The 72,089-nt window shown below is 38.8% G+C and overlaps 1 protein-coding gene across 1 annotated transcript; it reads left to right on the top strand.

Annotated features, from left to right (window-relative positions):
• Positions 1–39,846: 39,846 nt before the first annotated feature.
• LOC311294589 (uncharacterized protein) lies at positions 39,847–58,068 on the top strand. Its single transcript, XM_084415541.1, has 6 exons — positions 39,847–39,899; positions 40,949–41,129; positions 54,323–54,388; positions 54,995–55,339; positions 56,369–56,742; positions 56,945–58,068. Exons 2-5 carry the CDS (start codon positions 41,072–41,074, stop codon positions 56,707–56,709), a joined length of 810 nt encoding a protein of 269 aa, XP_084271667.1. The 5' UTR covers positions 39,847–39,899; positions 40,949–41,071; the 3' UTR covers positions 56,710–56,742; positions 56,945–58,068.
• The last annotated feature ends 14,021 nt before the right edge of the window (positions 58,069–72,089 follow it).

Genomic DNA, 72,089 nt, shown 5'->3' with positions numbered 1-72,089 from the left:
AAATGCTGTTCTTTTGAACTTTCTATTCATCAAAGACTGTACATAACTGTTTTCGACATTTAAAATAATAATGAATGTTTCTTGAGCATCAATCATCATATTAGAATAATTTCTGAAGGATCATGTGACAGTGACGACTGGAGTAATGATGCTGAAAACTCAGCTTTGATCACAGGAATAAATAACAGTTTAAAATATATTAAAATAGAAAGCAGCTGTTTTAAATTGGAATACTATTTGACAATATTACTGTTTTTGTTTGTATTTTTAATCAAACAAATGCAGCCTTGGTGAGCAGAAGAAACTTAGCTTAAAAATCTTACTGACGCCAAATTTTTGAACAGTAGTGTATTATATATTTATATAATTATATAAAAATGTAAGGGATAAGACAGATCATTTTACTTGCCTGACCTGATTAGAACAATGAAAAAAACTTAAATGAAAAAATAACTTGGGAATCACTAAAACGAGGGCGCGATTGAACAGTGGACACATAAAAACATACTCTGTCATTTTGTTCAGAACATCATTCAAACTGCAAAGTGGTAACTTATATTTTTGTACAGTCGCAATAAAACACAACATTGTGCTTTTTTTAAATACATTCAAGCAATCCGCCCCGAAAATGAAACTAAAATGCTCACGGCTGCACAGGCATTCATAATGGTGCGCGTCCTCAGCGAGGAACGAGCAGAACAGAGTCAACGTTTCTTAGGTCATTCCTCCTTCCATAGGAATTTATTGAAAACGCTCGCTCTGCTCCGCACCATTATCAATGTCCGTGCGGACGAACATATTTTACTTTCGTTTTTAAGTTAGCGATTAAAAAGCCCCCAGCAGTGTCACACGTCAGTTAACCGGTGGTAAAATATTCTCACCGTCACATACCTAGTATATTTTTATATAGATATAATAGGCCTACCTGATTTTGAACACAAGAGGGCAGTATAGCACTATGTTTGACTTTATTTATTTATTGTTTAGACTAAACAACCATTCTGGCAGTTTTTAAACTTAAACTTCATTCTTAAATTGAAAAAAAAAGAATAAAATGAGTTAAGTTCTGATATTTGTATACTTTTATGTAGTAATAAATGGTGTATAATTACATTTTTAGAATATATGAGCCTTTTAGTGTTTACTTTTTTGACATTACTTTAATCCCTCGCTATAGCAAAACCGTTTGAGATATTTATTATCCGTTCACAATTTAGCATCATTAATATATTTTTATCATGTTGAAAAAGTTTGGTGGGAATAAAATAACCACTTAGATAAAGGTGGCTAAAAATTCAGAGGCTGATTTTGCAAAAAAATCCACATTCAGACCAAAATATCTGACTTCCTGATGGTCAGAGCTAATGACTTTAAATTAGAAAGTTGTCCGGGTCGATGAGATCAATATATGAACTGAGTTTTTTTTACTGGAGTTAAAACTAACCCCCCCACTTTTGTCAAAAGCATGTTGAAAGTGACAAACTTCCTGCTGCCAGTTGGTGGCGCTATAACTTTGAATCACAATAGTTACATCCATCTGATCGGCCTCTTACCACGAACACACTGCTGAAGTTTCATCAAGATCAGTTAATGTATGCAGAAGTTATTCCACTTCGTGTTTCTCTTTTCTCGCCATAAATTCGATTCCTCGCCACGGCCAAACCGTTCGAGATATCAAAAATCCGTCCGCAATTTAGCATCCTCAAAGTCTTGACTACATGCACACCGAGTTTGGAGGGGACACGGTGAATTTTCTAGGAGGAGTACTTCGCATTCCACAGGAAGCGTTTTCCAAACAACCAATAATAGCCGACTTCCTGTTGGGCTGGCGTAAAACTTGACCGGGGGAAAGTTGTTCGGCCCGATGAGATCTATATGTGTACCGAGTTTCATATTAATTCATGCAAGCGTGTTTGATCTATGGACCAAGTTTTGGGACCCCGTTCAAGGGGGCGCTGTTGAGCCCCCCTGCCACGCCCGGGTACCAGCTTCAGCCTGTCCCTGATGGCAGGGGGTTCTGACTTGTGTGCAAAGTTTCAAGAGTTTTTGAGCACGTTAAGGACCCCAAAAGCCCCTGAAACCTTGATTAACAATATAAAAGCAATAGTCAAATTCCCCCCTCCCCTCTCACACACAGAGACACAGAGAGAGGGAGAGAAAATTCTTCAGAAAATCCACATTCAAACCAAAATATCTCTCTTCCTGTTGGTTGGAGGTAGTTAATGTCAATTAGAAAGTTGTCCGTCTTGATGAGAACAATACACATACCAAGTTTTGTTGCTGTTGATAAAACTAACCCCCCCCACTTATGACTAAAGGTGGCGCTACTGAGCCCCTCACCACGCCCGTTTCTGAAACTTTGCACATGTCTACTGGCTAATAAATGTGATGTGTCTGTCGAGTTTCATGCAATTTCAAGTATGTTAAGAGTCTCAAAAGCATCAAAAAAGAATATTAAAGTTTGAAGCGTTGCCATGGCAACATTATTAAAGATATCAAAAATCCTTTCACAGGTCTACATCTGCCGTGTGTTTACATTATACACATAAAGTTTGAAGCAAATTGGGTAAAAATAAGAGGGTGATTTTAAAGCATTTTGAAAGGGACACACTTCCTGCTGCCAGTTGGTGGCGCTTTAACTTAGACTCACAATAGTCACATCCATGTGATCGGCCTCTTACAACGAACACACTGCTGAAGTTTCATCAAGATCAGTTAATGTATGCAGAAGTTATAACACACTTCCTGTTTCCATTATTCGCCATAAATTCGTGTCCTCGCCACGGCCAAACCGTTCGAGATATCAAAAATCCGTCCGCAATTTAGCATCCTCAATGTCTTGACTTCATGCTGACTGAGTTTGGAGGTGATTGGATGAATTCCCTAGGAGGAGTACATTAAATTCCACAGCATGCGTTTCCAAACATCCCATAATAGCCAACTTCCTGTTGGGCTGGCGTAAAACTTAGAGCACGAAAGTTGTTCGGCCCGATGAGATCTATAGGTGTTCCGAGTTTCATATTATTACATGCAAGTGTGTTTGATTTATGGACAAGTGTTCGGATTCCGTACCAGGGGGCGCTGTTGAGCCCCCCTGCCACGCCCGGGTACCAGCTTCAGCCCGGCCCTAATGGCCGCGGGTTCTGACATGCGTGCAAAGTTTCATGAGTTTTTGAGCACGTTAAAGGCCCCAAAAGCCCCCGAACCCTTGAAGAACAATAATAATAATAATAATAATAATAATAATCCTAACGAAAACAATAGGGCCTTCGCCCTTTCAGGGCTTGGGCCCTAAATATAGCTGCGAGCAGCGATTACGGGCCCAAGCCGGTGGCACCGCAACCCCGGTGCCTTTAGTTACCTAAAGGCACCGGGGTGGCGGTACCGCCGGCTTTGGCCCTCCATCGCTGCTCGCAGCTATATTTATATATATATATATATATATATATATATATATATACATACATACATACACACACATACATATATATGTATATATATATATGTATGTGTGTGTGTATATATATATATATATATATATATATATATATATATATATATATATATATATATATATATTATTGTTCAAAAGTTCGGGGTCAGTAAGATTTTTAATGTTTTTAGGAGAAGTCTCTTCTGCTCACCAAGGCTGCATTTATTGATTAAAAATACAAACAAAAACAGTAATATTGTGAAATATTATTCTAATTTAAAACAGCTGTTTTCAATTTTAAAATATTTTACATAGTAATTCATTTCTGTGATCAAAGTTGAGTTTTCAGCATCATTACTCCAGTCTTCAGTGTCACATGATCCTTCAGAAATCATACTAATATGATGATTGATGCTCAATAAATATTCATTATTATTTTCAATGTTGAAAACAGTTGTGTACAGATTTTTTTTTTTCAAAATGCTTTGATGAATGTTAAGTTCAAAAGAACAGCATATATTTCAAATATATATATTTTTAACATTATAAATGTCTTTACTGTAACTGTTGATCAGTTTAACTCATCCTTCATAAATAAAAGTACTGATTTATTTTATTTCTTTCCCCCAAAAATAAAATTGTAATTATTACTAACCCAAAACTTTTGAGCGGTAGTGTTTAACGTTACAAAAGCTTTAGATTTCAGATAAATGCTGTTCTTTTGAACTTTCTATTCATCAAAGACTGTACACAACTGTTTTCGACATTTAAAATAATAATGAATGTTTCTTGAGTATCAATCATCATATAAGAATAATTTCTGAAGGATCATGTGACAGTGACGACTGGAGTAATGATGCTGAAAACTCAGCTTTGATCACAGGAATAAATAACAGTTTAAAATATATTAAAATAGAAAGCAGCTGTTTTAAATTGGAATAATATTTTACAATATTACTGTTTTTGTTTGTATTTTTAATCAAATAAATGCAGCCTTGGTGAGCAGAAGAAACTTCTCTGTTATGTGCGCGCCACAGACTGCACGCACGTCCGCTTAGAGTTCCGCCTTTTGCCTTCCGTCAATATTACGTTATTAGAAAAAATATTTTTTTAGAGAATCGATTTTTTGACATTTGTGAATCGATTCAGAATTGTCCACGTCCGCATCGCGATGCATCTAAGAATCATTTTTTTCTCCCACCCCTAGATTTCATACAACAGGTTAATAAACAGTTACAATTAAGTCACTTACATTTTAGATGCAATGTTGACTGTTTTTGTTCTGTTTCAGCAGCGAAAATAGTTAAACAAAGATCACGGCAGAACCATCACGCATCACGTGTTTTCTCATAACTGAACGATTCAGCATTTTTAACGAATCGGTTGACTCAAAGATTGAATGATCAATCCATAAACATCTGTCTTAATCATGATCGACTCATTCGAACGAATCGTTTGAACGAACGAATCAATGACTCGCTTATTAAGATGGATGCCTGGCGACACCTAATGGCGGTTTAGTGTTGTTTAAAAGCATCATTCTTTCCCACATGTGTGTGATTTGTGTGTGCAACATTATCATTATTTTTCTTTCACTATTATATTAGCGATTTAAAAGCACCCACTCGTGTCACACGTCGATTAACAGGTGGGAAAATATCCTCAGACACATACCTAATAAATGTATATTTACAATATTGGCCTACCTGGTAAAAAGTTTTATATACTATTTTGATGTCCTTTTGGACACAAGAGGGCAGTATAGCCCTATGTTTGCTTTTTTGTTGAACCAAATAGCACTAAATAGCCTGTTTTTAACTTTTTCATTCTTCTTGAATTGCAAAAACAGAATAAAATGGGTTTAGTTGTGATATTTGTATACTTTTATATAGAAATAAATGGTATATAATTACATTTTTAGAAGATTTTTTGTGTTTCCTTTTTGGACATTACTTTAATCCCTCGCCATAGCAAAACTGTTTGAGATATTTATTATCCATTCACAATTTAGCATATTTAATGTAGTTTCATCATGTTGAAAAAGTTTGGTACGAATAAAATAAATAGTTTAAGAGGAGTGGCAAAAAATTCAGAGGCTGATTTTGCAAAAAAATTCACGTTCAGACCAAAATATCTGACTTCCTGATGGCCAGAGCTATTGAATGTAAATTAGAAAGTTGTCCGGCTTGATGAGAACAATATACAAACTATTTTTTCTTTACTGTAGTTAAAACTAACCCCCCCACTTTTGTCAAAAGCATGTTGAAAGTGACACACTTCCTGCTGCCAGTTGGTGGCGCTATAACTTTGACTCACAATAGCTACATCCATCTGATCGGCCTCTTACCACGAACACACTGCTGAAGTTTCATCAAGATCAGTTAATGTATGCAGAAGTTATTCCACTTCCGTGTTTCTCTTTTCTCGCCATAAATTCGATTCCTCGCCACGGCCAAACCGTTCGAGATATCAAAAATCCGTCCGCAATTTAGCATCCTCAAGGTCTTGACTACATGCCCACCGAGTTTGAAGGGGACACGGTGAATTTTCTAGGAGGAGTATTTCACATTCCACAGCAAGCGTTTTCCAAACAACCCATAATAGCCGACTTCCTGTTGGGCTGGCGTAAAACTTGACCGGGGTAAAGTTGTTCGGCCCGATGAGATCTATATGTGTACCGAGTTTCATATTAATTCATGCGAGCGTGTTTGATATATGGATCAAGTTTTAGAACCCCGTTCAAGGGGGCGCTGTTGAGCCCCCCAGCCACGCCCGGGTACCAGCTTCAGCCCGGCCCTGATGGCCGTGGGTTCTGACCTGTGTGCAAAGTTTCAAGAGTTTTTGAGCACGTTAAGGACCCCAAAAGCCCCTTAAACCTTGATTAACAATATAAAAGCAATAGTCAAATCCCCCCCTCCCCTCACACACACAGAGACACAGAGAGAGGGAGAGAAAATTCTTCAGAAAATCCACATTCAAACCAAAATATCTCTCTTCCTGTTGGTCGGAGATGGTTCATGTAAATTAGAAAGTTGTCCGTCTTGATGAGAACAATACACATACCAAGTTTTGTGATTCTAGGAAAAACTAAGCCCCCATTTTTGACTAAAGGTGGCGCTACTGAGCCATTCCACCACGCCCGTTTCTGAAACTTTGCACATGTCTACTGGCTAATAAATGTGATGTGTCTGTTGAGTTTCATGCAATTTCAAGTATGTTAAGAGTCTCAAAAGCATCAAAAAATAATATTAAAGTTTGATGCGTTGCCACGGCAACAGTATCTAAGATATCAATAATCCTTTCACAGGTTTACATCTGCCGTGTGTCTACATTGTACACATAAAGTTTGAAGCAAATCGGGTAAAAATAAGACACTGATTTAAAAGCATTTTGAAAGTGATGTACTTCCTGCTGCCTGTTGGTGGCGCTATAACTTTGACTCACAATAGTCACATCTGTGCGATCGGCCTCTTACAACGAACACACTGCTGAAGTTTCATCAAGATCAGTTAATGTATGCAGAAGTTATAACACACTTCCTGTTTCATTTTTTCGCCATAAATTTGTTTCCTCGCCACGGCCAAACCGTTCGAGATATCAAAAATCCGTCCGCAATTTAGCATCCTCAATGTCTTAACTTCATGCACACCGAGTTTGAAGGCGAATCGATGAATTCCCTAGGAGGAGTACATTAAATTCCACAGCATGCGTTTCCAAACAACGCTAAATAGCCAACTTCCTGTTTGGCTGGCGTAAAACTTAGAGCACGAAAGTTGTTCGGCCCGATGAGATCTATATGTATACCGAGTTTCATATCATTACATGCAAGTGTGTTTGATTTATGGACAAGTGTTCGGATCCCGTTCCAGGGGGCGCTGTTGAGCCCCGCTGCCACGCCCGGGTACCAGCTTCAGCCCGGCCCTGATGGCCGCAGGTTCTGACCTGTGTGCAAAGTTTCAAGAGTTTTCGAGCACGTTAAGGGCCCCAAAAGCCCCTGAAACCTTGAAACACACTGAAATCAATTGGAAATTCCCTCCCACCCCTCACACACACAGAGACAGAGAGAGAGAGAGAGAAAATTCTCCAAAAAATCACATTCAAACCGAAATATCTGACTTCCTGTTGCTCTCAGCTAATAAGTGTGAATTAGAAAGTTGTCCGGTTTAATGAGAACAATATACATAGCGAGTTTAGTGACTCTATGTAAAACTAAGCCCCCATTTTTGACTAAAGGTGGCGCTACTGAGCCCCTCACCACGCCCGTTTCTGAAACTTTGCACATGTCTACTGGCTAATAAATGTGATGTGTCTGTTGAGTTTCATGCAATTTCAAGTATGTTAAGAGTCTCAAAAGCATCAAAAAAGAATATTAAAGTTTGATGCGTTGCCACGGCAACAGTATCTAAGATATCAATAATCCTTTCACAGGTCTACATCTGCCGTGTGTCTACATTGTACACATAAAGTTTGAAGCAAATCGGGTAAAAATAAGACACTGATTTCAAAGCATTTTGAAAGTGACATATTCCTGCTGCCAGTTGGTGGCGCTATAACTTTGACTCACAATAGTCACATCCATGTGATCGGCCTCTTACCACGAACACACTGCTGAAGTTTCATCAAGATCAGTTAATGTATGCAGAAGTTATAACACACTTCCGGTTTCATTTTTTCGCCATAAATTTGTTTCCTCGCCACGGCCAAACCGTTCGAGATATCAAAAATCTGTCCGCAATTTAGCATCCTCAATGTCTTGACTTCATGCACACCGAGTTTGGAGGCGAATCGATGAATTCCCTAGGAGGAGTACATTAAATTCCACAGCATGCGTTTCCAAACAACGCTAAATAGCCAACTTCCTGTTTGGCTGGCGTAAAACTTAGAGCACGAAAGTTGTTCGGCCCGATGAGATCTATATGTGTACCGAGTTTCATATTATTACATGCAAGCGTGTTTGATTTATGGACACGTGTTCGGATCCCGTTCCAGGGGGCGCTGTCGAGCCCCCCTGCCACGCCCGGGTACCAGCTTCAGTCCGGCCCTGATGGCCGCGGGTTCTGACGTGTGTGCAAAATTTCAAGAGTTTTCGAGCATGTTAAGAGCCCCAAAAGTGCCCGAAAGGTTGACAAAATAATAATAATAATAATAATAATAATAAATATAGCTGCGAGCAGCGATTACGGGCCCAAGCCGGTGGCACCGCAACCCCGGTGCCTTTAGTTACCTAAAGGCACCGGGGTGGCGGTACCGCCGGCTTTGGCCCTCCATCGCTGCTCGCAGCTATATTTATATATATATATATATATATATATATATATATATACATACATACATACACACACATACATATATATGTATATATATATATATATATATTATTGTTCAAAAGTTTGGGGTCAGTAAGATTTTTAATGTTTTTAGGAGAAGTCTCTTCTGCTCACCAAGGCTGCATTTATTGATTAAAAATACAAACAAAAACAGTAATATTGTGAAATATTATTCCAATTTAAAACAGCTGTTTTCAATTTTAAAATATTTTACATAGTAATTCATTTCTGTGATCAAAGTTGAGTTTTCAGCATCATTACTCCAGTCTTCAGTGTCACATGACCCTTCAGAAATCATACTAATATGATGATTGATGCTCAATAAATATTCATTATTATTTTCAATGTTGAAAACAGTTGTGTACAGATTTTTTTTTTCCAAAATGCTTTGATGAATGTAAAGTTCAAAAGAACAGCATATATTTCAAATATATATATTTTTAACATTATAAATGTCTTTACTGTAACTGTTGATCAGTTTAACTCATCCTTCATAAATAAAAGTACTGATTTATTTTATTTCTTTCCCCCAAAAATAAAATTTTAATTATTACTAACCACAAACTTTTGAGCGGTAGTGTTTAACGTTACAAAAGCTTTAGATTTCAGATAAATGCTGTTCTTTTGAACTTTCTATTCATCAAAGACTGTACACAACTGTTTTCGACATTTAAAATAATAATGAATGTTTCTTGAGCATCAATCATCATATTAGAATAATTTCTGAAGGAGCATGTGACAGTGACGACTGGAGTAATGATGGTGAAAACTCAGCTTTGATCACAGGAATAAATAACAGTTTAAAATATATTAAAATAGAAAGTGCGCTGTTTTAAATTGGAATCATATTTTACAATATTACTGTTTTTGTTTGTATTTTTAATCAAATAAATGCAGCCTTGGTGAGCAGAAGAAACTTCTCTGTTATGTGCGCGCCACAGACTGCACGCACGTCCGCTTAGAGTTCCGCCTTTTGCCTTCCGTCAATATTACGTTATTAGAAAAATATTTTTTTAGAGAATCGATTTTTTGACATTTGTGAATCGATTCAGAATCGTCCACGTCCACATCGCGATGCATCTAAGAATACATTTTTTCTCCCACCCCTAGATTTCATACAACAGGTTAATAAACAGTTACAATTAAGTCACTTACATTTTAGATGCAATGGGCGACGACATATCAAAGATTGAATGATCAATCCATAAACATCTGTCTTAATCATGATCGACTCATTCGAACGAATCGTTTGAACGAATGAATCAATGACTCGCTTATTAAGATGGATGCCTGGCGACACCTAATGGCGGTTTAGTGTTGTTTAAAAGCATCATTCTTTCCCACATGTGTGTGATTTGTGTGTGCAACATTATCATTATTTTTCTTTCACTATTATATTAGCGATTTAAAAGCACCCACTCGTGTCACACGTCGATTAACCGATGGGAAAATATCCTCAGACACATACCTAATAAATGTATATTTAAATACAATATTGGCCTACCTGGTAAAAAGTTTTATATACTATTTTGATGTCCTTTTGGACACAAGAGGGCAGTATAGCCCTATGTTTGCTTTTTTGTTGAACCAAATAGCACTAAATAGCCTTTTTTTAACTTTTTCATTCTTCTTGAATTGCAAAAACAGAATAAAATGGGTTTAGTTGTGATATTTGTATACTTTTATATAGAAATAAATGGTATATAATTACATTTTTAGAAGATTTTTACTTTAATCCCTCGCCATAGCAAAACCGTTTGAGATATTTATTATCCATTCACAATTTAGCATATTTAATGTAGTTTCATCATGTTGAAAAAGTTTGGTACGAATAAAATAAATAGTTTAAGAGGAGTGGCTAAAAATTCAGAGGCTGATTTTGCAAAAAAATTCACATTCAGACCAAAATATCTGACTTCCTGATGGCCAGAGCTATTGAATGTAAATTAGAAAGTTGTCCGGCTTGATGAGAACAATATACAAACTATTTTTTCTTTACTGTAGTTAAAAGTAACCCCCCCACTTTTGTCAAAAGCAAGTTGAAAGTGACACACTTCCTGCTGCCAGTTGGTGGCGCTATAACTTTGACTCACAATAGCTACATCCATCTGATCGGCCTCTTACCACGAACACACTGCTGAAGTTTCATCAAGATCAGTTAATGTATGCAGAAGTTATTCCACTTCCGTGTTTCTCTTTTCTCGCCATAAATTCGATTCCTCGCCACAGCCAAACCGTTCGAGATATCAAAAATCCGTCCGCAATTTAGCATCCTCAAAGTCTTGACTACATGCACACCGAGTTTGAAGGGGACACGGTGAATTTTCTAGGAGGAGTATTTCACATTCCACAGCAAGCGTTTTCCAAACAACCCATAATAGCCGACTTCCTGTTGGGCTGGCGTAAAACTTGACTGGGGTAAAATTGTTCGGCCCGGTGAGATCTATATGTGTACCGAGTTTCATATTAATTCATGCGAGCGTGTTTGATATATGGATCAAGTTTTTGAACCCCGTTCAAGGGGGCGCTGTTGAGCCCCCCAGCCACGCCCGGGTACCAGCTTCAGCCCGGCCCTGATGGCCGTGGGTTCTGACCTGTGTGCAAAGTTTCAAGAGTTTTTGAGCATGTTAAGGACCCCAAAAGCCCCTGAAACCTTGATTAACAATATAAAAGCAATAGTCAAATCCCCCCCCTCCCCTCACACACACACAGACACAGAGAGAGGGAGAGAAAATTCTTCAGAAAATCCACATTCAAACCAAAATATCTCTCTTCCTGTTGGTCGGAGATGGTTAATGTCAATTAGAAAGTTGTCCGTCTTGATGAGAACAATACACATACCAAGTTTTGTTGCTGTTGATAAAACTAACCGCCCCATTTATGACTAAAGGTGGTGCTACTGAGCCCCTCACCACGCCCGTTTCTGAAACTTTGCACATGTCTACGGGCTAATAAATGTGATGTGTCTGTCGAGTTTCATCCAATTTCAAGCATCTTAAGAGTCTCAAAAGCATCCAAAAAGAAAATTAAAGTTTGATGCGTTGCCACGGCAACAGTATCTAAGATATCAATAATCCTTTCACAGGTCTACATCTGCCGTGTGTTTACATTATACAGATAAAGTTTGAAGCAAATCGGGTAAAAATAAGAGGGTGATTTCAAAGCATTTTGAAAGTGACACACTTCTTGCTGCCAGTAGGTGGCGCTATAATTTTGACTCACAATAGTCACATCAATGTGATCAGCCTCTGACCACGAACACACTGCTGAAGTTTTATCAAGATCCGTCAATGTATGCAGAAGTTATAATACACTTCCTGTGTCCCATTATTCGCCATAAATTCGTTTCCTCGCCACAGCCAAACCGTTCGAGATATCAAAAATCCCCTGGCAATTTTTCATCCTCAATGTCTTGACTTCATGCACACAGAGTTTGGTGCTGACCGGGTGAATTCCCTAAGAGAAGTGTTTCAAATTCCTAAGCATGCGTTTCCAAACAACCCTAAATAGTCGACTTCCTGTTGGGCTGGCGTAAAACTTAGAGCATGAAAGTTGTGCGGCCCGATGAGATCTATATGTGTACCGAGTTTCATATTATTACATGCAAGCGTGTTTGATTTATGGACCAAGTTTTCGGACCCTGTTCCAGGGGGCGCTGTCGAGCCCCCCTGCCACGCCCGGGTATCAGCTTCAGCCCGGCCCTGATGGCCGCGGGTTCTGACTCGTGTGCAAAGTTTCAAGAGTTTTTGAGCATGTTAAGGGCCCCAAAAATGCCTAAATAGTCGTAAGAAAAATAATAATAATAATCCTAACGAAAACAATAGGGCCTTCGCCCTTTCAGGGCTTGGGCCCTAATAAATAATCCTACCGGAAACAATAGGGCCTTCGCCCTTTCAGGGCTTGGGCCCTAATAATAATAATCCTAACGAAAACAATAGGGCCTTCGCCCCTTCAGGGCTTGGGCCCTAATAATAATAATCCTAACGAAAACAATAGGGCCTTCGCCCTTTCAGGGCTTGGGCCCTAATAATCCTTAGAAGAACAATAGGGCTCTGCGCCCTTTCAGGGCTTGGGCCCTAATAATAATAATAATCCTAACGAAAACAATAGGGCCTTCGCCCTTTCAGGGCTTGGGCCCTAATAAATAATCCTACCGAAAACAATAGGGCCTTCGCCCTTTCAGGGCTTGGGCCCTAATAATAATAATAATAATAATAATAAATAATCCTACCGGAAACAATAGGGCCTTCGCCCTTTCAGGGCTTGGGCCCTAATAAATAATCCTACCGGAAACAATAGGGCCTTCGCCCTTTCAGGGCTTGGGCCCTAATAATAATAATAAATAATCCTACCGGAAACAATAGGGCCTTCGCCCTTTCAGGGCTTGGGCCCTAATAATACAGACTGACGGCTTCAACAATAGCAAATATCATAACTGTAGCTCACATAGGGCTGTATTTTAAAGGTTTACAAGCTATCATTAATCCGTGGAAATTATTTCTTAAACCTTGGGAACAGTTTAAGAATTTGTGAGTACGGTTTATAAACGGTTTATTTTCTCCCAGAGGTAACTTCCCAGGCTGACTTCTCACTCACTTCCAGGGCTAGGATTAGCATGAAGGATGCAGCACTCTTTACATTTTAACGGTATGTTGTCACCCTAAAAGTCTAAGGGTTTTCTACACATATTTATTTCCCTTCTTTTTTTGTTCTGTTAGTTGTTTACATTTTTTGTCAGGCCAAATTTGACACAGATGCAGATTACCATGCCGTGCTGTGTGGCATTACCACTGCCCTCACTGTTCACAGACCATTATAAGAAGAGTGGACATGGAAAGGCATTTGGTCTTGTGTTATAATCAACTGATCTCACAGTCTATGCAGCCTGACCCGCCTCGTGCCCCTCCATCAGCCGAGCCTGACCCGCCTCGTGCCACTCCATCAGCCGAGCCTGACCCTCCTCGTGCCACTCCATCAGCCGAGCCTGACCCGCCTCGTGCCACTCCATCATCCGAGCCTGACCCGCCTCGTGCCACTCCATCAGCCGAGACTGACCCGCCTCGTGCCACTCCATCAGCCGAGCCTGACCCGCCTCGTGCCACTCCATCAGCCGAGCCTGACCCGCCTCGTGCCACTCCATCAGCCGAGCCTGACCCTCCTCGTGCCACTCCATCAGCCGAGCCTGACCCGCCTCGTGCCACTCCATCAGCCGAGCCTGACCCGCCTCGTGCCACTCCATCAGCCGAGCCTGACCCCCCTCGTGCCACTCCATCAGCCGAGCCTGACCCGCCTCGTGCCACTCCATCAGCCGAGCCTGACCCGCCTCGTGCTGGACATGGGTTTTCTGTGCCGGTCCATGTCCTGAGAAAAACATGGGGAAAAATACATCAAGTTAGATTGTGAGCTAGAGGAATGAGTGCAGTATCAGTTGTTGGCTCAGCGGAGTGGATTAAGCTACAGTTTGTGCTCTCACATTCGCTCTGTAGACTACTGTAGCGAGATCGCTGCAGAGACATTTCTCAGAGAAGACGTCCTGAGCGATATGATTGCTGTAAAATTATTTGGAGAGGCAAAATCAGCTATATGTGAGAAGAGGCAAAAGGCTGCTTGTGCAGCGCATGTTCCTCTTGTGTGCCTGTGGACTTTGGTGGGTCTCCATCACAAATATGCCTGTTGATCCATGAGCCAGACATTCATGGTTTTAGCCAACTTGGGAGGATAATGGTCACCGATAACACTCAAAGGAACACCTGGCATTGTCCCTGCACGAAGCCCCGGACATCTTGTCCACACATATACATCTCAAAGTGGCATCTTTTTCAAACCCAAAGAGTCAGAGGTGCCCACAACACCAGGCAGGCTCAGAGGGTTGCAGTCTCCTGGACACCACTGGTATGAAGAGAAGTGTGCAGTACATTTTCAAAGAGAAAAAAATTCAGAAGCACTGCCAAAAGAAGTTACAACACAGAGAATGAAAATTGATTACCCAAAGTAATTCTTTCCTCTTGAGACAGTGTGCCAGTTATGCATTGGACATCCTGCACTTGCAGAGGCTGTAGTTACCAAAAAAAGCTAGGATTGTCAGCATGATGGGCTTGATAGAAAGTAAGTCAGAGAAGTATAACTAATGTAAAGAGCAATTGTGATCAGTGATGGCTACACTGTAAAAAATGAATCATGAGTCTTGTAATTTTCATTAAAAAAATTGAGGTGATCATTAAAAATATTATGTATATTTTATTAAGAAAATTGTGGTTAGGGTTTTATTGAAAATATTGAGAAAATTTCACTAATAACACCAAGAGATGCATTTTCCTATTTTTTTTAAGGAAACATACACAATTTTAAGGCTTGAATTGAGGAACTGATAAACCTCATAAAATTAAGGAAAAGGGGCTACCTATTTATTTTAAGAGAATTAGCTCATTTATGCGGTTTTATTTAGAGACACCATTGTTTGTTCCCAGCATGCTTTGCACATGGCTGGAAATGGAGAGTAAATCTTGAAATTAAGTGTTATTTCATGTGTTTTTGAGTAAAGGGAAACATCTGTTAATGTTTAATGTTCAGGTATGTTTGACATTTGAAAGAGTTTCTATTATGTTAAAGTTTTGATCGTTACCATTGTGCAGAAGAGTAGGGCTTATGGTTAGGTTGTGAATAACTGCATTTATTTAATATTATGAAGCATATTGTTATATACATGTAGCAATAACTCTGCTAATGATAGTGCAGTAACAAGTTTGATTCTGTGCTGTTCTAGCAGTATGCGGTCTTTTTATAAAACAATATATCTCAAAGTTTAATATAAACAGGTCATATCCATTCACTTAACTTCACACAATTTTGAGAATAAAAAATACTTCAAATAAAAAAGCACATTTTCACTAAAAAATTGTGCGTCATAGACTAAATAAATTAGGGCGTTTTACATGATTTATTCAGGTAGATTCCATGAATGAAATCAAGCTTTAACTACTCAAAAATATTATGTGTAATATTGTTACCATAATTTTTTTAAGTAAATAGCAGTAACATTTTTTACAGTGTAGTATTGTGATGGGTTAAGCAATGTGATTTGTGTTTTACAGACATTTTCACATACCATAGGATATGTCCACAGTGCAGCAGGGTGTATAGGTACCAGGAGTGGAAAGATGGTCTTCACAACTTTGATAACCAGATTTTTTTCACCCTTGAACTTTGTGTGTTTCTCAGAGAAAATGTTACTGTGAGTATTAATCTTTTCTCCTTAAGATTACTTGACTATGGGCTATATGGAACATTACATAATATATATATATATATTTTTTTTTTGAAGTTTCTATCCTTAAGCAACAAGAACATGTGTCTCTGTTTAATCTCAGACTTATATGTGTTTGCTCCACACTTTAGGAGCATGTGTCTGTGTCAAGAGTTGTGGATTCATTGGAGGGGTTAAGAGGAGAGAAGTTTCCATCCAGGAGTGTCTTTGAGTGTCACTTTGAGGCTTTGTGTGACACAGAGTACACTTACTCCTGTATCAACTGTGGATTTTACCCACCTGTGGTAGTCACACAGCGATAATAATGCCCTTACGAAAGATTTACTTATTATTATTTATTATTATTAATAATGCCCTTACGAAAAATACGTTTATTCAAGTGTTCTATTAGTATACTTCTTTTCAACTAAAAACAAGAACGCATACTTTCAGTCTACATTTTATATACTTCTCAAAAATATACTTTATGTACTTCTCAATCTTTTGATCGAGATATACTTAAAAGTAGGGATGCACTGATCCGATACTCAGAATCGGTATCGGCTCCGATACTGCCATTTTTGCCGGTCAGACGAGGCCGATCCAAATCCGATATATACTATTCTGTGTTATTGTTAAGCCCCACAAAAGGCACACAAACTTTATAAAGCACCATAAAGTTTTCGTGCACAATATTATAAGTGTTCTGAAGCCATTATATAGTATAATGTGAGATAGAAATTAATATTTAAGTCGTTCAATTCAAGATCACGTAAACGTTTCCCTCAGCTGCGGCTGTCAATCATTCTTCATTCAGCACTCAAACAGCGCGTCGCGTTCGGTTACGAACTTACGACAGTTAACACGATGAAACTCTCTCCAAGATGATTCAATGTTACTATTATTATACTTGATCTGTAGATGAAGGTCTGGTTTCGCTTAAAACAACTTTATCTCGCTGGACTTTATTGCTGTAACTTAATCATGTTACTCTACCGGGTGTCTGTCAGATCACAACACTGGAGTAAAGTCTCCAGCCAGCCCCTATTGCATTTTTATCATATTTTGCTAACATTGTTTAACACATTGCTAGCCTTTTTTAACATATTGTTAACATGATTATCATTCTGTAAACATAATTTAACATGTTGCTAGCATTATTTAGCATTTTGTTAACATGTTTTAGAATGTTGCTAGCATGATTAGCATGTTGTTAGCATTATTTAAACATATTGCCAGCATGTTTTAGCATATAGCATGATTAGCATGTTGGTAGCATGAGTTAACATGTCGTTAACGTTTTAACATGTTGCTAGCATGATTTAACACGTTGCTAGCATTAGTTAGCATGTGTGTTAGCATGAGTAAACACGACTTCCCAGGAGGATTTTAACGCACCATAATTGTACAAAAGTCTTGACACCCTCATTGAAAGGCTGTGGGACTTTTCAAAGCAGCAAAGCAATGAGAACGGTTTGGCCCGACAGTTACCCGAGATTGACCAATACACACAATGAAATGTGTGTTATTAGGTGATGAAAAAAAAAAGAAGACGACTAATTTGGAAGAGTTGCAACAAGCAAATGGCACCATAATCAGAAACTTTAGCAGCAGGGATACAACTACATGCTGCTTTCCTCACGCAACAGTTTCTGATGTAAACGGGGAACTTCAGAACATTCTGAAGAAGCACAAGACTGCAAATCAAATATTTCTGCAAATTGACATATTCGGAAAGAGCAGTCCGAACTCATTACGAAGGATTTCAATTAACTCCCCACGTAAACTTGTGTGACCTGCCGCAGTAAAACTCATGCAGACTGGGAAGAAGCAAAGTTATTAGATTCAGTGTTGAAAAAACATAAAAATGAAATCTAATTTGGAAGAGTTACAACAAGCAAATGTCACCCCTTCGGTGGAATGACTCGTATACTTTAAGTAATATTTTTGTTGCAAATGTATGTGTTGTTGTAAATGCAAATCATTTTAACCAAACGTGACTGTCTGTGTCTTAATTTATAACACAGTTCTCAATGTGTGTTTGGGATGTAGCCACACAACATACAATACAGTGCAGACTTTGTTATTATGTGTTATTCGTTTAACATATGAGATGAAATATCATTGAGAGATGACAGAAGGCTCGTTAATGACAGATATATCCAGATATGAGTCCGAAGGGAGTGAGCGGCCCTGCTTCTACACTTTTTAAAAGCGCACAAGGTTTTCTGTTAGGGTTTGGTTACAGTATTTATAACTAGCTTTAACAATAAAAGTTGCACAACTCTTCTGAGTGACTGTAACAGTTTTTTTTTTACTGTAACCTTTTTTCTTTTGCAGTTGGACTACTGTATTTTTACAGTATGCAAGTGCTGAAAATACAGACTGTGATGAGGTTCAGTGTGTGTGAGAAGGAAAAAGACAGGGTTGGCGTGACTGGGACTCGTACAGTGCTTTATTTAAAGCAAAAGAAAAATAAACAGGTGCGCCCACTGCGCATTCATCGTAGCTCTTCACTACAGCACAAAATAAAATTTCACACAAGCTCTTCCCGCTGCATCAGCTTTGGTTCACATAAACTCTTCCCGCTGTTGTCAGCTTTCACTTGTAACTGTCACGCTGCACACGAGTCTCCAGTCTGTCTCCCCGTCGGCATATCCGGTCTCTCCGCGCCGATTACAAGACACAGGTGTTCGTCATTTGCACTTGACCTAATTGAGCGCCGCTCGTCTCGCTCCTCTCTCTCCTATGGAAGCTTGTTTCCGCCACAGAATAAAACATTTTAAAATATAATTGCGACTTTTTATCTCACAATTGCGAGTTTATATTTCGCAATTCTGACTTTTCTCAGAATTGCGAGATATAAAGTCAGAATTGCGTGTTATAAAGTCAGAATTGCATGATATAAAATCGCAATTATCTTTTAAAATGTTTTATTCTGTGGCGGAAACAAGCTTCCATACTCTCCCGCTAAAGACCTCGCGGAACCACGCCCCCTCGCCACACAGACATTCAATACTATACAATATTCAGTACTATACCAGAGAATATCTAATAAGGCGAGAAGTTTCACTCTCACTACACTTCCGGCTTCTGAACTGGTTGCAGTTCCACTCTGGTTCCATATGAGGGCGCTCACAGGACGAGTGCAGAATGAATGGAGGTCTATGGCGCTATACCCATCAAAATCCACTTTTCTCAGGATATAATTTTTTGTCTAGTAATTTGAATGTTGTATTCGAAAGGAGATGCAAAGAAATTACACATTGCGGGGTGTTAGATTTTTTAGAGTCACTTATTTGCTTTAAAAAGTCTTTTAAAGTGTCAATGACATCATACACATCATACGACCAGAGATACTGCTTTACGGCGATCCTTCACTCACTCTGGTGTGTTCGCGCTCTGCACTTTCTTTTCTCTCAAGGCATCGACAACACAGCTGACACAGGTAAACACACGTGCTAGAAGAGTTTTTGTTTTGTTTGTTTCTGGTCCCGCTTCGGATGACACGATGCCATCAAGCGGTATCTCTGGTCGTAATCAGTCCTTCACTGACCAATCAGCGTTTATTAGCAGAATGCTAGCGTGTTATGGGCAACAACAACTCAACCTGTGAGAAATCTAAAGGACTTAAGTACTCGTTCATTCAACTTTCGACCTATAACCCATGTTGAACTTGCAAAACCTACAATAAAATCTGAGATTTCTCAACGGCAATCGGGTGAAAGAGACACATTTAGCCGTCTAGCCCCATTGACTCCCATTCATTTTGCACTCATAGGTGATCGCCCCCAGTGGAACTCTGGTGGAACTACAACCAAAACTCGGTACAATAGGACTTAATAGGGAGTGGGCAGGCTCTCCGTAGACGGGCTCTGACTATACAATGTACTGGCAGTGCATACAGTATTTATACTCCTTTACTATACTTTTTTTTACATAATTGCAAAATGAATTTATTATGACAATATACTGTTTTTCTGTAACTGCAAGCTTTGGATTGTGTGTTCTCCATTTTTTGATGTAGGCTACTGTCGTGTCTAATGAATGATCTGTAGTCTTTATATTTTGACCGATGTGTGTAAGATCTGAAAGCATTATTTGATTTTGAGCACAGATTGTTTGGTTTGAGTCAATTGTTTGATTTTTTTTGCCAGAAGAGTCAAATGTTCTCTGAATGTAGTTTGAAGATTTGGTTTTGTGTTTAAGATTTGAACAATTCAGAAAACTATGTCCACGTGTTTGACTTCCTATAGCCTCACTGAAAAAAATGATTCATTGACTAGTTGAATTTACTAAAAAAAAATATGTTAATTGGATCCACATAATTGATTTTAGCTACATTTAAATAAATGCATTACGTTGAACTAAGTTCAGCTTAATGCATTTGTTTAAATGTAGCTAAAATGAATTATGTGGAACCAATTAACATAATTTTTTTTAGTAAATTTAACTAGTCAATGAATCATTTTTTTCAGTGTACAGAATTCCCAGGAGACGTGTGTGTGTGTGTCTCGTTCTTTAACGGTCTGGAAACAAAGTTGGCGTGACGCCAAACCCCCATCAAATAAATGCTGGATTTTCAAAAGTATGTGAAGTTTTAGACACTGAAGGGTTATTGAAGGGTCATCAACATTTTTCAGCCCATAAACATGACACTTAATTTAAACGAACCGTGACTGTTTGCTTTACTTGTGAGTCAGAAGCCCTCTTGTTTGGTCCTTGGCAAGTGAAAGTTGTTTGAGTCCAGCTCTACAATCAAAACCATTCACTCTTGCTGAAAAACCAAACTTTGCCCTTAGACAGGACACACAAGCCCTCACAAACACACACACTACAACATAGTCTAACACACTGGTGCAATAAATTCAAAACAACATTTCCAAAACTGGCAAGTTATGTTGCTTGTGGTTCCCCCCTCACAAACCTTTCACATGATGAACACAAAAGACACAACCAATGGATACATTGGCACATTTTACTCATTCATGTACTAGACAGTACAGCGAAGAAAAAAAAAAAAAAAACTTTCTCATATGTATATATATATATATATTTATATATATATTCACTTACGTAAGATGTGTGTGACCATCATATCCTCCTGAGACCCAGAAAAAAAAAAGTTTTTTGAATTTAGTTTTTTCCATGTCATCACATTGTTTAGACTTAGAGCACAATAAACAAATGGTAAAAAAAATTTTTTTGAAAAATAATATTTTATTCATATGTTATGCTATGTCCTCTGTAGTGGACACCAGGACGAAGTTGTTTAAAAAATAAAATGACATGAAATTATATGTATAGGCAAAACCAATGGGATTTTTTTTTAATCACCAATACATTTTGGGGTTTCAGGATTTTTTCAACCAAAATTTGTATAAAGATGATTCTCAACTATGTTATGAAAGAAATAACGGAATGAAGTAATACACCATTTTACTTTATGCAATATGTGGGTAAAATGGCCATAAATTATAATATTCCCATTCAATGCAATGTATCTATAAACTGTATCTAATTTGCACATTACTGTAATGTGTTCTTGGAGCAACATTTAATGAAAAAAGAAGTGTAATAATTGGAGTATACTCCAATTATTACACTTCTTTTTTCATTAAATGTTGCTCCAAGAACACATTACAGTAATGTGAAAAATTTAAAGTTGTCTCAACTTATTATTATTTAGTAACTAGTTCCACAGAAATTTTACGTTCACTCAATTTCTCTCTTTAAAGTGTTGCTTCAATTATTATTTTTTAGTTGGCCCAAACTTGACTCCAAATTAAAAAGGTATGTTTGCTCAACTAGTTTTATAGTTCATTCAACTAAAATGTTTTAGTTGGCCCAAACTTGACTACAACTTAAAAAAGTATGTTTGCTCAACTAGTTTTAAAGTTCATTCAACTAAAATGTTTTAATCAGAATTTATTTGGGCTTAGCTAAAAATTTCTGTACTACATTTTATACTGAGGTAAACAAAATTATTTTCTGGTGTGTTTAAAAACAGATAAAAACACAAATGAAAACACATTAGCCTTTATTTCACAACAATCTACACAAACTAAACATACAGGCTAAAGTGTTCAGTTGACAAACATTGAATTCAATACTGCCAATTTAATTTTAAACATTTATGGAACTAAAAAACATTTACTAGAGAACAATAAAGCACATTTTAAATTGTAGTAAAAACTACAAACACTAATTAATACATAAAATAATTTGTGTGGTCAAGTTGATTAATCACATTCAAGATAAAAGTTTGTGTGTGTGTGTCACATTATATGTGTGCGCATATGGGTATATGCAAGGACATCTGCCTTTATAAGCACATGAACTTCAATGACATCCCATTCTTTATCCGTAGGGTTTAATATAGAGTTGGCCCACCCTTTGCCACTATGACAGCTTCAACTCTTCTGGGAAGGCTTTCCACAAGGTGTAAGAGTGTGTTTAGGAAATTCTAACAATTCTTTTAGAAGTGCATTTGTGAGGTCAGGCACTGATGTTGGACGAGAAGGCCTGGATCACAGTCTCTGCTCTAATACATCCCAAAAGGTGTTATATGGGGTTGAGGTCAGGACTCAGTGCAGGCCAGTCAAGTTCCTCCACACCAAACTCCTCATCCATGTCTTTATGGACCTGCTTTGTGCACGGGTGCGCAGTCATGTTGGAACAGGAAGAGGCCATCCCCAAACTGTTCCCACAAAGTTGGGAGCATGAAATTGTCCAAAATGTCTTGGTATTCTGAAGCATTAAGAGTTCCTTTCACTGGAACCCCTGAAAAACAACCCCACACCGTAATCCCCCCCTCCACAAAACAGGGATTTCAGGGGTTGGGCTTTGCCCCTTCGTTCCAGTGGTGGTGGTGGTGGCGCAATGGTTAAGACACATGCCTTTGGTGTGAGAGACCTGGGTTCGAATCCACTGGGAGACACCAATGTGTCCCTGAGCAAGACACTTAACCCCTAGTTGCTCCAGAGGCGTGCGACCTCTGACATATATAGCAATTGTAAGTCGCTTTGGATAAAAGCGTCAGCTAAATGAATAAATGTAAATGTGAAAGGAACTCTTAATGCTTCAGAATACCAAGACATTTTGGACAATTTCATGCTCCCAACTTTGTGGGAACAGTTTGGGGATGGCCTCTTCCTGTTCCAACATGACTGCGCACCCGTGCACAAAGCAGGTCCATAAAGACATGGATGAGGAGTTTGGTGTGGAGGAACTTGACTGGCCTGCACTGAGTCCTGACCTCAACCCCATATAACACCTTTTGGGATGTATTAGAGCAGAGACTGTGATCCAGGCCTTCTCGTCCAACATCAGTGCCTGACCTCACAAATGCACTTTTAAAAGAATGGTCAAAATTTCCTAAACACACTCTTACACCTTGTGGAAAGCCTTCCCAGAAGAGTTGAAGATGTTATAGTGGCAAAGGGTGGGCCAACTCCATATTAAGCCCTACAGATAAAGAATGGGATGTCATTACGTTTGGCAATATACAGTAGTTTGTGTGTGATTATATATATATATATATATATATATATGTACACACACACATTATATACAAACTTTTATGTTAGATGGGATTAATCATGATTAATTGATTTGACCACTAATAACAATACAACAACAACATAACTGGTAACAAAATGATGTCAGAGATATTTCATAAGTATAAAAAGTATTAAAAAACAACAACTGAATATTTGGCATCATAACACTCCGAGTTGTGCAGGGGTGATGTCAAAACCCGATAGTCTGATTCGATTATTAGTGAAATAAGCTCAGTGGTAAACACAATTTGACAATACTTGAATTCTGCAATGTAAACTACACACTCATACACCCCAAACGTTTTTTTTTTTTTTTATCATTGTAGAATAAAACATCTAAGGATCATCAACTTGTTTACCACAAACCTAATTTCACTAACAAATTGAAAAAGCCTAATATTATTTTTTTTTTTTTTTTTAAGAAGCATAGGAAATATTTTGAGGGAACCAGTGGCAAATTAGTCTTCTGGGTTTTTACGTCATCCCTATACCACCTCTGACCTCTAAACAAGATTTTATTTTATTTTTTTACACCTGCAACAGTTTGGTTCTCAGTGACTGAATTCGAGCGGAACACTTCTCATTGTCGAGACCCAGAAATACTTTTTGCACTGCTTCAAAAAGGTACTTCCACTGTTTGGGATAATCAATATATAGAGTGTAGAACAGTCCAAAAAGCACTCCAAAGGCAGTTGGTACATCTGAAACGTTAAGCAGAACTTCTTCCTCCACCACTACAGCGACATCCACCACTGAATCCAGGCCTCCAGCATCAATGACTGTCTCAAGGAGACCAATTTGCATCCCTCTGGTCTGCCTCTCCACATCATTGCCTCTCTGGTTTGAACCACATAAGATAGATGAATAAATTGGAGGGAAAAAGATAATTGTTATATGTGATAATAAAAACAACTGTTCATCAAAACTACTTGAACTTAATTTTCAACCGCTAAATGTAAAAACACGCGCCAAACATGTCAGTCTCTAATAACGTCATTTATTTAATTCACGAAAAAAGCATTCCATAAAACAAGTATTTTATAAAGTAAATGCTTTGTGCATAAAACAAATTTACCACTTTATTAATCTCCAATGCGCAACGTCTGCTCAACACACATGCATAGTGGTGCTTTCGTCAGTAGTGTTGGGAGATTAGTAGATTACTTTAATGTATTTACTACCTGTCTGGATACTAATTTGTGTTCCGAAGATGAACAAAAGTCTTACAGGTTTTGAACAGCACGAGGGTGAGTAAATAACAGAATGTGTCATTTTTGGCTGAAATAACCCTCTGAAGTGACAGCAGCTTAATAAACATGCTGCAGTCTGTATTATTAATGTTTTAGTAATGAGTAATCTATTTCATTTATATAGTGAAGACTGTGCAGTGTAATTTTTACATTCGATTATATTTCCTACCTGAATATTATTGTTAGACATACCTGGAAACTTTAAAGCACTGTTTTCAAGAAGGTTACACAGGCAAAAACATTGAAAACCTCTTGAAGACTGTTCAAGTTAATATTAGATTAGATTAGATTAGATTCAACTTTATTGTCATTACACAAGTACAGGTACAAGGCAACGAAATGCAGTATAATATAAATTAAAAGTAATTATTTCTTTTGATAGCTTTAAATTATACTTTAATGTTGAATGACTATAATTAATAGATAAATCAATTTAATAAATATAGCATCTTTTTACTAAGTACTATGAATGAAGGCCAATATCACGGATATCTCCATTAAATAGCTGCGTTTCCACTGTCGGGCCAGAGCAGGCATGCTAGTGCGTGCCAGGACCAGCCGCGTTTCCACTGTCATTTCCGGGGCTTGATCGGGCCTCGCTGGGGCTTCCTCTGGGCCAACAGCCAAAGCGGGCCAGCTCAGGCTAGAGGAGTGGTTACGAACAGAGGCGGGTTTACATGAGTCTGGAGACGGCAGCGCCGGATGATTCTGTCAGAATTAAAAACGTATAAAATAATTTACCACAAAACTCACTTTCATGTTTGAATGCCTTCTGTTTGTGATCCGATGTGGATTTTGATCACCGTATAAGGTAGAAATATTTATACGCTATGCAAAATGCACGCTAACCATTACCATAGTAAATATGAATGCTTGAAGAAATCAGACAAATCATAAAGGCTATCACAATTATGTTTTTTTTGGTTTTATTTTATCTGTCAGTATTCTACGCCTCGTCTCTTTATAGCCTACCAGACTATCATAAAATAAAGCAACCTTTTTTTTCGGGAACTTTCTCTGTTTCTATGACTGAAAATATAACTGTAGCCTACTAGGGGAGAGAGCTCCTGACCTCAGGTCGTAGGCTATTTTTGGTGGCATATTTGTAGACATTTTCATATGGGATGAATTTAGTATCAAAATGGTTAACACGTGCAAGCACACTTATCAATGAACTTGATACATGTTGCAGAAATGTTTTATCCATGCCTTTCAACTTGCGTGTGCAAAATTCAAAATTGAATGAATGTGAAGCAATTTGTACAAATAGAGACATTTTTGTGAATACAAATGTTATCCTTTGTATTAGTGTATCATAATTTGCGCATGCAACACAGAAGATGTGCATGTGTGGATCAGGTGACGCGCGTGCATTCATCAGGGTGTCTACAGATATGAACAAGTTAAATTTAAGACTTTTTAAGACCTTTTTAATGCCACTTTGAATGAAATTTAAGACCAAACCTGTGATGGAAATACACATTATATTACATGCGTATATATTAGGGGTGTAACGGTTCACAAAATTCACGGTTCAGTTCGATACGATACACTTGTGTCATGGTTCGGTTCGGTACGTTTTTGATACAGCATAAAGAAATAAATGCCAGAGAAATTTCCTTGATTTCAATTTTTTATTCTTTTTTATATTAAAACTAACATCATAAAGTATGATATTTTTTTTACTTTGAGCAATTCTAGAGCTATAATTGACTCTTCTTAGGAGCATATAAAACAAAACAGCTCCTTGGAAAAAATGAAATGTCATATTGTAGTAGTTATAAACAAAGGATTATTTTAGTTCAGATTAACATTTGAGGGCAGCAATTGTATTCATAATGTCAAAATAAAACCGACGTAATGTTACTTGAAGGCATTATAGCCTACTATTCCTGCCAAACTTCTATGGTTGCAGTTAGTGTTACTACAGTAAATCCATGGTGAATGTTGCTGATCTGTGGACACTGATAGTTCATTCATGGCACAATGTTTCTTCCAGGTTTCCATGTCAACGCTGTTGATCCGTTAATAACGGAGACATATGAATGCTACTCACTAGATCTCGCAGCGATGTTATTACTTCTGTCAGTTCTGTGGCGAATTCAAATGCTTTCTTTACTGCATCTCTTATTAGCGCTGTGTAGTAACAGTGTCGCATGATCACGATCGGCTCGCGCTGCACTGGTCCAAACTGATAAACGGTCCTTCAACCACACAATAACGAGCAGTTTCGTTCCGCTTGCATTATACGTTTGCCATTTGATGTTGGGCACTGTTGTGGTCGCGCCGGCGTCTCTTATGGTGTGTTCACACCAAACGCGAATTTAATTGTTTGCGCGAGTAGATTACATTCAAAGTCAATGCAAAGACGCGAATAGACGCGAATTTGATGCTTCACTGGTTATTTGACGGACATTAGGTCCGTCAGACTGGAGACATTTTAGCGGTAACGTGACCAGAAATATTTAAGCCCTATCGAATCTGAATTTAAGACATTTTAATACTTTTTAAGGCCTTTTATTAGGAAAACTTTATTTAAGACATTTTAAGACTTTTTAAGGACCCGCGGCCACCCTGATTCATTGACGTCTTGGATGGGTAGTTGTGCACACATTAATAATTAGCACCAGGCCTATTCATTTATAGTTGTTTCTGTGTGGGTTTTGAAATGCTTAAAAACCGCGAAAAGAAAGTCTCAAAATCCAAATGAATCAAATAAGATCGACTCAGAAAAGATGTCAATGAATGCACGCGCGTCACCTGATCACCGGGCTCTAGTGGAAACGAAGCAGATTTTGGGCCCGGTGCTACTGGCCCGAGGCTATTAGCCCGGCACGGCCCGTTTAAAGCCCGGCATTGCTGTCTAAAGTGGCTTTCTGTGTGCTCATGTCAGATGTTCACAGGGAGACATTCAGGACACCAGCAACAAATTTCTCTTTTGCATCTTATCGCGCTTGATAGTGTGATCATATAGCCTACTATAACGCTAGTCAAAGGATGACAGGAAAGAATAGATGCAGCATTAATTGCGTTAAAGACGTTTAACGTGTATTTAAAAAAAAAAATCTCTAATAGATAATATTTATATAAAACCTCTCAAGTAGCAGTTTTGTTTTGCATTTTTACTTACCTGAATCGTCTTTACTATTGGTATATTTTCTCTGAGATAAAACTGAAGACCTCTGAGTGCTGCTGACCTTCGGTGCATTGCTATGTCTGTGGTCTGCATTCAAAAAACATAGGTTACATTAATTTTTACAAATGACTTCATTTTATAACATCAACTAGAATGTACAGTGGTCAGGAGGCAATAGAGCCACATCTTATTAACTCACAAGAATATGACATAATGACATAACCAACATATGATGCATCATATGCTGTGTTTTCATTTTTCTTTAGTGTGTTATGTACTGTATGTACTGTAGCGGTTTGTGCATAATATCTGCAAAGTTACAAAGCTTTGTGTAACGTTACCGAAAATACATAAGAGTATCCGATTGATCGGCTTTGCATTTTCAGAATCCAACTCATCTGGTAAAACTGACATCATTACTGTCTTTGTAATTGCTTTGGAAGCTGAAGCTTGTGATTTTGGTAAGGGGCATGACATTTCCAAAACACGCTTGAGGTGTTCGGCCAATCACAACGCACTGGATCAGCGGGCCAATCAGAGCACACACTGTAGGCTTGTTCGACTTGAACGACTTGTTCGCTGCACAGACCGATCGGTAAATTACATCAAAGTACTGCGAGATCGATTATTAGAGACCAGACGGCTCCACGGTACCGTATTTTCCGCACTATAAGGCGCACCTTCAATGAATGGCCTATTTTAGAACTGTTTTCATATATAGGGCGCACCGGATTATAAGGCGCATAGAATAGAATATACTGCTTTTAAGTGCGCCTTATAGTGCGGAAAATACGGTACTTTGATGTCATAAACTGATTGGCCTGTGCAGTGCCAGTTCAAGTCGAACAAGCCGTAGAAATTTACGCCTTTTTGAAAGATGGGGCATGGATATAATTTATCATGATAATTATCGATATTAACTGACAATTTTTATTGTGTTATTTTTTAGCAATATTGCACAGCCTTACACACAAATATTTAGTAAATGCAAGCGTGTGATATTATCCGTGTGATAATTTACCTGCTCATCTAGGCTTGTTAGCACAGCTTTCAACTCATCTTCATTATCGCCTCTTCTGGAACGATACATCGCAATCAAACCTTTGGCATTGACTTCCAGGGATTTGTGGAAAGTTGAGTTCAGCTCAACACCAGTGATTCTTTTAAATTCTGCATAGACCTGGAAAACAAAATTTGATAACACAAGTAAACATTAAGGACAATGTGCAGATTTGTAGTTCTGTGTTTTGAAACAACTTTGCATGTTCTTTGTTTGACTTCACACCATTTTACATTGGACCGTATTTGTTCATATGCCTAAAAAGAGAACCAAAGATTTTTTTTAACCACCTTCTAAAACAAATGCTCCAAATGAGCCAAGTGTGAAAACGGCCTTAAAATAGGTTAACTTAATACTTGCTAAACGTACTTGTTGTTCCAAGAAAAGTGCTGGCCATCTTAGTCTGATCGTAGTGACAGGTGGTTGATCAGAAATCACCTCGCGTCTTCTTAGGGAGAAGGTCAGGTCCATTTTGGCATCGACTTGGGTTAGATTTACATTCTTCTTCTTGAGTTCTTCTTCAAGCCACATTCTCTCCCCCTCCAGTGCTGCTTCATCAAGTCCAGTTGGGAAATCAGGAAGAAAGTTGATTTCTGCCCTTTTCGGTTTTTTGAGTGTTCCACCTTGTTTACCTCTTTGTCTCTTGTTGATCTGTACTTCACTACAGCCTGTAGAGCGCAGTTTCTGTCGATAATTAGCCATTTTGAACTTTAAACTCACTTTCCATCCCTGCCATCCAGTACCAGGCCCTGGTTCACTGAGGCATGAATGCTTCACGACTAAAGCTTTAGCAACTTTCTCGTACTCATTATCACTAGGGTATGCTGAAAAGGTATACATGGACTCTGCCAACTTTTCCAGGATGTCAATTTTCATTTCGCGAGTTACTTTTAGAGGTTTTTCACTTTTTCCATATTCTTCATTTCCTTTTCTTAGCCTTAGTTCAAGCTCATAGGAAAAGGTAGGTATAGTAAAGTTGGCTGGCCATGGACCTAAACGTTGACACTGGCTGAAGGATGCTGTGGACCCAGAAGACATGCTTGCAGTGTCCAAGGTGAAATCAGATACAGTGTCATCTTGAGCTGACGTTAACTCAATCTCCCAAAACACTTTAAGAGTGACTTTGTCATCAGGCAGGTAACTAATGTCATTCAGATTACAGAGTTGATTGTCAAATGCAGGGTCTTCAAATTGAAGTGTGATGCCACGTGTAATTTCAAGTTTTTGACAGATGATATCCTTCAGCTCTTCCAGTGATGATGGCTTTCCAGGAAGGTCAAGCCTCTGAATGTTTTCTGGGCCCAGTATAACACGAAGCAACATGGTTCTAAAGGATACCTGTACAGAAATATAAGAGACAGTAACATAATGAAATCAATCAGATCATCATATAGTTATATAAAGTATTAGTGTTTGTAGGTCTGCACATTACTTACTAGCAATGAATATACCTCTTGAGACACACCAGATGCTTTCCTCCAATGTTGTACACTGTAAGAGGGTAGAAATCGTTAAGTTCTTTGAGAAGCTTTACGTGTAGTTCTCCAAAGGCACTTCCAACAACTTCGTAAGCACGAAGATGCTCAATGTACCATGAAGCCAGGCTTTTCAGGATCAACGAAACCTCACCATCAGTGATCAAAATATTCTGGATTATGCTGAACTCTGGTAATCCTGAACATGAACCAACAGAGACAGCCATACCCTTTGAGTAAGTTGTTCCATGAACAGTTACTGCTGTAGCAAAAGAAAGAGTGTTCCGACACCCAAGCTTTCTTTCAATGGCAGTCTTCAGGTTTGGTTCAAGTGAAGCTGCTCTGATGGTTTTGACCTTGCTGACTTGTAGCACTGGTTTAAAAAAACTAGATGACTCTAGGACATATGCCAGCATCAGTTGATGTCGATTTGCTAAAGTTTTCAGGATATTTTTGGTATTCTTGCTGTCACGAACGATCCTTTTAAAAAAACTATGTTTTGATTCAAATCTCATAGTCCACATGTCAAGCAAGGGCCCAAAGCAGCGGATAAGATGAGTGTAATGTTCAACAAAGTGGTGCTTGGGTTTAAGCTTTTCATTTGGAAAAACCTCTTTGAACAACTGCCTATGATCAGAAATTTTTGAGTCCAAATAGCACAGTGAATCTTCTGAAAAAGTTGGTGAGGTTACAAGCTCAACTATGTCCTTAAGGTCCATTAAAACTTGCCATGCCTTTTGTTCTTCAGGTACTAGGCTGCCTATCATAAACGGAAGAAGTCTCAACAACGTCCAATTCTCATGGCCGTTACCACCAATACTTTTCTTTTTGTCAGATGCAAATGTTTTTGGAATTTTTTGTGGCTTATTTACCTTATCAGTATGGTCATATGGAAATAACTCAATGATGTTGTTAAGCTGGTCCAATGTGAGAATCTTTTCAGAAATCAGCTTCCGCAAACAGAGAGCAATTTCAAAAGGGACAATCCCTTCAAAAAAATCATGGAGTAAATCCGGAGGGAATCCAGTTACTGGATGAAAATAAGACAGGTGATCTCGCAAAACACAGCCTCGCTTCACACCATTAACATCCGTCAATTTTTCATTAGATTTTAGCTGCTCCAAATTGGAATCATGCAATTCTGGTGTCCTTAATTGAAAGTTTCCTTCTTGTACTTCAGTTGTTTGAATCTCACTCTTAGAGGCTAGACAAAACCGACAGAATTTATCCACCAGAAAGTTTTCATAAAACCCTGCCAGACCATGGGCACCAAGATTATCAGCTGAAACGACAAAAATGGTTCCTTTGATTTTTTCACCCAGCTGCTCTACAAAAATGCCTTCTCTCTCAAGAATCTTTAAATCATTGAGCAGAGGACCAAAGAATCTCTCATAACCAAATTCTTTGACATTGTCACTTTTTCCCAGAAGGGCCAACTGAATGGAATCAAGGTTTGACCGGAAATGTGGTGGCCAATTGAGTATAACCCAGTAAACAGCTGTTATCTTGTTTTTTTTACGCGAAGTACCCAGTGGGTTGGCAGTTTCAAAATCATCAATGTACAAGCCTAGGCTCAAATGCAAATCTTCATTTTGAAAAAGTTTGTTTCCTTTATAATAGTGTCCATCTCTGAATGAAGTATATAATCCAGTTGTTTCTGTTGAAGAATTGAAAGTTCTAAGTAGTCGATTGCCGAGTTCACGCGCATAGGTTTAGTTACCTATGATCACTCGCGTGAACTCGGCAATCGACTACTTTGGACTTCAACCGAAAAACAGGATGTAAACAGGTATTTGCGCTGGCTTAAATAACATCATTTTTATACATATCTTTTACATCTACTGCAGTCAGATCCACTCGTGTTCACTCAGAAGGAATCACTCACATTTTCTGTGCACTTGTAATGACACATCAAGGATGTTAAGAGCCTAAAAGCAGGTTTAGTACTTGCCCCATTAAAGTCAACAGGGTGCAAATTTAAAAAATAGAATAACTCGGTGTAGGCAACACCGATTTTTGTTGTTGTTCTCTGTATTGACAGCACTCCAAATGTACAATAAAATGAGCTCAATGTTAAAATTGACCGGAGTTCTCCTTTAAATTTGTTATGAAACAGGAGTTGCAACCAATTTTACTCCATATTGTAATATATTTAGGCTATAATTTGAAATATACTTAGGCTATAGTACAATACAAAGTGTGTCAAAAAAAAGAAATCATTCTAATCCAAGATTATGTGATCACTAATATAAATCACTTAGTGCACGAATTTGAGTACACAAAATAATAGTATCAGCTGATTCACGACCTAGGAAGCTTATAGAGAGCCTAAGTCCCACCCCTCCGCTTCCGGCTCATGGGACCTTATTTCTGAAAAAATATGTATGGAAGTCAATGGTGAGAGACAACTTATCTTTTTATTCCGTCTGAACTGTGCCCTGAACTACACATATGATGTTTGTCAATTTAAAAGGTAATTATGAAAGTCAAGAAAGTCGCAGTTTGTCATAAAACAGAAGAGTAACGTTTAGTTTTATGTGAAAATCGCTCAATGAACTACATCTCTCATCTCCCATTATGTACGTCACAAGATCCGTTGCTCGTATGTGTGTATTCTGGCTCAAAACACTCAGGCATGATGGCGTTACGTTACGATTATAATGTAAGACTATAGAAAAAATGTCAGACGTTAGCTTCAGTAAAGTTAGCTTCATTCATTGAGAGAAAAGGTATGACGTCCCATGTGCGCTTTCTGGGTTTGTAGTCTTTGTAATTACGTATTTTCACAGTCTTATGCTGCCTTCACGTGCTATGGAAAAGATTATATTTTCCACTTGTGAACTGGTATTTACCAGTGTGTTGTGTTCAAGTGCTTTTGTTGTCGTAATGTAGTACCCGCAAGGTCTGTGTCAGTAGAGTATCTTTTTTATCTTTACAAAAACAAAAACAAAACGTAAATGTGGTGCTTTCTGATGATTACAACATAATTAATAATTAACCCTCTGAGGTCGGCAAACGCGCCCCCGCGTTTTGCTGGACTTTTTTTACATTGTAGCACTTTCAACTTAAATTACTCCGTCATTTATGGTCATACAGAAAAAATAAATATAAAAAAAGAATCTGTGATATTTCTACTTTTGTATGTGTCCACTTACAATCAAATCAAAACATTGTGCTTTTGAAAAATAAAGAAAATAAACAGGGTGTGCGTTCTGCCTCTCTGTCGCGGTGAACTTTTTTTTCTTGAGCACGTCTATAAACTGAAACAAAACTCAGCGAATACTTGTCACACATTTATGAGCCATATACCTTTATAAACATTTAAGTTTGTACTTTTAAATGATCGGATTCAAACTGAAAACAAATATTTTCTGTTTAAGTAATTTGTATAAAACCAACAAGATGTCCAGCTTCTCAAACGCTTGCTCATTACAGTTAATTTGGCCACGCCTACTCGCGCAAAAGATATTCACATGCAAATCTCCACATGGAGCGCGAACGCGCTCGTTACCTCAAAAACAAAACACCAAAACACTTCATCAGTCTCTGCTTTTCGTCGAGTTTGAAAGACGTGAGTTTACATTGGCTTTACCCCAGAAGAAGAATGCGATTTCAAGACAAGAAAGATAAGGTAAGAAATTCTTACATATTAGTTTGTTATTGTTGCATAAATTTCACATTGCAGTTGAACTGTTGCTAGATATATGGTGAATATTATAATATTTAGACCCGTGTTTACTGTTACTGTGTTTGTGGATATCTGCTCAAACGTAGATATGTATATGGTAGGCCTAACCATAATGTTTTATATTTGAGCGCGATCGCGTTTGAATGTATCATATTTTTTATCGCGATCGCGTTTGAATGCATCATATTTTGGAAAAGCAAAACGCTCCAAACGGCTTCATGTTTTACTATTATCTCATTTCATATCATCATAACGAATGGAAACATTTGAAGTAACATGATAATCAATATATTTTTCTCTAGCTTAGTTGTTACTGAAATCTTTTTGAAAATGTATATAGGCTGCTATATTGTTATTATTTTATGCAGCACTGCGCATAGCCTATACCTACAAGGCACAACAAACCTGTGTTCATTATATAATATATTGTTGGAAACATTTGTGTGAGTGTGTGTGTGTATTCTGTGAATTTTAAAAAGCAATTTTAACCAGAAAAATCTCAAATGTATTCCCAAAATCGTGCAGGCCTTTCTCTTGATATCAGTATGTTCACTTCTTTTTTTTTTTTTTTTCAGGGCCCAGATGCCACTGAGTCCTGCTGACTTCAACATTCACAGTACGTCTCTGTACATGAACATGGTAAAGTGAAAATCAAACACCTTGGAAATGAAAGGTATGTACAATATTTTTAGGAATGGCACAAAGGTCTCTTTCTTTGGATCATTGTTATCAATAAGTGTTTTTTTTTTGTTGTGTATCTTTGGATTATGTTGTAAATAAATCCAAACAATTTTAAAAGCCATTCTTTTTTTAATCTCCTCATTCTTTGTGCAAGGTTGGTCAGAATGATGGGCCCTGATAAGCTCCTAATAGGGCCATTAGGGAGTGTCTTTGTCTTTCTCAGGTGTAAAAAGCCTTACATATTAATGAGATGATCCGCCCCTTCGCATATTGCTTTTTCACACAAAACACGTCGTAAAAATTTTATATATTGTCTTCTCTGAATGAGCAGTCAGGGTGATTTTCACATAGTTTTAGAGCAAATATTCTAGGCTACGTCATACAATTTTCAAAAGTCTTGTGAAGAAATAATAAGTATGGGTTTCATGACCTTATTTCAGTGAGAATTTTTTTTTGTATTTTCACAAACCACGCATAAATGTCATTATCTCAAAACTACAAACTTTTACACACATGCTGTTGATATATTATTGTAGCAGAGTTTGTGCTGAATACAGTGTAATCAGACTTTAGCCATGAAAATGTCACAAGTAACAGAAATAAGCACAAATGTCAGAGCATGTCAGAACACCTCCAGGGCCCAGAAAACAGCTCAGACCCCAGAGGGTTAAAAAAAATAAACCATGACATAAAATGATTAAATATGAACCAAGGAATTTGCGGCGAAGTTGAAAATTGAGTGTTAACGCATTATATTACAATCGTTAATGACACAACATTGTATAGGCTACAAAAACTATCCGCTAACAGTATTCACGACTCTTGCGTTGCTCTCCGCCATTTTGAAAAGGTCAAAGGTTATCTCATCTCGGCAACTCGTGCATCAAAATATTCTACGAGTTGCCCAGTGGAAAATACCACATGAGGGGGTGTTCATGTGCATTTTCCATGTCGGCTTTTGGTATTTACCATAATTACCATAGCACGTGAAGGCACCATTATACCTCTATAGAGAGCCTAAGTCCCTCCCCTTCCTGTCGACCACCATGGGACCTTATTTCGGAAAAATATTGTATGGTAGTCAATGGCGAGAGACAACAAATATTTTGATCTTGTTTGAATTGTGCCCTGATTTACACATATGATGTTTGTCAATTTAAAAGATACATTTTAAAGTCAAGAAAGTCACAGCTTGATGTAAAACTGCTGAGGTATAAGACTGTGAAAATACGTAATTACAAAGACTACAAACCCAGAAAGCGCACATGCGACGTCATACCTTTTCTCTCAATGAATGAAGCTAACTTTACTGAAGCTAACGTCTGTCATTTTTTCTATAGTCTTACATTATAATCGTAACGTTACGCCGTCATGCCTGAGTGTTTTGAGCCAGAATACACACATACGAGCAACGGATCTTGTGACGTACATAGTGCGAGACGAGAGATGTAGTTCATTGAGCGATTTTCACATAAAACTAAACGTTACTCTTCTGTTTTATGACAAACTGCGACTTTCTTGACTTTCATAATTACCTTTTAAATTGACAAACATCATATGTGTAGTTCAGGGCACAGTTCAGACGGAATAAAAAGATAAGTTATCTCTCGCCATTGACTTCCATACATATTTTTTCAGAAATAAGGTCCCATGAGCCGGAAGCGGAGGGGTGGGACTTAGGCTCTCTATTGAGACACCCATTGATAACGGCGTTGTAAAATGCCGTCCTCAAGAGGTCAAAACGCGGTTTTAAAATGAGCGCCATTTTATCGTAGCTGCAACGTTAGATATTCAGGTTATGTCGGTCTCTTCACGGGACCGTTGCAAAAGTTTTCACAATCTTATCTGCATAAATCACACTCACATTACCCTAAAATAGCGTATTAATGTGTTTAACATTGCACGTTTCATAGATTTCAGTTACTCGCATCCATAAAAGTCCTTAACGTTAACTTACATGGGCTATAATGATGAGAGAAAGACCGCATTCTCTTCACGTTACGGAAACACAAAAATTATCATACAACATACCGAAATTAAACCTATTACATGTTATAGTAGTACATTTTACATGTTTTATTAATCAAACGAGTAATATACAACGTTCCCTTAGCTAAACGTAAGGTAAACGTTACGTTACATGGCGGCCTTCCCCTCGGACATAAGTTAGGCCTAACGTTTTATGGTTTTAAAATGTAACTTACGCCTATAAATATCCACACAAAACAACGAATATGTTTAGGTGGTACGATTATGTTGTACATAAGTTTTTGTCGATAAACTTGAACATATTCGAAATATTAACATATTCCGTGCCAAGTGAACTTGACGTAACGTTACACTTAACTTTCTCTCGGACATAACTTATAAAACATTTCTAAAAACCAGTCACAAACTACGTCTCAGGACGTAACAACACAAAACCATTGAATATGTTGTACATTTTTGTCATTATTAGGCCTAAAATTGATCATTTATTCAGTGCCACTTTCACTTACCTTAAATATGAACTTGACAAAATGTCTCCCGTCCCGTACCGCAGCCGAGCCGAGCCGATGCCTTGTAAAACCCGCGAAGTCAAAGGAGATGTATCCTTCCGCTAAATCAAAGGAGATGTAGTCCCTCCAGATCCTTCTGCGCAGTCAAACCATAATCCAGAATCCTTCCATTCTCTCCTAAATGTAGCGATGCGCTTTTATTTTTTATTTATTACCAAACATAGACGGCTATATTCAAGATTTAAAAAAAATGTTGTTGTTGTTGGTGTTGTAGGATCCATCCGCTCTCATAATGCAGAAACTAAACTTCGACAATTTAATAAATGTTGTTTTGATATTATATCAAATGTTTATTAAATGTTTATAAATGTTCATTTTAACAACAAAACAACAAATAAGTTCTGTTTTACACATTAAATTATTTTATAGCATAACCGGCCTTAATACTTTATGTTGGCTAGATTTGTGTTTATTTGTCCAGTCAACATTAGCCATCCTAAAGTTGACTGGATTTGAAAATATCTCTTCATTTAATTTTTTTCCAAATATATTTTTGCTGACTTAACATAATATGTCTTCTTAACTAATCCCAAGCATGAAAATTGGTTCAACTTAAATATTTATGCTCTTCCAATATTTTATTAATTGGCGTTTTTACAGTGTAATAATTGGCAACATTTTAATAATAATATCTAATATTTCATAGGAATATTGATGTATAATTTATTTCCATATTCACTTGTTGTGTCTCACAAAATGCCTGATAAAAAACATGATTTAAGTCCTGGTGTCCTCTACAGTGGACACGTTTGAAATCAATGCCCTGTTCTGGAACAGAAAGTCATTTTTTTATTTGAAACTCCTTAGCATTTTCCTGAGATGTTGTTTTATGAAATACAATTTGAAAAGTAGTCCAATTTAAATAATAATTACAATATATTATCATATTTCCATAATAATGCTACATTTGATCAATGTCAGACATTTTTAAAGACCAAGGAGAAGTTGTTTTCATGGTGAAACCTCCAAACATTTGGTATCTCTGAAAAGTCCTGAATGTGCTCTATAGGACACCCAGGTTGTGTCATGTGACATGTATAATGTCAGAGAATTTCACTAAAATATAATGTCCACTACAGTGGACAAAAGTCTATTATTGGGTCCCAGGAGGATATTATCGTAAAAGAGCCACACAAACCTTATTCTAATATGGAATTGTATTGGAATGGTAAAGAGTGTTGGTTCGTGACAGGAGGTTCTCCACTCAAGGACACAATATGATGAACAAGTCTAAGAATGTTCCACATATGGTTGAAATACCATCATTGGCCTAGAGAGATAACATTCTGGGAGTCAAGACTAAAAAAAGATGACCGCCCTCCCTTCACGGCGACACTCTGCAGCCGCTCTGTGTGACTGTACGACTGCTGGCCTTTTCTTGCAGGAAAATAAACCTCATCAAAGACTATTGGAAATGTTTGTCTTTTATTTAGTGATGGAATTGTGTTTGCCACCACACCTCCCTCATAGTCATACCATTGACAAAGACATGGGCAACTAGAGTGGCACTGCTTGTCTCTTTGGCCTTGCCCTTGCCCTTCACCTTCCTCATCCTCTTCCTTCACTTCCTACTGCTCTTCCTCCTCCTCCATCTCCTACTTTTCCCCTTCCTTCACCTCCTCCTCCAGTGTCCTCGATCTCTTCCTTCATGTCTTTCTGGATCCATTGTGGGCATTTTCAGGTAAATTGGGTAAAGTTGCAGTTTGTGAAGTGGGACACACAATTTCATGTAGTTTGTGCTTGGATAATACTATTGATTACAACAGGATATTGTAAATCAATAATTTATTTTTTAAATGTAAAAGAATAAATGTTACATTTATCAAAAGAGACACATTCTTGGATTAATGATGATGATGATGATGATGATGTTTCATGCTCAGCTCTGTGTTCCTTTTTAAATGTATTAAATGTATTATCTTTTATTTAATAGGATGTCCCACTCTTACTGAATTTACTGGCCTGTTTTATCTAACATGTTAACATTAGGACTCTAACAAAACTTTATACTTTTTAAAAAAATCGAACAAAGAAACTTGCACATCATTGCATGAAACTGAATTATCACATGAACAGGTGTAATGCAAATTTATGGTGTAGATTGAAATAGATTGTATTAGAATTTAAATTTTAACAATTTGATTAGACTTAAACCATGTACATAGCCTGGGAAAACCCAGACAACTTCCGGCAAATTTAGATTTGCTCAGCAAGTAGTCTGGCAAAGAGCTCATTCAAGCCCATTTCTAATCCGTCGAAATCGCGGCACCAATCAGAAACGTTGGGGCGGGCTTTACACGATGACGATCGCTCTGATTGGTTTTAGGTCTATCCAATTGCGCCCAGAGGCATTTGAGCAAGGTCCGTTGGTGAAGAAAAACTTTTAAATGCATTATTATATTCAAATTGCAAACACATGAGGACAGTCTCCATGAAAGACCCACCCACTGGCAGATGAACGTGCTACTACATTTCTCTCCGAAACGGTAGGAAATTAAATTAGATTTAATAGAGGATTTTAACTGTGACAAGATGATTGATGAAGCTTTGCCAGACCATAACTCAGTTAATACTGAGAATGGTCTGGTAACCAGGGCCCAGTTTTTCAAAAGTAATCCAGTGGGATTTCGGATCACGGATTGGATCAAATCTTGGAAATGGGTTTTTCAAAAGCAAAAGAGGGATTCTGAACTAAGATCAGATCATGTAATCCGATCTTAAATTTGATCTGGATCAAACCTGCCCTTTGGGTTTTTCAGAACTTTGAACTTGGTTTTGGGATCTATTTGATCCAAAAAAACAGGATTATCCTGATCCCATCAGAAGGGTGGATTCAGTTGTGATTTTTCGAACCAAATAAAACCAGAGAGGTTTTTTTTTTTTTTTTGTGAATGATCACAAAATCAATGTTTACTGATGATATATACATTTCTTCATATTTGAAGCATATATGAAGCATGTCACATCTAATGAGATATGGTAAAACAACAAAATCTACAATTTAACATTATAACAAAATAAGGAAAGTAAAATGTTTCTGTTTATTACAGTGTTTCTGTTTCTTTAAAATTAAAATAAACAACGGTTATTTGTGACCACCAGTATTTTGCCAACTGTTGTTCTTTGCTAAGCCAGTAGGCTACACTGTTGGTTCCATTTACAGCTCTAGTAAACAGGATTTGGTGATCCTGAAAAGTTCCTATCCGGATCAGATTGATCCAATCCGATGTTGCTTTGAAAAACTGGCTCAAAAGTAAGATGGATTACGTAATCACGGATCGCAAAAAAAAGGATTACTAAATCCGGATCAATTTGATCCGAATTAAACCTTTTGGAAAAAACGGGCCCAGGCTACCACGTACAGCCAGCCACAGAACGTGGTATGTCTGTTTCTCAGACATTCCAGCTCTTGAGTAGTGACCACAGTCACATTATGTAGATTTGACCAATTAGTTTGAGGTTAAACTCAGCCCTGAAGAGAGAACTTTTTTCTCTTTCCTCACTGCAACCGCTTTCTCATACTTTCAATCTGCAGGTGTTTGGCATCTCAAATGATCACGTGGTCTCTGACAACGACACACCAGAGACATAAATACCACTGTATTGAAGCAGTGCTGCTCCATTCATTCAAGGTGTCAAAACACGACTGAGTGGAACCATGGAGACAACGAAGTTTTCCGTTTATTTGTTCATAGTTTCGGCAGTCCTCTTGCATGGTAAGACATTTATTTATTTATTTATTTATTTATTTATTTATTTATTTGTTTGTTTATCTTTAGGTCAATGATTTAAAAAAGAAAAAAGAAAAACAAGCTTATAGAGTTCCCTGCTCAAAGCAGAGATTTATTCAAGACCCAGATCCAGACAAAGACCTGTCAGTCAAGAACCAGATGTAGTAGGCTAGACTAAATATTAATGAAATATTAACTTCTCATTTATTTTACTTTACTGAACAAAGATCAACAAGACAGTTAACAAACATTTTATTAGTTTCAAGTAAAAAATAAAATAATAATAACCATAAAAGTGTAAAAAGTGCCTAGACTTTATTAATTAACATTTTTTTGTAGTAAATTTGTCAAGTTGTTATGTCAATGCGAATCAAATTAACCAAACTTTGAGTGTCTTTGTCTTAACACTGGTTGGCAGGTTAAAAATTGTTGTTGTTTTTTATTAGATTTTTGTTTGTATTTCACTGTATTCCTTTCTTTATCTCCCTTTATCATTTTAAAACAGCTATAATCTGTTATAAGAAAAAAAATATGGACGTAGTGTCCGTGACGTCACCCGTAGGTTTCTGAAGACCGTTTTTGACATAGATATCATATAATAAAGGCTAGATGTCCCATCCGCGCTGCTGACCAATGGAGGTCGACATCCGCACACGGCGGCCATCTTGCCACAGGGAGCTCGCTCACTCGTAACATTGTGTTTTAATGGTGCATGTACTTTTAAATAACCATAACTTGCTACCGATTTTCAAACGGTTTGTTATAAACGTCAGAGATGTAGTTATGACACTGCATACATATGAAAGAATTATAGCCACGTTAATAACGTTGTAAGAAACGTTTGTAAGAAACCAAACCGTTTGTAAATCCGTCAAGATTTCAGCGAGATAAGAGGATTTGTGTGCGTGCTGATCACTCACCTTACATCAGAGCCTGCCTGTGACAAGATGGCCGCCGGTGATGCCGGAAGTGACTCCGCCTTAAGACATCTAGCCTTTATATGATATCTATGGTTTTTGAAGCCTAAAGTGGGCGTGGCTGACCGTCGTCATCTTGGCAGCGCATCACTCCCGAATTTATTTATTTTTACAGTCAGACAATGAACTGAGGTAACATAACGGTTAAATTAGCAGACAAACGGCTAATGATGACTAATGACCACAGCAGCGGGAATCCACCTGTCACTCAAAAGTGGACACCCTTAATTATGCAGAAATTTAAGGCTTAATATAATTTAAACGGATGAGTTATAAAAAAAAATTCACCCCCCTCACAGTTGTCATGAGGGGAAAAATAAGCTATATAGACAAAGCCACTTTTTGCTCCAGGCTGTAAACATGTTTTCTTTCTGCTGTAAAGTTGGGCATTTTAACATGGGGGAGATCAATATTTGACTCACTTCTGCATCCAGCCTCAAGCGGCCAGTCGATGAATTGCCGTTGAATTCACTTCCGTGTTGGTTTCAAGAGAGAGACGGGGAGGTTGCTGCTTGGTTATAACCAGCTTCATTTGAGCCATCAAGACATCTAGGATTAACAAGAAACATCTAAATAAACTTAAGGATTAGGAGGATTTGGGCTTCCCGATTTTAAATATTCTTATTTAATATTATTTAAAATTATAATATTATTATAGCTAATTTAAATACTTTAGCATGCTGGAGAAAGTTTGGTTCGGTGGAGTTAGGTGACAAGCCAGAATGGAAAAAGCTTCTTGTAATAAGACTTCTTTATCTTTAAAGTATCAACGGAAACAGTTATTTATTTCTAACTTATTCTAACTAAGTGTGGAAAGGAAACAAATTAAGGTAAAGCTTATTACGATTCCTGACATATTTGTGGATACTCCAATTTGTAGTAATCATGCTTTTCCTCCAGGGTTACATAAGCTTTCTTGTTTTTTTTGTCAGTGGAAACACAGGGAAACAGTTCCGGATAATTAAGTTGGCTTGAGAAAGCCAACATATTGAAATCCTATTTAAACTTATTAAGTTGGCTTGAGAAAGCCAACATATTGAAATCCTATTTAAACTTATTATTATTTTTCTTCTGACCCTAAAAAAATCTATATCAAACTCCTCCTAGAGCTTTAACTCTACATACTCCAAACTCGGCTCAGACACTCAAACTGATCTGACTCGGTATGCTATATCTTTTCAGACTGATCGGATTTACGGTTTTCCTAAAAATGACGATCAAAACTCGAAAAAACTCATTCAAAAACTCCCATTGACTTACATTGGGGAGTTCTAAAAAATTCAAACCGACAAAAATTTAAATCTAAACACCTTGAAGACTAAACCAAACTGCCGTTCTATATACTATATGAGCCATTGAGACTCATTTAAACTAATAAACTCTAAACTATAAACACTTATAAACTAATTAACTTATAAACTCATGAATTCATAAACTTATGAACTCTTAAACTCATAAATTAATAAACTCTGAACTCTTAATCTCATTTAAACATAAACTCTAAACTGATTTAAACTTATAAACTCAAAACTCAAGAACTCATACACTTATAAACTCATCAATTTATACACTTATAAACTCTAAACTCAGACACACACACTGAGTTTATGAGTGAGTGTGTGAGCGAGTTAGTGTGTGTGTGTGTGTGTGTGTGTGTGTGTGTTTGTGTGTTTGTGTGTGTGTGTGTGTGTGTCTATCTAACTTATTTATCTATCTGTCAAACTTCAAACTACTGTAAACTACTGTAAACTTCAAACCACTATAAACTTGTTAAGTTTAAATCTTCCAGCTCCCAAGCAACTCCATAGCAACCAAACTCGAGTACCCTAGCAACCGTTTTGTAAGACCTATATCTCTGTATCAGAACATCGTATAGAGATGAGGTTTGGCTCTTTTGACTCATGCTAGCAAACATCACTTCCAACATACTACACATGCTAGCAGTGAATAGCTACATGCTAATAGTGATTAGTTAAGTGTTAAATCATGCCAAGATCATGCTAAGAACTCTATAAAAACTCCATAGTAACCATCTGTGACAACTACCAGCCACCTAGTAACACCATATCAACCACCCTGAATACCTTAGCAACCGCCTAGCAACACCTAGCAACCACCCATAACACCCTAGCAACCACCTAGCAACCACCCAAAAGACCCTAGCAACCACCTAGCAACCACCCAAAATATCCTAGCAACCACCCAAAACACCCTAGCAACCGCCTAGCAACCACCCAAAAGACCCTAGCAACCACCAAAAATATCCTAGCAACCACCCAAAAGACCCTAGCAACCACCGAAAATATCCTAGCAACCACCCAAAAGACCCTAGCAACTACCCAAAATATCCTAGCAACCGCCTAGCAACTCCCCAAAAGACCCTAGCAACCACCCAGAACACCCTACCAACTGCCTAGCAACCACCCAGAACACCCTAGCAACCACCCAAAATACCCTAGCAACCACCCAAAATATCCTAGCAACCACCCAAAAGGCCTAGCAACCACCCAAAAGACCCTAGCAACCACCCAAAACACCCTAGCAACCGCCTAGCAACCACCCAAAAGACCCTAGCAACCACACAAAATACCTTAGAACACCCTAGCAACACCATAGCAACCACTCAGAACACCCTAGCAACTGCCTAACAACCACTCAGAACACCCTAGCAACCACCCAAAAGACCCTAGAACACCCTAGCAACACCATAGCAACCACTTAGAACACCCTAGCAACCACACAAAATACCTTAGAACACCCTAGCAACACCATAGTAACCATCTGTGACAACTACCAACCACCTAGTAACACCATATCAACCGCCCTGAATACCATAGCAACCACCCAGAACACCCTAGCAACCGCCTAGCAACCACCCAGAACACCCTAGCAACCACCCAAAATACCTTAGAACACCCTAGCAACACCATAGCAACCACTTAGAACACCCTAGCAACCACACAAAATACCTTAGAACACCCTAGCAACACCATAGCAACCACTCAGAACACCCTAGCAACTGCCTAACAACCACTCAGAACACCCTAGCAACCACCCAAAAGACCCTAGCAACCACCCAAAACACCCTAGCAACCGCCTAGCAACCACCCAAAAGACCCTAGCAACCACCCAAAACACCCTAGCAACCGCCTAGCAACCACCCAAAAGACCCTAGCAACCACCAGAAATATCCTAGCAACCGCCTAGCAACCACCCAAAAGACCCTAGCAACCACCAGAAATATCCTAGCAACCGCCTAGCAACCACCCAGAATATCCTAGCAACCACCCAAAACAGCCTAGCAACCACCCAGAACACCCTAGCAACCGCCTAGCAACCACCCAAAAGACCCTAGCAACCGCCTAGCAACCACCCAGAACACCCTAGCAACCACCCAAAAGACCCTAGCAACCACCCAAAAGACCCTAGCAACCGCCTAGCAACCACCCAAAAGACCCTAGCAACCGCCTAGCAACCACCCAAAACACCCTAGCAACACCATAGCAACCACCCAGAACACCCTAGCAACTGCCTAGCAACCACCCAGAACACCCTAGCAACCACCGAAAATACCCTAGCAACTGCCTAGCAACCACCTAAAAGACCCTAGCAACCACCGAAAATACCCTAGCAACTGCCTAGCAACCACCCAAAAGACCCTAGCAACCACCCAAAACACCCTAGCAACCGCCTAGCAACCACCCAAAAGACCCTAGCAACCACCAGAAATATCCTATCAACCGCCTAGCAACCACCCAAAAGACCCTAGCAACCACCAGAAATATCCTAGCAACCGCCTAGCAACCACCCAGAATATCCTAGCAACCACCCAAAACAGCCTAGCAACCACCCAGAACACCATATCAACCGCCCTGAATACCATAGCAACCACCCAGAACACCCTAGCAACCGCCTAGCAACCACCCAGAACACCCTAGCAACCACCCAAAATACCTTAGAACACCCTAGCAACACCATAGCAACCACTTAGAACACCCTAGCAACCACACAAAATACCTTAGAACACCCTAGCAACACCATAGCAACCACTCAGAACACCCTAGCAACTGCCTAACAACCACTCAGAACACCCTAGCAACCACCCAAAAGACCCTAGCAACCACCCAAAACACCCTAGCAACCGCCTAGCAACCACCCAAAAGACCCTAGCAACCACCCAAAACACCCTAGCAACCGCCTAGCAACCACCCAAAAGACCCTAGCAACCACCAGAAATATCCTAGCAACCGCCTAGCAACCACCCAAAAGACCCTAGCAACCACCAGAAATATCCTAGCAACCGCCTAGCAACCACCCAGAATATCCTAGCAACCACCCAAAACAGCCTAGCAACCACCCAGAACACCCTAGCAACCGCCTAGCAACCACCCAAAAGACCCTAGCAACCGCCTAGCAACCACCCAGAACACCCTAGCAACCACCCAAAAGACCCTAGCAACCACCCAAAAGACCCTAGCAACCGCCTAGCAACCACCCAGAACACCCTAGCAACTGCCTAGCAACCACCCAGAACACCCTAGCAACCACCGAAAATACCCTAGCAACTGCCTAGCAACCACCTAAAAGACCCTAGCAACCACCGAAAATACCCTAGCAACTGCCTAGCAACCACCCAAAAGACCCTAGCAACCACCCAAAACACCCTAGCAACCGCCTAGCAACCACCCAAAAGACCCTAGCAACCACCAGAAATATCCTATCAACCGCCTAGCAACCACCCAAAAGACCCTAGCAACCACCAGAAATATCCTAGCAACCGCCTAGCAACCACCCAGAATATCCTAGCAACCACCCAAAACAGCCTAGCAACCACCCAGAACACCCTAGCAACCGCCTAGCAACCATCCAAAAGACCCTAGCAACCGCCTAGCAACCACCCAGAACACCCTAGCAACCACCTAAAAGACCCTAGCAACCGCCTAGCAACCACCCAAAAGACCCTAGCAACCGCCTAGCAACCACCCAAAACACCCTAGCAACACCATAGCAACCACCCAGAACACCCTAGCAACTGCCTAGCAACCACCCAGAACACCCTAGCAACCACCCAAAATACCCTAGCAACTGCCTAGCAACCACCTAAAAGACCCTAGCAACCACCGAAAATACCCTAGCAACTGCCTAGCAACCACCCAAAAGACCCTAGCAACCACCCAAAACACCCTAGCAACCGCCTAGCAACCACCCAAAAGACCCTAGCAACCACCAGAAATATCCTATCAACCGCCTAGCAACCACCCAAAAGACCCTAGCAACCACCAGAAATATCCTAGCAACCGCCTAGCAACCACCCAGAATATCCTAGCAACCACCCAAAACAGCCTAGCAACCACCCAGAACACCCTGGCAACCGCCTAGCAACCACCCAAAAGACCCTAGCAACCGCCTAGCAACCACCCAGAACACCCTAGCAACCACCCAAAAGACCCTAGCAACCGCCTAGCAACCACCCAAAAGACCCTAGCAACCGCCTAGCAACCACCCAAAACACCCTAGCAACACCATAGCAACCACCCAGAACACCCTAGCAACTGCCTAGCAGCCACCCAGAACACCCTAGCAACCACCCAAAATACCCTAGCAACTGCCTAGCAACCACCTAAAAGACCCTAGCAACCACCGAAAATACCCTAGCAACTGCCTAGCAACCACCCAAAAGACCATAGCAACCACCCAAAATACCCTAGCAACCGCCTAGCAACCACCCAACAGACCCTAGCAACCACCCAAAATATCCTAGCAACCGCCTAGCAACCACCCAGAATACCCTAGCAACCACCCAAAACAGCCTAGCAACCACCCAAAATATCCTAGCAACCGCCTAACAACCACCCAGAACACCCTAGCAACCGCCCAAAAGACCCTAGCAACCACCCAAAATATCCTAGCAACCGCCTAGCAACCACCCAGAACACCCTAGCAACCACCTAAAATACCCTAGCAACCGCCTAGCAACCACCCAGAACACCATAGTAACCACCCAAAATACCCTAGCAACCACCCAAAACATCCTAGTAACCACTCATAACACCCTAGCAACCACCCAGAACACCCTAGCAACCGCCCAAAATACCCTAGCAACACCATAGCAACCACCCATAACATCCTAGCAACCACCTAGCAAAAAAGATTCTGCTCCAAACTTTCTCAAGCCAACTTAAAGTTTGTCTCGACGAACTTTCGCATCTAGTTAAGTTGGCTTGAGAAAGCCAACATATTGAAATCCTATTTAAACTTATTAAGTTGGCTTGAGAGAGCCAACTTACTGAAATCCTATTTAAACTTATTATTATTATTATTATTATTATTCTTCTGTTAAAAACTGTTGACTCAAACTCGTCCTAGAGCTTTAACTCTACATACTCCAAACTCGGCTCACACACTCAAACTGATCTGAAGTTAGTTGCTTTATCTTTTCAGACTGATCGGACTTACGGTTTTCCTACAAATGACGATCAAAACTCGGAAAAACTCCCATTGACTTAACATTGGGCATTCTAAAAAAATTCAAACTCACCAACCGACAAAAATTTAAATCTAAATCCCTTGAAAACTAATTCAAACTGCCATTCTATATATATTAGCCAATGAAACTCATTTAAACTAATAAACTCTAATCTCATACACTTATAAACTAATTAACTTAAATTTAATAACTAATTAACTAATAAACTCATGAATTCATAGACTTATGAACTCTTAAACTCATAAATTAATACATTCTGAACTCTAAACTCATTTAAACTTATAAACTCTAAACTCAAAAACTTGTACACTTATAAACTCTAAACTCATAAACTCTGAGTGTGTGTGTGTGTGTGTGTCTGAGTGAGTGTGTGAGCGAGGTAGTCTGTGTGAGTGTGTGTGTGTGTGTGTGTGTGTGTGTGTGTGTGTGTGTGTGTGTGTGTGTGTGTGTGTGTGTGTGTGTTTGTTTGTTTGTATCTATCTAACTTATTTATATATCTATCATAAACTTCAAACTACTTTAAACTACTTTAAACTTCAAACCAATTTAAACTTCTTAAGTTTAAAGCTCCCAGCTCCCAAGCAACTCCATAGCAACCAAACTTGAGTACCCTAGCAACCGTTTTGCAAGACCTATATCTCTGTATCAGAACATCGTATAGAGATGAGGTTTGGCTCTTTTGACTCATGCTAGCAAACAGCACTTCCAACATGCTACATATGCTAGCAGTGAATAGCTACATGCTAATAGCGATTAGTTAAGTGTTAAATCATGCCAAGATCATGCTAAGAACTCTATAAAAACTCCATAGTAACCATCTGTGATAACTACCAACCACCTAGTAACACCATATCAACCGCCCTGAATACCATAGCAACCCCCCAGAACACCCTAGCAACCGCCTAGCAACCACCCAAAAGACCCTAGCAACCACCCAGAACACCGTAGCAACCACCCAAAAGACCCTAGCAACCACCCAAAAGACCCTAGCAACCGCCTAGCAACCACCCAAAAGACCCTAGCAACCACCCAGAACACCGTAGCAACCACCCAAAAGACCCTAGCAACCACCCAAAAGACCCTAGCAACCGCCTAGCAACCACCCAAAAGACCCTAGCAACCACCCAGAATACCCTAGCAACCACCCAAAACAGCCTAGCAACCACCCAGAACACCCTGGCCACCACCTAGCAACCACCCAGAATACCTTAGCAACGCCTAGCAACACCATAGCAACCACCCATAACACCCTAGCAACTGCCTAGCAACCACCCAGAACACCCTAGCAACCACCCAAAATACCCTAGCAACCGCCTAGCAACCACCCAAAACCGCCTAGCAACCACCCAAAACACCCTAGCAACGCCTAGCAACACCATAGCAACCACCCATAACACCCTAGCAACTGCCTAGCAACCACCCAGAACACCCTAGCAACCACCCAAAATACCCTAGCAACCGCCTAGCAACCACCCAAAACCGCCTAGCAACCACCCAAAACACCCTAGCAACCGCCTAGCAACCACCCAAAATACCCTAGCAACCACCCAAAAGACCCTAGCAACCACCCAAAATATCCTAGCAACCACCCAGAACACCCTAGCAACCGCCTAGCAACCACACAAAAGACCCTGGCAACCGCCTAGCAACCACCCAAAACACCCTAGCAACCACCCAAAATACCCTAGCAACCGCCTAGCAACCACCCAGAATACCTTAGCAACCGCCTAGCAACACCATAGCGACCACCCATAACATCCTAACAACCGCCTAGCAAAAAACTTTCCGGTCCAAACTTTCTCAAGCCAACTTAAAGTTTGTCTCGACGAACTTTCGCATCTAGTTATTATTATTCTTCTTACCAAAAAATTACACTCAATCTCCTCCTAGAGCTTTAACTCTACATACTCCAAACTCGGCTCAGACCTTCAAACTGTTCTGACTCGAGTTGCTTTATCTTTTCAGACTGATCGGACTTACGGTTTTCCTACAAATGACGATCAAAACCCGGAAAAACTCCCATTGACTTAACATTGGGCATTCTAAAAAAATTCAAATCCAAACCGACGTTTTCACACACACAGACACAAAGGGCCTGACACCCCTGCATTTCTCTCCCTCTCTCTCTCCCTCAGAGGATTTATATTATCAAGCAGCCAATAAGTAATGGCCTAAAATCTTCATAGCAACCACCCAGGACACCCTAGCAACCGCCTAGCAACCACCCAGAACACCCTAGCAACCACCCAAAATACCCTAGCAACCGCCTAGCAACACCCTAGCAACCACCCAAAACATCCTAGTAACCACCCATAACACCCTAGCAACCACCTAGCAACCACCCAGAACACCCTAGCAACCACCCAAAATACCCTAGCAACCGCCTAGCAACCACCCAAAAGACCCTAGCAATCACCCAAAATATCTTAGCAACCACCCAAAATACCCTAGCAACCGCCTAGCAACCACCGAAAATATCCTAGCAACCGCCTAGCAACCACCCAAAAGACCCTAGCAACCATCCAAAAGACCCTAGCAACCACCCAAAAGACCCTAGCAACCACCCAAAATATCCTAGCAACCGCCTAACAACCACCCAAAAGACCCTAGCAACCACCAGAAATATCCTAGCAACCGCCTAGCAACCACCCAGAATATCCTAGCAACCACCCAAAACAGCCTAGCAACCACCCAGAACACCCTAGCAACCGCCTAGCAACCACACAAAAGACCCTAGCAACCGCCTAGCAACCACCCAGAACACCCTAGCAAACACCCAAAAGACCCTAGCAACCGCCTAGCAACCACCCAAAATATCCTAGCAACCACCCAAAACACCATAGAAACCGCCTAGCAACCACCCAAAAGACCCTAGCAACCACCCAGAATACCCTAGCAACCACCCAAAACAGCCTAGCAACCACCCAGAACACCCTAGCCACCACCTAGCAACCACCCAGAATACCTTAGCAACGCCTAGCAAAACACCATAGCAACCACCCATAACAGCCTAGCAACTGCCTAGCAACCACCCAGAACACCCTAGCAACCACCCAAAATACCTTAGCAACCGCCTAGCAACACCATAGCAACCACCTATAACACCCTAGCAACTGCCTAGCAACCACCCAGAACACCCTAGCAACCACCCAAAATACCCTAGCAACCGCCTAGCAACCACCCAAAAGACCCTAGCAACCACCCAAAATATCCTAGCAACCACCCAAAACACCCTAGCAACCGCCTAGCAACCACCCAAAAGACCCTAGCAACCGCCTAGCAACCACCCAAAAGACCCTAGCAACCACCCAAAATATCCTAGCAACCACCCAAAACACCCTAGCAACCGCCTAGCAACCACCCAAAAGACCCTAGCAACCACCAAAAATATCCTAGCAACCACCCAGAACACCCTAGCAACCACCTAGCAACCGCCTAGCAACCACCCAGAATACCTTAGCAACCGCCTAGCAACACCATAGCGACCACCCATAACATCCTAACAACCGCCTAGCAAAAAACGTTCCGGTCCAAACTTTCTCAAGCCAACTTAAAGTTTGTCTCGACGAACTTTCGCATCTAGTTATTATTATTCTTCTTACCAAAAAATTACACTCAATCTCCTCCTAGAGCTTTAACTCTACATACTCCAAACTCGGCTCAGACCTTCAAACTGTTCTGACTCGAGTTGCTTTATCTTTTCAGACTGATCGGACTTACGGTTTTCCTACAAATGACGATCAAAACCCGGAAAAACTCCCATTGACTTAACATTGGGCATTCTAAAAAAATTCAAATCCAAACCGACGTTTTCACACACACAGACACAAAGGGCCTGACACCCCTGCATTTCTCTCCCTCTCTCTCTCCCTCAGAGGATTTATATTATCAAGCAGCCAATAAGTAATGGCCTAAAATCTTCATAGCAACCACCCAGGACACCCTAGCAACCGCCTAGCAACCACCCAGAACACCCTAGCAACCACCCAAAATACCCTAGCAACCGCCTAGCAACACCCTAGCAACCACCCAAAACATCCTAGTAACCACCCATAACACCCTAGCAACCACCTAGCAACCACCCAGAACACCCTAGCAACCACCCAAAATACCCTAGCAACCGCCTAGCAACCACCCAAAAGACCCTAGCAATCACCCAAAATATCTTAGCAACCACCCAAAATACCCTAGCAACCGCCTAGCAACCACCGAAAATATCCTAGCAACCGCCTAGCAACCACCCAAAAGACCCTAGCAACCATCCAAAAGACCCTAGCAACCGCCTAGCAACCACCCAAAAGACCCTAGCAACCACCCAAAATATCCTAGCAACCGCCTAACAACCACCCAAAAGACCCTAGCAACCACCAGAAATATCCTAGCAACCGCCTAGCAACCACCCAGAATATCCTAGCAACCACCCAAAACAGCCTAGCAACCACCCAGAACACCCTAGCAACTGCCTAGCAACCACACAAAAGACCCTAGCAACCGCCTAGCAACCACCCAGAACACCCTAGCAAACACCCAAAAGACCCTAGCAACCGCCTAGCAACCACCCAAAATATCCTAGCAACCACCCAAAACACCATAGAAACCGCCTAGCAACCACCCAAAAGACCCTAGCAACCACCCAGAATACCCTAGCAACCACCCAAAACAGCCTAGCAACCACCCAGAACACCCTAGCCACCACCTAGCAACCACCCAGAATACCTTAGCAACGCCTAGCAAAACACCATAGCAACCACCCATAACAGCCTAGCAACTGCCTAGCAACCACCCAGAACACCCTAGCAACCACCCAAAATACCTTAGCAACCGCCTAGCAACACCATAGCAACCACCTATAACACCCTAGCAACTGCCTAGCAACCACCCAGAACACCCTAGCAACCACCCAAAATACCCTAGCAACCGCCTAGCAACCACCCAAAAGACCCTAGCAACCACCCAAAATATCCTAGCAACCACCCAAAACACCCTAGCAACCGCCTAGCAACCACCCAAAAGACCCTAGCAACCGCCTAGCAACCACCCAAAAGACCCTAGCAACCACCAAAAATATCCTAGCAACCACCCAGAACACCCTAGCAACCACCTAGCAACCGCCTAGCAACCACCCAGAATACCTTAGCAACCGCCTAGCAACACCATAGCGACCACCCATAACATCCTAACAACCGCCTAGCAAAAAACGTTCCGGTCCAAACTTTCTCAAGCCAACTTAAAGTTTGTCTCGACGAACTTTCGCATCTAGTTATATATGTTGCTCTTTTGAACAGCTAAAACAACTGTGCTCTTGTTTCTCCACATTTTTTTCCGTTATTTGCGAGATAGAGACTTTGTTGGAAAGCACATTACAGACTTTGATGTTTTGATTTTGAATCCCACCTCAGAGAGAATTATTAATGTACATCCCATGAGTGGTAGTGTGTCAAAATTGTACACATTACTGCTAGAAAAGGTGGAAAAAAACACAGAGAAAATAAAACATGACTGAGAAGAGGAAATTAGTTTAAATATTCATGAAAACACGTGGGATGAGTGCTTGAGAAACGTATACATGTTCAGTTCAGGTCAAAACCTTATTAAATGTATCCCACGATTTATCCGCTCTGTAATAATTGTAAAATGTCACCCTGTTTTATTCTTTATGGTCATGTAGTAAATTCAGTCATTTTGGTAATGTATATTTCATTTTCTTTCTGAAGCGCATTCTATTGATCTGGAGCCTCAGTCTTGCAATGGACTTTTAGGAGGAGAGAATGATTCTTGTGGTAAGTACAGACAAAGGCCATTTCACTGTGTGTGATGCTTGCAAAAATACTTATTTTACAGATGTGGAAAGCAGATTCACTTTTGAGATGTGGGTTAGGGAACTGGGAAATATGTTGCACTTGGAAGAACTGAGATTTATATTAAAAGATAAACTATCCATTTTCATTTAGATTTAGAAACCAATACGACAGTTCCAACAGGTGTGGACTGAACAAGCTTTATGTTAATATTATTATTATTTTTTTTTTTTTATTATTATTTTTTTTTTTGCTTCACATCTCCTGTAATTTAATTGAACTGTCTGATTATACATTATTTAAATTCCGGCTGTTGTCGTTTACCAGGATAACAGATTGTGTTCACTCTGTTGCTCATGTACAAAATGGTTTATCTAGGTTTATCTATGGTTTGTTTATGTGCAATGGTCCCGCTTACGTTTAATGACTTATTTATCCTGTATACTATAGTTACTGTTTTGGTGGCATTGTGCGTGTGTGTTATTTGTGTTTTTACGCTGCTTGTTTGATTTTTATAGCACTTCCTCTTTTATTATTTTGTATGTCTGTCATAGACATTACATAATTTTCTGTTGATTTCTTCTTCAGGTGTGTGTGGTGTTGATACAGGCAGAGTGACAGTGATGGAGGGAGATTCAGTCACTATATGCACTGGTGTTAAAACAAACCAACAAGAGAAGATTAAATGGTATTTTAATAACATTAACATCGCTGTAATCACTGGAAATCTCAGTGTTATCTGTACAGATGTTCAGTGTAATGAAGATAATAAAGTTAATAAAGTTACTGAGAGATTCAGAGGCAGACTGAAGCTGGATAATCAGACTGGATCTCTGACCATCATGAACATCAGAAACACACACTCTGGAGAATATACACTAGTGATCATCAACGGCAGCGACAGTGAAAAGATCTTCAGTGTTTCTGTTCATGGTGAGTCATTATGTTTAAATCATATCATCATGTTTATTATAGCAGTGACATTCAGAGCTTTTTCTCTTGATCTGCATCATTGAACTGAATCACTTTCATCAGTTTTGTTTTTCCACTGATTATCCATTAGTTTTTAACAGTTCGTTTTTTATTTTTCTGTTCATTCCAGTTTTTTCCATCTGTTTAAATGCATTTATTATTTCATACTCATTTTCATACTTGTTTTTAGTTCACAATAAAGTGCAAAGAAATAGTAAATGTGTAAAAATCTTGTAGTTTGTCAGTTTATCTCATATAATGATCATAAGTGTTTGCAAATCATTATAAATATTTTAGATAATGTGCTTATTTTGGAATATTATAAATGTATATTTCAATGTAGTAATGCATTAATTGTATAAACATGTACGTGTCACGAGATGCACACAAAAAAAGGTAATATCCATGTGCAGTTTAATGGGGTAATCCATAATCATAAACCAGCCAGGCAAAGGGTCATAATCCATACAAAGACTGTCCAAAAACAAGAAACAAAACAGGAATGGAACTCAGAAGTGCAATCAGACAATCAAACAAGGACTCCATGACAATAACTGAAACAGACAGGGTATAAATAGACAGATACAAACAATGTGAGTGGGAACAGCTGTGTGCAATGATCAGTGATGAGTTCAGACAAAGGATTATGGGAAATGCAGTTCATAAAGTGGTGGTGACAGTATGGGGAAGAGACCTCTAGTGGACACCCAGGGTACACCAACCAGACACTGTGACAGTATGTGTGTAATATATGTGCGGATCTGTAAAAAAAAAAAAAAAAAAAAAAAACACCCCAGCAGTATCATAAATCAGCAGTAAATCTATACGAATAAATACATCCACGATTGACTTGAAATTTAGCCATTTTGCAGTTAATTTTGTTTCTACTGAATTTGTCCAGATCCAGGAATTGAATACGCACAACTATTTTCACACTTGTGGAGTTTTTTCCTCAAAAGATCCTCCAGCATCTGTTGGTTTGTGTTTCAGGTGTTTCTGCTGCTGAACGAGATCAAATGAAGATAAAGATAGTGAAAGAGGGAGAATTTGTCACTTTATATCCTGGTGTAAGAAACCCAGATGATTTGATGAAATGGTATTTTCAAGACATTCTCATCGCTGAAATCACTGGAGATCAGAGTCAGATCTGTACAGATGTTCAATGTGATGGAGATACTGAGAGATTCAGAGACAGACTGAAGCTGGATCATCAGACTGGATCTCTGATCATCACAAACACCAGAAACACAGACTCTGGACTCTATAAACTCCAGATCAGCAGTTTCAGATTCAGGATCATCAGGAGCTTCTGTGTTTGTGTCACATGGTGAGTCTCATTTGCTCTTTAGAATTATAGCAACTTTGTGCCGGCCCAGATCTGGCACATGTGGAAAGAAGATCTGATCACATGCGGTGTGGAATGATGGCACTCGGGTGGACCGCTCCTGTTTGCCAGATCTGGGCCACAAGTAGGCATAAAACATAGACATAAAACTGGACCTTATCTGAGCCACAACATCTCTATAAATTATTAATCTCAGCATTAACAAGCCTGTTAACATGCAGAATCACAGAAGAGAAGAAATGTGTGTGTGTGTGTGTGTGTGTGTGTGTGTGTGTGTGTGCGTGCGTGCGTGCGTGTGTGTGTGTGTGTGTGTGTGTGTTTTCTGATGGGTAGTTTTAGGGATAGGGTTAGTGTAAGGGGAGAGTGTCGTAGATTTTTCCCTAACCTAACTACCTAAGTCTACCATGGCCATCTCCAATCGACAATCCCTTTCAGTTCTAAGTCTACCTAAGTCTACCTAACTAACTTAGAAAGATCACGTGATCTAAGAGAATCCTAACGATCATTGTGAATCATTATTCCCATTGAGGAGAATCAGCAAACACACACTTCAGCTGTTCAGCTTTAGCCTGACTATATGTATACTTTACATATTCATCATAAAACACTATTTACATGTTATGGAAATATTAACCTACTGGAAGCACATATAATTTAGGACATTTAGAGGAACGTTACTTACATTATCTGATAGTTTCAGCTTATAAACCTGTAATAGATTAACATTTATCATTTATCATGCTTATTATAATAAGTGGCTTGTTTCAGACGATGGATTAGGTGTTTGTTGAAGGTTGAGAAGGAGTTCAGTGTTTCTGAAGTGAAGATTCTGATAGAGACTCATTATAATGGAAACACTCGGCGGCGCTTATTCACTGTAGTTACTTCATTATTATTCAGTTCAACAATAACCTACTTATTATCTTGATACATCCATAGAACAAATGCTTTGTGATATTTAGGAAGATGGAAACACTCAAATCAACATTTAACACTCAATGACAACTTAAACCTTTAAGACAAACCGACATGAGCTCTCGGCACAGTCAACATCATTATTTCATTTACAAATGTATTAAATGCACAAATATGAAGAAGATTTGCACTACACATCTTGTACTGTCAGTTTTTACTTGTTGTCAATGTATATTTGCATAATGTGCAGTGTATAAAAACTTATACACATTATTTTCTTCAAAACAACGTTTGTGATTCTGGCAGAGCTGCTTTATTTAGTTCATTACAACTCACAATCTGAAATGTCACTTCTGCTCTTTATTTGCATGTTTGTACTGTAAGCTTTTAATAACAGAATGTGAATAAATGCAACATTTTAAATAAACTATTTCATTGTTATGAATGATCATTATTTAAGCAATTTATATTTTCAGTGAAAAGATTGTGCTAGTCTTGTTTTATATCATTAATATACTCTTACAGTTGTTTCTCATTTTTTGAATTATATTTATTTTTTCTGTGTTCATTTTAATTTAAAGTTTTAGTCATTTTTATTTGGCAATTTGTATATATACTTTTAAATATATGCCTAGTTTTATTATTTTTTATTTATACATGCATACAGTTTTAGTACTTCAACGTAAACAAAAAAAAAATTATGCCTTGGCAACTAACTGATCAAAAAAAAGTTTATTATTATTATTATTATTATTATATTTCAGTAAACACCAACACATCACACTGAACTACACACACACTTAAAGGTTTTGCTAAGTTAATTTCAATAATTAAACAACACAATCACATGATCACGGTTCTCTGATGTTGGTTGATGGTCACATGATGTGCAAAACATCAAATATTTAATATTTATAAATTATTTTTGTATAGAGCTTTATATAGATTCTCTGTGATTATAATGTAAAAAGTTATAAAGGACAATTTTACCATAAAATAAATGATTTGATTATTGTAAGAATTATTTTATTTTTTCTAATCTTTAAGTCTTAAATTCTTAGAAACGTTCAAACCCTGAAGCTTTTCTTCACATTATTACTGTTTCATCCTCATATTTGACACAGTGTGTGATTTAAGACTGTAAATATGAGAGACTTTAACAGTCACTTCTGGAACAATCTAGAAACACACTTTAAAAACATATTCACATTGTGTCAACTTCAACTTTTCTGGAGGATCTGAGAAAACCTTTATTGCTGAAATTATCTGCAAGTTTCAGGTATCAGAGTTTTGATTTTGTTTTCTGTTTATTTATATTTACAATAATACAATATTATCTGATCATTTTATTTCTCTGAATTATTTTTTAAAGTAAATGTACCTCTCTGATCAGCTATTCTAAAAAATCTAAATAATGTGTTCATGATATATCTAGTTTGATCTGAGATATTTTATAATTTCTCTGTCACTTTAATAGACTCTTTTTGGGTCTATACATGATGGTCAAACAGCATCAGTGTTTAATGATGAATCTACAGTTCCTCAAACTCACCGCTAGAGGTCATCACACATCACAGATTACACCACAATATTTACTCTGACACTCTGATCATACTACAGCTAAACCATAAACAAGAGTATAATGAGAATAATACGATTAAACAAAGTTCAATTTGAAGCAAATTATATTTGGATATCATATAAAAAGTGCATTGTAGATTGTATATATTTGTGCCTCATTATATTTATTTCATCAAACAGTGATTTATTTTTCCATAAAAAAAAATCACAAATATATTTTTAAAAACTTGATAATTCCATTTGCATCTGTACTGATTAAAACTCTGAGATATGTCACAATGTTTATGATATCAGTTTCTTGATCTTCTGGATCTGATGTCATAAAGCACAACAGCGACAGTAGCCACGCCCACCAGAGCAGAGAGGACCAATCGGATCACAGCTTCAGTAGAACCACAGCAATGAACATGGACTTCTGAGAGAGAAAAAAGCAATGATACAATAGGATTGTGATATTCAACAAGCTGGCTTTGTTCGGAAAATAAAAATACAGATTCTGTCCATATGTCGAAAATAAAATCCATGACGTTGATGGATAAAAATAAAATTAAAACAAGCATTATACGACCACAAATGCAGGAAATTAATGCAGTAAAAGTACAGATAGGCTACGTCACTTACAATGTAGCCTACACATGTAAAAGTGTTTTTTTTTTTTTTTTTTGTATAAAATCTACTTAACTACAGTAACGTGAGTATTTGTAATGTGTTACTTCACACCCCTGCAAATTACATGCAACATTAATTTATTTAACTTACACTATGTTGTGTTGAGAAGTATACAATATGTGATGTTCAATTCATAGTAATTGCTTACTATAACACATGTAATGTGGAACTGCACCACTAGGGGCTCTAGTGGTAAATTGTTGAGTAATGCAGAAAAAAGAAAGAATAAAGTTGGAATGTTAGTTGTTCACCGCATGGAGTGTGTTCTGTGAAAGGGTGAAATCACCACACACTAGAAAGTTTTACTAGATATGACATGAAATCGGGTCATGTAAGTTCCTGAACAGAGAAAACGGGATATGCTTAAGCTTGTGTACGCAAGGCTCACACGTAATTTCGTTTGCACGTATTTTGGTTGCACAAAATTAGTTTTGCACTAATGAGTTGTTCCACAAGGTGTCAACACTGGCCCGTTGTTTCACAGTAGAAAAACTAAAGTAGAGACAGAACAACAACAACAAAATACAAGAGACGACAACAACATCAGACGCCCGCATTGATAAGTGCTTGTGTGAGGAGGTTATGAGAGCCACAAATTTAGCTTAAAAGAATACAAAGACATTTTTATCTGTCAAAACTTCTGGAGAAAAATAGCGCAGACACTGGGCAAAGATTAATCTTTCTAGAGCGTACGTGTCGTTCGCACATGCTATCAAATGGAGTATAGTTTGAAAGGCTAAGCGTTTGACTGTACACATACTCTAGTGTACACACACACACAAAAAAAAACTAAGTTTGGGCTTTAGCCTCAAAGACCACTCTAAATGAGAATTAGGCCCTGTCCCAAATGGCACCCTAAGCCCTCGCGGTCTTCCTCTGAATCCACACTTTCATGACGTAACGCCGCTACTGTCGAGTAAGTTTGAAGTCTGTGGAGTTCACTTCAGTGCAACTCTGCAAAAGTGTGCATCAAGGGCGTATATCGGCCACAAAGGGGAACTTGCGGGCACCCTTCTGAAAACTAAACTGACAAATGGGACAATCTAGGGTCTTGTGGACTTAATGGACATGAGCACACACATGAAGTGTGCTATTTGTGACAGGGCCTTAGAGAGTGTGGATTTAGCGTGTGTTAAGTGTACTGCACTTTGGCACTTTTCAGACCTGAGACAGTCTTACACACTTATTTCATAGTTCAGCAACATGTAAGTCAGATTGTAAACATGTCTGTTGGCAGAGGGATGTGTGGAGTAGCGTAACAAATGAGTGAACAAATAAATCCTTTAGTTAAAATGAGCTCATATGAATGTTGTTGGACGTGCTGTCCTTAAAACACTCTTGTGTAGGACTAATTTCTGACGGATCTAAACCCAAGCCTCTGTTGCTGAGTCCAAAACTTAATTTTAGAGCTCGTAACGGAGGTTTGAGCAACTGATAGCAGACTGATGTAGTTATTAATGCAGTTATTAGAGAGAGAGAGAGGGAGAGAGAGAGAGAGAGAGAGAGAGAGAGAGAGAGAGAGAGAGAGAGAGAGAGAGAGAGAGAGAGAGAGAGAGAGAGAGAGAGAGAGAGAGAGAGAGAAAGATTAAGTGTGTGTGAATTACCTGAGTCTGTGTGTCTGTCAACAGTGTTCGGCAGCAGCGTCTCTACTGTAAGTTTATCGGCTTCAAAAACAGTGCCGTTATTCCCTCGCTAATGAGAAAAGTCATGTAACTTTAAAGTTGTTAAACTATTTTACTGATAAAATTGTCAAAGCAGCGCTGAAAACACGTTTCTGCACAGCAAAATCCCCAGTGTTAAATGAACACTCCTCAGTGTACATATGTGTCCACACTACAGGGTGTTAAAATTAACACTGAAGCAGTGTTGAAGTTAATGAGATAATTAAGTGATTAATTACACTGAGTGTCACTGGCCCTCATTTATCATTCTTGCGTAGAAACGGGCGTATATGTTGAAATCCAGGTGTACGCAAAACCTGCGCTTGATAAATGCCGCGGCTGAAAACGAGCGTCATTAGAATAACACGCCCCTATATATTCAAGTCTCCGCTCCCCCCACGCCCTCATTTTACGCCATGGACCAGTAGCGGTTTTAGGCACGGGCAAACCGGGCAATCGCCCGGGGCGGCATTTTTGGGGGGGCGGCGCCGCCGGCACAAAAAAAATCTGCGCCGCGAAGCGGTTTTCTATTATCTATCATTTCACTGTGTGGGGAATTGGCAAATTTGCGCCCCCTGAAGCTGCAGGCGCCCCTGCTTGCTGAGAAGATGCCGCGCACAGAAGCTGTTTGTTTGAGAAGGGAGAAGGGGAAAGGGGAAAGGGGAGGGGGCGTGGAGGCGCGGAGGCGCGGGCGCGGATGACAGTTCACCTCTGGGTCTCTCCCAAATGGAACGGACAAGGGGGGGATCCATAGTTATCTAAGTCAGTCACACCTCGACTTTCATCCAAATAACGCACATTTCATTCATAATATTATAAATACAGGGCTCTATATTTCCTGCACATTTTTGTTTTTGGGGGGTCTCGCCCAGGGTGTAATTCAATGTAGAACCGCCACTGCCATGGACACACGGAAGACGGCAAAGAGGAGAAACTTCTTTGAGAAAGAGAAAGCGAAACCAGGGAAGTGCAAAGAAACAAAATTGATTTCTAGATTTTTATTAATGACGCTTATTGTTATTTAGAAGAAGAATGTCGTTATTATTATTATTTGTATTATTATTATTATTATTATTTAAAAGAAGAAGAATGTCATTTTTATTATTTTGTCAGTCTGAATTATTTTTTTGGTCATTGAAAGCCTTTCCGTGCACACCTGCCGGGCCTAACCCTGGCCTAACCATCGTTTCAAAGAATAGTACAACGGCGAGCGCGTCGAGTATAAACGCCTCGTCCGTTTGGGGAGGAGCGCGCGCAGTCTGCGGAGACTCGCGCTGTGGAGCCAGGCGAAAGTATAAACAAGGCTTGAAACGTCAGGTAAAGCGCACAGGCTCGCAACTTAAGGAATACATATGCCTACAATTCAAATGCTTTGGTAAAGTCACACAAATTAAACATTGAAGTCCATGTTGCACAAAAATAAACACTTAAGTTTATAATTACTGTGTTGTTGTTTTTTTTACAGTGGGTCATAATATATCATATCTTTTAGTTTGTCAGTGCGTTTTGTGGTGTAAGGAATTGTTTTTCTGCGCATTCCCGCACTCAAAACGTGCGTACACCACCTCCTGAGCTGGCGTAGGATTTGAGCGTGCCGTACGCCAACGTCCATAATGATAAATCTCAAAGTCACCGTGGTTTTGGGTGTACGCCAGGTGTACGCTGGAAATTTGGTGTATGCACTTTTGATAAATTAGGGCCACTGAGAGTATTTTGCTGTGTGTGCAAGTGTGTATCTATACTGTGTGTGTGTGTGTGTGTGTGTGTGTGTGTGTGTGTGTGTGTGTGTGTGTGTGTGTGTGCGTTTGAGCAGGAGAAAGAGAGTATGTGCTGTCTGGACATAATAAAACATAATTTTGTCACACAAAAAAAATATTGAAATAATATGTCGTTTTTATCCTATTGTTTACTTTATTTATTTGCTTGTTCAGTGTCGCTGTGGGTTTTGCTTATTTTGCTGTTAAGGGTTGTAAGGACCTTTGAAATAACTGAAATCATTTGGTGAAGTGATATGGAACCGTAATGCGGTCAAAACGTCAACCAATCAGATTCAAGCATTCAACATCCCTGTATAAATCAATGTGATTCTGACCTTTCTATGAGCCTGAGCCTGTCAATCAACATTAGAGCGCCTCCCTCAGGCTGAATTAGGCAAATACACTAGACATGACATCTACTACCAAAGTGTGTCTGCATGTTTATGTAAAACTAGCAGCCAATCATAAACTAGCGCTATGACACAGAATCTGCTTCCCCTAAATGTATGGATAGAGCCACTACTGTCAATAAATGTGAAGAACATAACATGATCTGTACTCACCAGAGACAGAAACATTGAATGTTTTTGATGACAGTTCAGATGCGATTATCTTTACTTCATAGAGTCCAGCATGTTCAGTTGTGGTGTTTGTGATGGTCAAAGATCCAGTTTGATGATCCAGCTTCAGTCTGTCTCTGAATCTCCCATCAGGAACATCATCATATGTGGAGAAGATTCCAGAATCTCGGTTTATTTTAGCTATCAGAGACTTTTCTGCTCCAAACTTCCACAGTATGTCATCATGTGTGTGTATTTCAGTAACATCAGTGTGTAGAAGCACAGATTCTCCCTCCATCACTGACACTGACTGTGTTTCATTTGTTTCAACAGCAAACACACCTGAAGAACACGAACAAGAACAGATTAAGTCTATGTTGGTTTACAAAGCCTATCGTCAGTTTTGTAAAGTTTAAATGTGAACTGATACAAAAAGTGAAGAGAAATGCAAATTCATTATAGTCATTTCCATTATTAAGATCTCACAATAAGTTTAATTTGATTCATCTGTGAAGAACTGCAAATAAACAATAAATCCTAGCTTGTTACTGATATTAAGCCATAAAAAAAAATCATAACTTACAGATCATAAGCCACCAACACAGACAGAACAAAACACGCATTTGAACCATTTTCTTCAGTTGTTCAGTGAGAAGATCATCCACTGAAAACACTCAAGCTCTTCGTCTGATGTGTGAATCCTCCCACAACACACACACACACACACACACAAACTTCCACTGAACTCATGTTATAAATGTAGTTAGGCGTCATATAAATATTCTTCTGACTCTTATGGACTTCAACTTCTGAGAAGAACTGAAACCTGCGGTTTGGTTTCTTCAGAAATGTTTTTTTTAATCTGTTGGACAAACATCTTGTGCAGGAGAGTGACCATTTATGTATGTCTTTTGTAAAGTCTTCTTCCTGTCCTGCTATTTATGAACATCACAGTCTGACAGCGAAATCACCTACTGAATCATCAGAGCATGTTTGGCAAACAGTCAAATAAAAGTCAGAGGTCAAACTCTGAACAGAAATATATCCATGGATGCTTTATCGGAAGATACAAACTGCAAAAGTTTTTCTTTTTCCATGTTCTGTTCTTGCATAACCCAAAAACAATGTTTTGTGATGAGCGATTAACTGATTACAAATGTGTCCAAGCATGGGTTTGACTTATGATGTCATGTTAATTTAAATCTTGAAATAGCCTTCTGAGACGGCTCCCTCGACTGAAGACTAGGTTGCTGATGACACAGCTTAATGCTCATTGGCTTAAACAACCGTGATGTATTGTTTTTATCAAAAATAAATAAAAATAATAATAATAATAATAAAATAACTCTATCATTTTCTTTGTGTATAAATTATGTGTGAATATTCCCAAACTCTGACAGTGTGATCTCGGATACAATACAATATTTATTTAAAAAGCACAACCAAGGCTGACCAAAGTGCTGTACAGAACAGAAAAAAATCACTAAAAATAAAACAACCAATAAAGAAACACAAAACAATAGATAAACAATAATCGTATCTGAATCAAGGAGTATTAAAAGCCAAAGAAAATAAATAAGTCTTTAAAGAAGATTTGAAGGTGGAAACAGAGGGAGCTAATCTTATGTAGAGAGGTAAACCGTTCCAAAGTTTTGGGCCTGCAGTCGCAAAAGCGCGATCGCCTCGTTTTTTAAGTCTGGATCTAGGCACAATGAGTAGACAGTGATCACTGGATCTCAGAGTTCGAGAAGGAGTGTACAGACAGAGCGGATCGGTCAGGTATGAGGGGCCAGTTTGTTTAGAGCTTTATAAACAAATAATACAATTTTAAAATCCATTCTAAATTTGACAGGTAGCCAGTGCAGTGTGGCTAAAATAGGGGATATCAACTCATACTTGCGGGTCCCAGTGAGGAGTCGCAGCTGCGGTTTGCACTAGCTGTAGACGGGAGAGGGAAGACTGAGAGACACCAAAATAAAGTCTAGTCGAATTGTTACGAAAGCATGAATCACTGTTTGGAAGTTACTCGGGGTTAAAAAAGGTTTCACTTTAGAGAGTTGGCGAAGGCGAAAAAAAGCATGATTTTACAACAGTACTGATCTGTTTCTCAAATTTTAGTTTGTGATCAAACAGAAAGCCCTAGAATTCTAGCGCATTGAGTTTCATATGGGGCAAGAGAACCACGGTCAACATCATGCATACAGGTTTGCTTGGGCCCAAACAGAATTATTTCAGTTTTATTTTCGTTTCAATTTAGAAAATTACTTGAAAGCCAAAGCTTAAGTTCATTTAAACAGGCCAACAGGAGTTGTAAACCATTTTTATTGTTATGTTTTAGAAAAATAGATCTGAGTATCATCAGCGTATAGAAAAGATACTCCGTATTTATTAAAAATGGAAGCCAGAGGTAGCATGTACAGGGTAAACGATACTGGTCCGAGGATTGATCCCTGTGGGACTCCACAGTTTAGACGTACACTAGCTGTCTGGGAAACTTTCAGTTATTCGTTCATTAGGGACCGATGTCACACAGAGACTCACGTCAGCCGAGTTACGTGGATCTCACAAACACAAACTCGTCAGTTCTCATCTTTGAGTCAAACACATTTGAACATTTTTGAGTCGAACCGCTCCATGCTTGTTCATACAAAAAAATTGTTTTCTTAGTCACGATGCTGCAACTTGCTAAGTCAGTGATAGACTGATACCAAAAGGTCCCACATAATGTGCCACATGCTCCTTTCATTGGGTCTTGTCACAGTTTATATATTCACTGTCTCCTCTCTCGTCTTGTTGTTGAGTGTGTGTGTGTGTGTGTGTGTGTGTGTGTGTGTGTGTGTATGGGCGGAGCCGCTGATCACTGCTGCTGATCAGCACGCCAGTTGAAGCTGATCAACGCACCCTATTTAGTCTCTCTGTTGTCACCTTGTCTTTGTCAGAGCGTTGTTGGATATTCCGTGTGATCCTGCCTGTCATCAGAGCCTGTGTGTTCATCATACAGCCTTGTTACACCAGCCACCAAACAGAACAAAACTAGCATTTGAAACATCAATTGCTTCGATTGTTCACTGAAAAGTATGATGTGATACAACAGGCTCTTGTAATGAGTCATCAATTGATTATTATTCAAAAATGTGTCCAAGTGTGCCGACAATGGGAAGCCCTTTTAACATTTAAAAGTTGAGTTTGACTATCCGGAATTAAATTTGCAGATATCAACAATGTCTTTCTGACTAGTCGTAATTACATTTTGGATAGTTGGAATTGTCATTCAAGATATCTGTAACGTAATTATGACTAGTCAAAACTAATTAAATCTGTAATTCAGTTTGAGGCAAAACTGAATTACAAATATCTGCAATGACGTCATTGAAAACGACATTCAACTCGTCACACATCTTAAAGCTGCCGTCGGCAAGATTTTTGTAATCATATTCACTGAAACCAACACTATGCTCCGACAGAACAACATAAATCAGCCGGTTTTAGAAAAAAAAACCTGAGCTTCTACCTCCACCTGGAGCCTGTTATTTGTTTTGCAAAAACCCACCGCTCCCGGTTCTTCTGGTCCAATCAGCGCAGGGCTGTGTGAGATCTTACTGTCAATCACAGTTCGTGCACACGCCACAGATCCCCCTCCCCCCTCGCGCACGTTACAGTATCACATGCACACGGCTGAAGTTCGCAGGTGTTTTGGATTGTAAGAAGCATGATGGCGGAGAGAAAATCTGCTAACAAGCTTCCAATTGCTACCATTAGGAGATATCATTAGGAAGCATGGAATTAGCTTTCACTATTATGCCGATGATACTCAGCTCTATATTTCTTCACAAAATTAACGGAATGCATAGCTGATATAAAAAACTGAATGACTTGTAATTTCCTACTACTAAATTCTGAAAAAACAGAGATTCTAATTACTGGACAAAAAACTTCCTCACATAATAATGTCTAACACTTGATGGCTGCTCTGTCAAGTCTTCGTCGTCGGTTAGGAACCTGGGTGTGCTCTTTGATACCAATCTTTCATTTGAAAGTCGCATGTCTAGTATCTGTAAAACCACATTTTTCCATCTTAAAAATATATCTAAATTACGCCATATGCTCTCATTGACAAATGCGGAAAAATTAGTTCATGCGTTCATGACCTCAAGGCTAGATTATTGTAATGCTCTACTGGGTGGTTGCCCTGCACGCTTAATAAACAAACTACAGCTGGTTCAAAACGCAGCAGCTCGAGTTCTTACCAGAACCAGGAAGTATGACCATATTAGCCTGGTTCTGTCAACACACTGCACTGGCTCCCTATTAAACATTGTATACATTTTAAAATATTGCTGATTACTTACAAAGCACTAAATGGTTTAGCTCCGCAGTACTTGAGCGAGCTCTTAACGCATTATAGTCCTTCACGTCTATTGCGATCTCAAAATTCTGGCCAGTTAATATTTAATACCTAGAATATCAAAATCGACTGCTGGCGGTAGATCCTTTTCCTATTTAGCACCAAAACTTTGGAACAGTCTTCCTACCATTGTCCGGGAAGCAGACACACTCTGTCAGTTCAAAGCAAGATTAAAGTCACATCTCTTTGACCAAGCATTCACATAATACATTATATACTTCTATAATTCAATGTTAGGCTGCATAGATTAGGTCAGCCGGAACTGGGAACACTTCCCATAAATCCTGATGTACTCGTTACATCATAGGAAGAATGGCATCTACGCTAATTTTAGTGTCTTTGTTTATCCAGAGGTTTTTTTCCGCAGCCTGCCGGATCCAGGCCGTATCCAGATCTGACGAAGGACCTTCGCCTGGACCCGATGTCAACGCAGTGCTGAAGTGCCAACTAGACTCTCCCTATGGAGGATCCCTTTACCACTCTACAGATAAAGTGTTGTCGGGAAAATTCGGTTCGCGTATCTATCCCGAAGTGATTCAATTCTGTATCAAAAATGTTTTTTAAAGCTTGGTTTGTAGGGAATTACAAACCTGCACACATATATTCAAACGCGCATACCAATAGACTAAACTCGTAATATGCATGTGCACGCCATCCGCGTTCTCACAGGTTTCGCGTTTAAAGTCTGTGTAGAGTTTCCTGTTAAAATGGTGGTGTGTTAGCGGCCCCTATAAGTTAATAACTAATGATCGTTGCGACGGAAGTGAATCAATCAAATTAACTTTAGCTGGAAAATAACTTTATTCAAGAACTGCTATAAAGCCAAAACAATCTCTGTTACTTTAAACTATCCTTGTATCACTGTAAAGCCGATTTTGAACAATCTACATTGTTAAAAGCGCTATATAAACGAAGATGACTTGACAATTCATTGGTTAACAACCAGAGCTAGGAGGTCCAAAACAACCCAGAAAAAGAAAATGATGCTTCGATTCTGAAGAGAGGGGTACATAATAATGCAAATTACTGTGCATGTCTTTGCTCTATTTTAGATATCCATAAATGCGTAATTTCCCCTCCCCAAAATCAAAGAAGAAGTAGGTTAATTTCCTTATTTCTTGGAAGAACCCATTCTTGGAAGAACCCAATGGAAGAAGGAAGAAGAAAGAAGCAGTCCTGAGCAGTTGGCTGTAATTGAAAAAAACACCAGTAAATGTTTCCATGTTTCCAGGTCTCTCAAAAATATTGGCAACATGCAATTTTTGCCATGCATTTCTATGTTTATGATCATGCTTAAAATTACCGTAGGTTATTGTTGACGTAAGATTTATGCGTGACAGAGATTCACACTAATTCACTTTAATAAAGATGCTGACATGCATGCTATTCTTTCCATGGAAGTGCAATAACATTAACTTCCTTTTTTTTTCACAGTAAAAAGCCATGATAGCCTGTTTTGATTTCAGGTTGAAACAGTAGCTAACAGCATTAAAAAAAAGATGATTAAAAACTCCTTCGCCCTCTGGCTACTCCGACATGGTGCTAATCAGTGCTAATTACAAGTTAACAGTTAACAGTTGATTTTGATGATCTGAACAATAACACGCTCTGTTCCCGCCTAAAGTGCGATGCGGGCCTAATTTGCATACAGATATTTGCAACGTCATTTGGCCTAGTCAAAACTCTAATTCAAGATATCTGTAATTACATTTTGACTAGGCAGAATGAAAGTTACAGATATCTCAAATTTCATATATCTCTAATCAAAATTCATTTCAAGATATCTGTAACTTGATAATAGATATCTACCATTAAATTATGACTATCCCTAACTCCAGTTACGGATATCTACAATGCCATTTTACCTAGTCAAAACTTAATTTAAAATATCTGAAAAGGAACATGTAGATATCTTGAATTGAAGTGAATTAAAGATACCGAATGAATAAGTACTAGTATCTAATGAATAGGTACTAGTATCTAATGAATAAGAACTAGTATCTAATGAATAAGTACTAGTATCTAATGAATAAGTACTAGTATCTAATGAATAAGAACTAGTATCTAATGAATAAGTACTAGTATCTAATGAATAAGTACTAGTATCTAATAAATAAGAACTAGTACCTAATGAATAAGTACTAGTATCTTATGAATAAGTACTAGTATCTAATGAATAAGAACTAGTATCTAATGAATAAGTACTAGTATCTAATAAATAAGAACTAGTACCTAATGAATAAGTACTAGTATCTTATGAATAAGTACTAGTATCTAATGAATAAGAACTAGTATCTAATGAATAAGTACTAGTATCTAATGAATAAGAACTAGTATCTAATGAATAAGTACTAGTATCTAATGAATAAGTACTAGTATCTAATAAATAAGAACTAGTATCTAATGAATAAGAACTAGTATCTAATGAATAAGTACTAGTATTTAATGAATAAGTACTAGTATCTAATGAATAAGAACTAGTATCTAATGAATAAGAACTAGTATCTAATAAATAAGAACTAGTATCTAATAAATAAGAACTAGTATCTAATGAATAAGAACTAGTATCTAATGAATAAGTACTAGTATCTAATAAATAAGAACTAGTATCTAATGAATAAGTACTAGTATCTAATGAATAAGTATTAGTATCTAATGAATAAGTACTAGTATCTAATGAATAAGTACTAGTAACTAAAGAATAAGTACTAGTATCTAATGAATAAGTACTAGTATCTAATGAATAAGTACTAGTATCTAATAAATAAGAACTAGTATCTAATGAATAAGTACTAGTATCTAATGAATAAGTACTAGTATCTAAATAGGCACTAGTATCTAATGAATAAGAACTAGTATCTAAATAATAGGCACTAGTATCTAAATAATAGGCACTAGTATCTAAATAATAGGCACTAGTATCTAATGAATAAGTACTAGTATCTAATGAATAAGAACTAGTATCTAATGAATAAGTACTAGTATCTAATGAATAAGAACTAGTATCTAATGAATAAGTACTAGTATCTAATAAATAAGAACTAGTATCTAATGAATAAGTACTAGTATCTAATGAATAAGAACTAGTATCTAATGAATAAGAACTAGTATCTAATGAATAAGTACTAGTATCTAATGAATAAGTACTAGTACCTAAAGAATAAGCACTAGTATCTAAAGAATAGGCACTAGTACCTAAAGAATAAGCACTAGTATCTAAAGAATAGGCACTAGTACCTAAAGAATAAGCACTAGTACCTAATGAATAAGTACTAGTACTTAATGGAATAATATCCGAAGCGAATTCCAAGTAAAAAACCTGTCCACTGATTAAAGAAAGAAGAAGAACTTTCCTTGGAATTCGCTTCGGATATTATTGGGATACCCGATGGAAAATCAGCATGGATTGTTTTATTCACCATTCATGGATTATCTGCTGGCATGAGACAGAGGCCTGGCCTGAGCTAAGAAATTTCCAGTTGGTATGTACTGATAGAAATGCCGTATAGGAAAACGGTTTCATGAAAAGTTACATGAACTTAAACTTGGACTGCTTTAAATTGGCTGTGTGCTTTGTTGAACTATTAACGCACCGTGTGGCCTACATTCATAAAAAAGTAAAGCCAGCGCAATGTGCGCTTATGTGGATGAAGAGGATTTGTTGGTATCCGATTGTTACCCGATTGTGAACATTCACTGATATTATCAAAAATTTGGCAATACGTTTGCAGCAAAATGACAGATGTGGAGAGGCCAGAATCAAAGCGGTCAATTAAATTGACTTCTAAAGGAATGTGCTTTTACATACAAACTTGTCA

This window comes from Rutilus rutilus (assembly GCF_951802725.1).
Source record: "Rutilus rutilus genome assembly, chromosome: 8".
Classification (NCBI taxonomy): Eukaryota; Metazoa; Chordata; class Actinopteri; order Cypriniformes; family Leuciscidae; genus Rutilus; species Rutilus rutilus.
The sequence above is the reverse complement of the archived record's forward strand: the minus strand, read 5'-3'. Positions and strand labels throughout refer to the sequence as shown.

Excerpts from the sequence above, each read along its gene's own strand:
- LOC311294589 (XM_084415541.1), top strand. The coding sequence starts at position 41,072 with ATGGAGACAACGAAGTTTTCCGTTTATTTGTTCATAGTTTCGGCAGTC. Across the intron at positions 54,389-54,994 it reads AGGAGAGAATGATTCTTGTG|GTGTGTGTGGTGTTGATACA; the intron begins GTAAGTACAGAC and ends TTTCTTCTTCAG. Across the intron at positions 55,340-56,368 it reads CTTCAGTGTTTCTGTTCATG|GTGTTTCTGCTGCTGAACGA; the intron begins GTGAGTCATTAT and ends TTTGTGTTTCAG.